Source organism: Chrysemys picta, chromosome 22 (genome assembly GCF_011386835.1).
Source record: "Chrysemys picta bellii isolate R12L10 chromosome 22, ASM1138683v2, whole genome shotgun sequence".
In the NCBI taxonomy this organism is placed as follows: Eukaryota; Metazoa; Chordata; order Testudines; family Emydidae; genus Chrysemys; species Chrysemys picta.
The window spans coordinates 15,389,263-15,450,210 of NC_088812.1; the positions used below are offsets into that span (position 1 = coordinate 15,389,263).

The window sequence follows — 60,948 nt, forward strand, 5'->3', positions numbered from 1 at the left end:
GATTCTAAGGAGCTAAGAGGGGTGTAAAGACAAGCAAGGTCCTGTCAGGCCATTCCCCTGGCAAGATTCCCAAATGATTAGCTAGTAACCCAAACGCAGTGGGCTTCGCCTGGAGGGATAGGTATAAAAGGGAGACCTAACCCTGCTGGGCCTTGTTCTCTCTGGTTCTGCATTTCTGACTGGCGTGTCACCAGCAGAACGTGTCCGTTCCCTGCCAAGGCTGCAGGCCCTGGCTGGTAGCGGCTCTCTGGTTTGTGTGTGCATGTGTGAGTTATTTTTTCCAACAACAGAGACCAGCTTCAGCTGGTTTGTGCAAAGTACTGACTTCAGGCGTCCAGGGGGGAGTGGGCGGCTCGAGGGGGAGGGGGGGATGTGTGTGTGTTGGGGGGGGAGGGTCTTTTAAAGGATTGCAAACAAAGTTACTAAGGAAAATATTTGCAAAGGTTTCTTGTTTTCTTTGTGGGGTTAAAATGAGCAAAGCACTGCACAGGAGAGGGGAATGAACCTAGGCTAAAGGGTGTAGCTCTAAACCATGTCTGTAAGGTCCCAGGGAAATGTGTTTGCATGTGGCATACACACTGTGTGTGTGTGCGCGCATACATGTATTTGTGTGTATGCACGCACGGCGTGTGCGAAGTTTGTGTATGCGTGGATCATGCGGGGTGTTTGTGTGAGAGCATGCCTCCCTGCGTGTGAGGTGTGCAGCCACATGGGAAAATACAGCTACCATGAGTGTTTGCAAAACACCGTCAAGAAAAGAGTCCAACACTTTCCACCTATGTAGCAGCTGCATTTGAGGCACCCAAAGCACATTTTACAGCTGGGAAAACTAAGACATAGGTGAACTGTCACCAGTTTACGTGTGATACCATTTGGATGCATGACAAATGTGTTGGAGGCAGCGAGAGTGTCAGGCCTGAGATCGGTTACAATATATTGGGTCCTCTACCAGCGGGCATTGAGGGGCTCTTACGGAAATCAGCGGTGGAGCCGGGGCTAAAACCCACGCCCCTTGCTCCCATCACTAGACCTTTGTTCAGTCACGGGGCTCAGACAAATGTTCCTGTGTGTTCCCACTGGCTATGACCACTTTGCTCTTTCACTAGCTATGGGATTCTAATGCACCCAAAGCAGGGTGCTCGTTTGTATACTGTTATCCAGAAGGCATTGCTAGCTCCCAGAGGGCAGCCGCTGTTGAAACAAAATCAACCTGGCCTCCTGCTACATAATGGAGGGCTATGGAGGGGCTACATAATGGAGGGTTAGTGGGGGACTTGCAGCTTTCTGAGGGGATGTGGTGGGTTCTCCGTCAACCAAAGTCTTTAAACCAACACTGGATTGTCTTCCTAGAAAAAGTGCTCTAGCTCAACCACAAGATGTGGGCTGGAGGCAGCCTCACTGGATGAAAGTCTAGGGCCTGTGTAAAGCCAGAAGATCAGACTAGATCATCATAATCATTCCTTCTGGCCTTCAAATCTATAGATGAAATCATGGCCATGGAATTTGGCCATTGACTTCACTGCGGTAGGATTCCACCTCTTAGATCTGTTTGATAACTGAGGGGTGAACATTCTCCTCCAGGGAAATCCTAACTGATCCACTCGGGCTGAAATTTGGAAGGATCAGGCCTGATCCTGTCTCAGACTTCAAGGACAGCAAGACCTGGAAGCTCTAAACACACCCAGGTTCATATTTTATTCTCATGTAGACGAGGTGGCTCCCAACTTTTGTTGATCGACGACGTTCTCCTCGTGTTTCCCTGCACCTCTCATTCGTAGGTCGGCTGTTTGAGTCTAGCCCAAGTGAGCTGAGAACCCAAAGCCATTCCCGTCTGACAGCTGTTGGGTGAAGTGAGGTTGGCCGGTATCAGCCTTGTTCCTAGTGTCCCCCTCACGCAGTGTGGCTCTGGCCTCCTGGGATCACAGAGGGGTTTATGAATCTGCTCTAACTCTTGCGCTAACAGAGCGGGGCCTCCTCGTTCAGTCCGTGTCTAGATCCCGAGGCTCCAGGTTTAACAGCTGCTGCCAACCCACCTAGGGGGTGCTAAGAGGCCCTCCTTGCCAATGGGCTACATAGGCAAGCCAAAGACCGTGAATGAATCCCCATAACATTACGCCCTGTCAGGTCTGGCACATCTAGGACAAATCCTGCTGTCGGAGAAGTGCTAGCCGCCAATCAAGCTGATTTGCTGATGGAGACGCTTTGAAGCCTGGAAGATTCGCCATAGGTGCCTAGATCAGGGAAAGTGGGTTGGAGCTGCCCGCTCTTGCTGCAGTCACCCCACTCCCAGGGCTGGTGGACGCTGCCAGCTCCCAGCTCAGCAAACGCAAAGGGAAATGCAGGGCGGGGCTCGGGGCCCGCCCCTGTGCTGGGAACAACGCTGACGAAGAAAAGAAAGAAAGGGGAAAAAAAACCAACAACCCAGAAACAAACCCTTTGGGCCAGGGTGGACCAACCTCTGAGGAGCATGAATTCTCCCTTCCCAGGGAGGTGGAAAGGGAAGCGAGAGGCCTTGGGCTGTCAGTGTTTCTCTCAGTTCTCCTGCCCAAAGGCCCCTGCCTGTACAGAGCATGAAGAGATGGATCATGGGGCTGTAGACTGCACAGCAGTGTTTGCACGGAGTGTGTGTGTGTGGGGGGGATTGTGCACTGGTACCCAATTTGGCTTCTCCCCAGAGCATGCAATGACAGGGGGGAGCAGAAATCACACCCGAGCTAAGCCTGCTGTTACCCAGTGCATGGCCTTGGCACACTCTGGGTGCATTGCTAATAGGGAGCAGCTCAGTCAAGAGCCCTCAGCTCACATCTGCTTCCATGGGAGCTGAAGGCCACCTCGCACCTTGCAGAACTCGGCCTGCGGCATAATAATCTGGTGGTCTGGTGGATGTGGATCATAGAGGCAACATTCACATCTGGATTCGGGTCTGGATTCCAAACCTCCCTCTCTCCTGCCTGCAGAGTTCTGGGGGAGGTGGAAGGGGTTAGGGCAGCTGATTTATAGGGATATGGGCTGATTTCGAAATCTGGATCCGGAACTGAGGCCTGATTCTGCTCTCGCACCAGATTAAACTGTTTTGACTCCATTGGCCACGGTTCTGATCGCACTTGCAGCGGTGTAAATCAGGAGTAACGCCAATTAAATCAGCAGGCCGGATCCTCAGCTAGGGGAAATCAGGGCGAGGCTGATTTGCACCAGCTGAGGCTCTCGGCCGTTGGAGGTCTGCTGGTGTGAGGGAGATCGGAATCAGGACCAGTGACATCGCTGGAATCCCTCCTGACACTGTGTCCAAACTGCTTCCTGTCACAGAAGTGAAAATGGTTTTGTTCTATGCACTCTAGCAGCTAAACTGTTTTTAACAGCAGCCACGGGGTGCGGAAGAGACTCTCTGCCAACAGCGGGTCCTCTCCTGGTGTAGATAGGCCCTAGAGCATGAGATGAATTCACTGTTCTTGCTTCATTAGCAGCTTTCCCTCTCGCTGCTCCTTCTACTTTGCAGCGGCCAGAACCGGCCCTAAAGACTCCCCTTTCTTTGCTCGCAGGCCACAGCTACGCCCTCCTCTCAGTATCAGGGTGTCCAGGGGTCTTCTTGAATGTCAAGGTGGTGGAATGCTTCTCTCCATGGGCCAGACCATCAGCCGCTGTAAATCGGTGAAGCTCCGTTGGCGTCCATGCAATGTTACACCCAGCTGAGAGTCCGGTCTTAGACTCAAGGAGGAAGACCCCGTGCCCATCCATGAGCTCACGTGTGTTCACCCCCCCCCGCCCCACAAACTCACATGCACCAACTCATGCAGGTATACACAGACCTTTCCCTTCTGCACTCAGAACCAAGAAAACTGGGGCAACAGACCCAAGCTCATGCATAGAGAGACACCTTTCCTTGCATACTTAGCCCCGTGGGAACTGGGGATACACACACAAATATGCCCACACCCCAAATGCACGTACACCATCCCTGGCAATCCAACATGCATAAGATTTTTTGCAATTCCAGGTATCTTCCTCAACAGCCTATAATCTCCCGCTCCCTGTACTTGTGACTTTACGCTTCTTAAGAACTCTAGCCGTGTTTTAATAACTGGTGTCTAGCTGTTGGAGTCACCCACTCCCAGATGCTATCAAGAAAGAAAAACACTTAGGAGAGCACTCAGAGATGACCGTGGAGGGAGGTGATCTGTAAATGGTCCAGCCCGCGGTGTCACAACATTCCCACCCCATTCCTCGCATGGCAGGGATAGTTTGCAAAAAAACCACAGGCTTTTTGGTGCACTGCAGAGAGAGCAGCACAAAGGAGACACGTGTCTGCTCACAAGCCAGAGGCCCAATTTTGTTCCCACCGAATCCAGGGCGGGAGTGGGGCTTGCTACTGGGAACCAGAACAGATCCTCAAATTATCAGGCCTTTCTAAGACCTCACGTACGGCCAGGTGTTCCTGGTTGCAACTTCTATGGAGGTCCAGATTCTGATTTGACTAGGGTAAACCTAGGGTTACCATACGTCCGGATTTTCCCGGACATGTCCGGCTTTTGGGGGCTCAAATCCCCGTCCGGGGGGAAATCCCCAAAAGCCAGGCATGTCCGGGAAAATCGGGAGGTCAGCCGGGCCGGCGGGGAGCTGGGTCAGCCGGGCCGGCGGGGAGCCGGGTCAGCCGGGCCCGCGGGGAGCCGGGCCGGCGGGGAGCCGCGTCAGCCGGGCCCGCGGGGAGCCGGGTCAGCCGGGCCGGCGGGGAGCCGGGCCGGCGGGGAGCCGGGCCCGCCGGGCCAGCCGGGCCCGCGGGGAGCCGGTCAGCTGGGCCGGCGGGGAGCCGGGCCCGCGGGGCCGGGAGCCGGGGGGTGCGCCGGGCCGCCGGGGGCCGGCAGTGCTGGGCGGGCCGGGGGTGGTCGGCCGGGGCCGGCACCCCAGGGCCCGAGCTGACCCAGGCTGGAAACGCCGGGGGGCCAGCCTGGGCCGCGCCTCCTCCCCCCACACCCCCCTTACCTGCTTCAGGCTTCCCGCGAATCAAATATTCGCGGGAAGCAGGGGAGGGGGCGGAGACTTTGGGGGAGGGGGCGGGGTTGGGCGGGGCTGGGGGCGGGGCCGTGGGCCGTGGAGTGTCCTCCATTTGGAGGCACAAAATATGGTAACCCTAGTAAACCGGGAGTAACTCCACTTCTGACAATGGAATTGCACGCGTGCAAGCAGGAGAACTGGAGTCACTCCTGATTTACACTGCTGTACCTGAGAGCAGAAGCAGAGTCCTCAATGGAGTCAGGACCCAGATCCCACCAGGTCTCTGCCCTGCTTTCAGCAGCCCATTTCCACTAGCACTTTCAGCCCCATGAGGTAGGACTGTGCTGTTGCGTCCATTGTACGGATGGTGAACTGAGGCCAAGAGAGAATAAGTGACTTGCCCAAGGTCAAATAGAGAAGCCTGTGGCACAGCAAGGCACTGAATATGGTTCTCTTCAATCGCCGCAAGCAGCAATGGGGCATCTTCCAATTGGGAGTCCACAGCTCCATTGGAGTCAATGGAGCAATACTGATTGACCTCCACTGAGGATGTGCCCCTGAGATGGTAGCTGCTGTTCCTAAGGGCCACCCTAAGCTCTATGCACCCTTCACGTCCCAGTACGTGGGCCCTTTGTACAGGGGAGAATTTCACTCCGTAGAGCTCGATCCTGCAGTCCCACCTTGGAGCTGCCAAGAGCCCCCAGCTGCCATTCAAAGCCCATGGGAGTGGCAAGGGCTCAGCCCTTCTGGGCAGTCGCTCAGCACCTTGCAGGATTGGGGCCCGTCTCTGCAGGGTATCTGGAGACACTTCCTGCCCGTGTTCTACACAGTTGCGTTGTGTAACCTGCAGAACATGTTCCACATACATATGTGGGCGATTCCCCCGGGGGCGCACTAAACTGGATGCTCAGGCTGGAACGTGCTCATGAGATGCCGGTGCGATTAACAAGGGCTGGGAATTGCTTCTGGAACACGGACACATGGGGTCTGAAGTTTCATCTCCCTCCCTCCAGATGCAGAAGGACCTGGTGCCTCCCTCACCTTGCTACACTGAAAGCAAAGCACTGGGAACCAGGCGCTAGGGAGCAATTCCTGGTGGGGGGCAGGTGGCCGAGAAGGGATCTAGAAAGGTTTGTCTGGGTCCAATGCGGGCCAGAGTCGCTGTGATGTAAACAGCATTGCCAGACCCGAACGTTCCCCAACCAGGAGTCCGGACTCCCCAGTCATGAGACTGGCTTAAAATCCTGGGATTCAATATAGATAATTTGGGGGGGGGGGGTTCCTCGATCTTCTGTTTTTTGAGGCTTCACGGCTCATGTTTTTAAGCTGTTCTCTGCCACTGCGTGTGCTAGAAACTGAGGCCCCAGCTTTCATGGGTTCTGACCCCCTTGCATGGTGGAGACGTCACCGTGGAGAGACAGAGAACTGGGGTGAGAGCAGGCCGGAGTCATTACCCCACCCGCCATCAGTGCAGGAGGTGAGGCAAGGCGCATCTGCACTAGGGGAGGCCAGGAGCACGTGTAGCAGGAGAGACCACGCTCCCTTGCACTGGGAAGCAATCCGGCTCATTACCACAAGCCTGACGTCTTTGCATTTGAAGACACCAGCCTCCCTTTGCACTGGGAGAGTCCCGACGCCACTGCAGCAGGGAATCCGGATACCCTTGCACTCAAGGCGGCCGGTCTCCCTTTGCATCGGGTCGGCCTGACTCCCTTAAACAGGGGAAGTCCAGCCTCCCTATTGACCGGGTCTCCAGTGTGTGCAGCCCTGCCCAGCTCCAGCCCCTCTGCGGTGGGTGACTCACCCTGGGATTCCTCAGCTCTGAGGTGGTTCCTCTCCCCCTCCTCACCCCCCCCGCCCCGTGCTGTGTTTAATATTGTTCAAAGCCCTGAATCAGAGGGTGTGGCCACAAATCTCCCAAACACACAGGCCTCGGCAGGAAAAGAAGCAAGAGCCTTTCTCAGTGCGAGATGAATACCTGGCCCGGTGCCACGAGGATTCTGCCAACCCCACAGCACCCAGATCCCTGAGCGCTTGGGGTTTGCGCCTCTCCTTACGTCGCTGATTGATTTGACCCCTCTCTCGACAACAGCCACCCATTTGCCCCCTTGCGCCCCGCTGCGTGGTCCCGGTTCCCACGCCTGGGTCCTGCAACGGCAGCTGAAGTTCCCCGTGACTCATCTTGCCTAAGCTTCAATCTCAAATACTTTCTCCACCCTGCCCTACCCGTGGGCGCCGCCCCGGTTCGCCGTGTCCCATACGCCTCTCTGCTCGGACAGCGGGGGACTGGAGGCTGCTGCCGGGGCCCAAGCGCCCCCTCGAGCCCCCACCGACGGCACCACCTCTATGTCCTTGGCTTGCTGTGACCTGTTCAGATAGGGGTTCGGACTGCGTGCTGACCCAATCCTGGGTTTATTCTTGAGTTGCTCTATGCCTGCACCTGGAAGAGACAAGTGAAACAGGCAAGGATGCAACAGATGGGGGGCCCCTGCTCACTCCTGGTCCTACGTGCAGGCTTGGGCAGGGGGGAGGGTACTGGCTAGGTGGTTAGAAGACCCGGGTTCTATTCCCTGCCTCTGACCAACTGGGTGGCCTCGGGCAAGTCGCTTCCCCTCGGCGCTGCCTCCTGCCCTTTGTCTGGCTCCTCAGTTGCCCCTGGTGGAAAGTGAAACTGGCTTCCCGAAGTGCAAGGGAGCATGGACTCCTCCAGTGCCCGGATGTCCAGCCTGCCTTGGCCTGGGGAGAGCTGCCTCGTGCTTTGAGTTTGCACAATGGGGCCCTGATCTCAGCCCCACACCATCCCATGCGGGAGGCAATTACAAAAGGCCAGCGCTCGGGTGACGGGGCCCTGCTTTCCTTTTGCCTCTCGCCTCCAGAGAAATGAAACCCTCGCCACCCACACGAGCAGCTCGACACCCATCTGCCCCCTCCTGCCTCACGCCAGAGCTCTGGTCAGTGGGAGGGTTCTCCAGGCTACCCGTGGGCAGCGGGCATCACCCAGGCCTGGCCTTCTCTGCCCACCAGCCCTGCTCCCATGCAGAGGCTTCGTTCAGGCCTAGCTGATGAGCCTGGGGTCGGCTTGGCGGCGGCTGCTAATACTGGTGTGTGTGTGTGTGTGTGAGAGAGAGTGTGTGTGAGAGAGTGCCTTGGCATGCCTTCAGGCAAAGGTGTGGGCACCTGCGGAGGCCCCCACCCTTTTAGCCCGGGGTGTGTGTGTGTGTGGCGTGGGCTGACACAACCCCTCTTTGGCAGGCAGGATGCTGCGTCTTGGCAGCACAACAAGGGCTGTGGCGCTTCTCAGAATTTCCCGGGCTCGCCCGATCCGGGCCCTGGCATGCAGAGTCACGGCGGGCTTGGCGTGTGCATTCCTGCGGCAGCTGCAAGGACGGTGCTGGGCCCAGCCTTGCGGCTGGGGACGGAGTCCCCCAGGCCGGGGCTGGTGGGCAGAGGGTGCTGTGCGGTGCCCTGGGAGAGCCGTTCCAGCAGTCGCCGGGGCGTGGAGGAGCCAGGACCCCCTGCTCTTTGCTCAGACCTGCCTTCAGTGGGGCAGCATGGCAGGGGGGAACAGTCCTTTAGCGCATGAACTGCAGTCTGGCTGAGGCCTCGGTGTAGGCCACGGGCCTGGGCCCAAAGTGTCCCCACTCCGACGAAGTAGCTTTCCAGCTGATCCATGCAGGACTGCAAGGTCTTCTTCCTCCCCCGCGCCATGTGGCCCCACTGTGTAGCCCCCACGCTGAGCATGGCCATCAAGGCGGCCCGGACAGCCTCGGTGTGGAAGGAATGGTGACTTGGTGGGCACGGCACCGTGCTGTCCCCGAGAACCATGGTGCCCCGCCTGTTCATTCCCCTGAGGGGAGCCCTCCACTCTTTGCAGGCCCCAGCAGGAAAGCTGAGCCAGCCACAGGCCGCCTGGAGTGCTGCCGACACCCTTCCGTAGCTGGGGCGTGTGTGTGTGTGGGCGTCAGCGGGGAAGGGGGCCGTGCAGAGGGTCGGATGTGGGTGCGGATGCGGAGCGGGGTCAAGAGGTGGTTGCTGAACGGGTGTCTAGGCCAGGGGGCAGCTGAGAGGCGAGAACTGAGCCAGAATAGCAGGGCCTGCAGGTGAAGTTGGGGTGCCCAAGACTGGAACTGGGGTGGGGGGCAGGGTAGCAGGCCAGGCCTGAGGGGCATTGGCAGAACGTTGTGTGGGGAGCATAGGACTGGGACTGGGGGGAGGGCGGGGGAACAGAGGAGCAGGCCAGGCCTGAGGGGCATTGGCAGAACGTTGTGTGGGGCGTGCAGGACTGGGAGGAATACACTGGGCAGGAGTGGGGGGCACTGGCAGAGCTGTGTGTGGGGCAGGTTACAGTTCAAGGGGAGGGCGAAGGAATTCTGGCCTATCAGACCAGACAATGGTGTGAAATACTGCCTGGCTCGTTTATGGCCGGACCAACGTCCTTGCTGGGAGCCGCGCACAGCCGCAGCGCTTCCATTGCCCCGAAGCGGGATGGACAGGGTCAGGCCCACTGGTTACTTGGCAACTGTGACGATTCAGCGCATCTCGGACACCCTTCTTAGCAGACCACGACCAGGGCTGCACTCCGGGAGTCCTGAAGCGCGTCTGTGTGCACGGAGCAGGGTTCTGGGGTCGTCCGTTCCGCTCCCAATGGCGGGACGGAGTTAGGAGGCCTGGCTGAACGGTAGCTGCGGTGCTTATGGCTTGCAGATCCTGCCAGCTCAGCTGGGCCTGAGCGAAGGACCTTGCCCCAGGTGTTGCAACCACCTGGCAGGAGCGGGTGTGTGGAAAACACCCAGCCCCATTGCCAAGGGGACGGAGCAGGTCTCCCAGGCTGCGGGGCGAGCCACAGAGCGATCTGAGGGCTATTCACCCCTGTGCAAAGCCCCCCAAAACCCATTGCACCAGCACTCAGGACTGCCCAGGTCTCATGCTGCAAAGGGGGGGGGGCTGAGGCTCCCCCACTTTCGGCTCATGTCCCGAACAGAGGTGAGCTCCAGAAGTTCAGCTGTGACCCCTTCCACCGCCTGCATCCCTAGGTTCAAATCCCCACACCTGGCTAGGTAGGGAGGGGAAAATGTCCCTGGCAGATGATCCCGGTCTCAGGGCTGAGGTGTTTGCATTCCTCTGCTGATAGGCCAGCGGCCGGCGGGCAAGAGAGACAGATCACCTTATACGGGCAAAAAAAGTCACTCGACTGGCTCCACCTCCTCAGCAGAGGGGGAACATGTTTGGAATGGTGCTGCTGGGCGTGTCGTCCTCCTCCCCCTTCCCCAGGGTCCCCAGAGAGGTGCCCTGGAGGACTTTACAGCGTTTTTACAGTGAGATCACACACACACACACTCTCTCTCTCTAACTGAAGGGGCGGAGAAGGAACAAAGGGGAGCTGGGGTGGGAATCCCCCACTACATTGAGAGCTGAAGGCTAGCCCTCCCTCACCCGTTCCCTGCAGCTCCCTGCACTGGGAATGGCATTGAAGGCTAATCTAGAACCCGGCCCCCCTTTTCTAACCCCGGCCCCGGTGCCAGATGTTTCCTAACAGCTGAGTTTAACCCTTTCGGCTTCCCGAGGCTGCTGCTCTGACACTGACGACAGGCCATTTCCAATCGCTTTGCAATGTACCCCTTGTCCCAGTGGGCTGCACCCCCACTTTGGTTTGCCTATTGCCCTGGGGCCTGTAATGCAAGAGTAGATTGGAATAGGTTGCACTGGCTTTAGGCCAGGAATGGGATCAAGCGGGCTAGACTGGGTTAGGGCAGGTGAGAACAGACTGAACTGGGTTGGAATGAATGTGTCTGGAAGGAGTGAAATTGGATTAGGTGGGCGAGGTTAGGGTTAGGAACGTGGAACGTGTGTAAAGCAGAATTCCATGCTGGGAACCTGCTCCAGTCTGGCCCCAATCTAGCCCACACAGCGATGTGGGAAGGGCAAGGGCAACCCCCCCACGTTAAGAACTCCTGGGTTAGAGGACTGGATCAGCCTGGAATAAACGACCCCACAACGTACTGATTTGGTGCGGCCTTGGTGAGACCGGATTGGATCGGCTTGGAATGGTTGGAGCTGTGCTGATTTCAGTGATCTCGGGCTGGATTGCATGGGACTGAAGTGGATTGGAATGGTTTGCGTTGGACTGGACTCTTGTCCAATAGCCAGCCCCCATGCCCATTAGTGCTGGACCCTGAGAATTTGCTCTGTCTCTGCATAGACTGGGCTGATCGGTTTGTTACTTTTGTGGAGGGGGAAAAAAGCTGTTAGAGGAACTAGAAAGCAGCTCCCCCGGCACACTCGCCGGGCAGCAGGTAGAGGGAGTCTAAAGACAGGGCTTGTCAAGGAATCTAGGAGAGTTAGATGCCCAGTTGTGAAGGGATTTGGGCACCCAAAGCTGTTTGGGGTTTACGGCTCCCAGCATCAGGGCTTTCATTTCCTGGAGGCCACTCTTAGTGCTGGGGCAGGGCCAACCCTATGGTTTTTAATAGAGACAAATGGCTGATATTCGATATGCTCATTTGTCTAGAGAGGGTCTCAGGTCATGTGTAAACTAACCCCTGGGCTCTGAGCACAAACACCAACCTGTGCTTTCAGCGCTCGGATGACTCACAAGTGCCTCTGCCAAACACCCAGGAGCAGGAAACAATTTGTTCATTCATCTGATCCAGAGGAATGTGTCTTGGTGTCATTGGTCCCGCTGGCAATCAATTTTCCTGCAGACAGCAGAGGCGGAGGGTGGCTTTCTGGGTTTGAGGAATGGGCAGGGGAAGGGAGGGATTGTGGGTGTGTGACCTCGAGAGGTCATCAAGTCCAGTCCCCTGCACTCAAGGCAGGACTAAATATTATCTAGTCCATCCCTGACAGGTGTTTGTCTAACCTGCTCTTAAAAATCTCCAGTGAAGGAGATTCCACAATCTCCCTGGGCAACTGATCAACCAATCTAGGGCTGAAAGAGTTACAAGCATATAAATGTATTCCACCTGGGCTTTAGTTCTGCGGGTGCAGTGTGGCCTTGTGGTTAGGACCCTGGCCTCAGGCTCTCTGGGATCTGTTCCTGGGTCTGCCACTAATGATCTTGGGCAATTCGCTGTTCCTTGGCCAGGGCCGGCTTCAGCATTTTTGCCACCCCAAGCAGTGGGGAAAAAAAAAAGCCGTGATCGGCGGCACTTCGGCAGCAGCTCTACCGAGAGGGACTGAGGAACCCGCCGCCGAAGAGCCAGACGTGCCACCCCTTTCCGTTGGCTGCCCCAAGCACCTGTTTGCTGCACTGGTGCCTGGAGCCAGCCCTGTCCTTCGCTTTCCCCCTCCTCCCCTATAAAATGAGGATTCATGATACTGACTTGTCCTTGTAAAGTGCTCTGTGGTCGGCAGGTGAAAAGTATTAGCCTGTAAGCTGGACAGCGCCTAGCACCGATGGCTTGTTCCTAGCAGCCCCCACTGCATAAATGTTATTTTGTCCCCTCAAAAGGTTGCTGCATCCCCAGTACAAAGAGCAGAAGGTGTGTGCACGGTAAACCCAAAAACGGACTCCTTGTAATGGAGGGATCTGTCTAAAGCCCACCCATTACCACAGTGTCCGAGCATCTCACAACATCCTGGGAGGTAGGCCAGCATCATTATCCCCCTTTGATAGATGGGGAAACTGAGGCACAGAGAGGCTAAGTGACTTGCCCGAGAGCCCAAAGGAAGTCATTGGTAGATCAGGGACCTGAACCCAGCTTTCCTAAGTCCCAGGAAATGGCCTCACCACTGGCCCGCTGTTGTATAGGGGGTGGGGGTGGGGTTCCACTTTGCAATTATCCATCAAAGCTCAGAGTTAGTTCTAATCCTACTTGATACTTATGGGCACACTAACAGGCTTATTCTGGAGGCTGGGGCTGTGGGGTGAGGTCACTTCTTGTGCTCTGTTCCCACGCCCCACCTATGTTTCTGAAAGCCCTGGACCCGGAGGTAGCTCTGGGATTGGGAGAGGGTCTTGAATCTAACCTCTCCACATTTAGCAGCTTCGTTCGGGTGCATATGAGAGGATCATGCCACGGGCTCAGGGAGGCTGGTTTCCCTTCCCACCAAAGCTCAGGGTTGACGGAGGGCCTGGAACATGGGCTGAAGTGCCACAGTCTGCATCCAGTTCTCCAAATCCTCTTAGGTGCACTTGCACTGACCACACCTGGCCGCTAGGGGGAGCCTAAAGCTCACACTTAAAAGCACCTCTGCACCCAGAGATAGCATCGCCCAGGAATGCAGCTATAGATGTGGTCCGGTACGCTGACTCTCCCACACTTGAAAACATGGTCCAAGCCCTGACATTTCCACTTGGATCTGCCCCGGCACATCCTCCAGATTCCTTTCCAGATGGTGCTATTCAGAGATGAATATTTCCCCGATGATCCTCTCCCACAGGAGTGAAGTTTTATTTGTCTCTTGGTTCAGCCACAACACCCTGCCCAGTGTGTCTTCCAGAAGCCGGGCAGTGTCCCTGGCCTTGGGATGTCCCCATCCCCTGCACTGGGCAGATGCTACAAGTCCTGTCTTTGCCTCCAGCCAAGGACTTCAGGGAGAGAAACCTTTCCCAGCTGGGACTGAAGTGGCTTCTATAATGGAGCAGTGGGGTTTGAAATGTCAGTAAAGGGAAGTTTGCAGTGTTGTGATAGCTGGTTGGTCCCAGGATATTAAAGAGAAAAGGTGGGTGAGGAAGACAAGCTTTCAAAGTTACACAGAGCTCTTCTTCCGGCCCACTGTTCATCTTTTTCACCAACCGAAGCTGGCCCCATACCAGACATTACCTCACCCAGGTTGCCTCTTTGGTAGATAGAAGGCAATTTACAGACGCCAGCAGGGCAAACAAACTCCCTTCCTAGGAGTTAGACCTGTTAGATCATAGGGGAGCCAAGCAGGGGTAGGGCAGACCCTTCAGTCTGTTCTCTAGAGCTGTGTCAATATCCCAGGCTGACACAGTGCTTGACTGGACAATCAAAAAGATACGGGCTGCATCCTCAAAAGGCATTTAGGCACCGAACTCCCATTGAAATGAATTGAAATCTTGTCCCCATCACGGAGCACTTAAGAGCTAAATTTAGGGCCAGGTCCTCAGCTGGGGTAAGAGGAGCTATGCTGATTTACCCCAGCTGAGGCTGTCTGGCCCTTAGAGTCGACATGAGAAGCAGGGATAATGGCATGGAGGGGGAAGGGTGAGAATCACAGCAGTAAAGTCAGAGTGACTCCCTCCAGACTTGGGCACGTCACAGTGGGGCCGACAGCTGTTATTCCTTCTGTCTGAGGAGGCCAAACATTAATTAAACTGCCTTCCCTCCCCCAAGGTCTGTTTTAGTCTTCCTGTTGCAGATGGGGGAAACTGAGGCACAGAGTGGTGCCGAGACCTGCCTACGGTCACCCACTGAGTCACTGGAAGATGTGGGAACCCAGGAGTCCTAATTTCCAGTCCCCTTCCAGGCTTCTTCCAGACCTAAGAATAGAACCCAGGAGTCCGGACTTCCCTGTTGCAACCACTAGACTTCACTCCCCTCCCAGACTTAGGAATAAAACACAGAATTCCTGAGGCCCAGTCCTCTGTTTCAGCCACTAGGCCCTGTTCCCCTCTCCCAGCTGCAACTAGAACCCAGGCAACTTGTCTCCCAATCCCCTACTCTCACCCCCAGACCTCACTCTCCTCTCCACTGTCCAGTCTCCCAAGAGGCTGAGATACAAAGGGGTGTAGACACTCTTTAGCAAGGGAGGCCGACCTTAGGGGCAGACCCTGTCTTACAACACACAGCCATGGCTGCTGGCAGAGACAGGGATGCTTACAACCCTCCTATGATCTCACGTCTCAAATTGCCCCCATTTCACCCTGAGTCAAATGGGCAAATCCACCCCCGCACCCCACCCCTGCCCTCCAAACAATTAGCTATTTATTTCGGTTTTGGAAATATGACCCTTTTCATTCCCTCTCTCTCTGTCTCTCTGCGGCACCTCAGCCCCACCCTGCCATCCAGAGAGGTCGGTGCTATTCAGAGCGTGGTCATTAATCCTCCAGCTTTCATGCACCCTTCATTTCAGAAAGCTTCACACAAGTGCTGCTTTGTTCTTCACTGGCTGGGCTGGAGGCTAAGGGCTCTGCCAGATCCCACCTCTAGGGGGAGCCCTGCACCCAGGTACAATCTCCCTCATGTCTGTTTCCAATTTGCAAAGCCGGCGGGACTCCACCCAAGTCAGTGTTGTGGCAGGCGGGGAACTGATAGCTGGATCCCCTTGCAAATCCCTCAGGTCTAAAATGTGGGAAGCTGCTTCTCCTAGCCAGCATTGTTTTCTTCTCCTCCTCCTCCATTCCTGGTCCTGGCAGGGGTGGAGCTCAGAGGATGGGAGCGGGTTCACCCAGAATTATGCAGCTTCTTCCGCGGCCTCCATCTCCACAGCAAGACGAGCCCCTCGCAATCAGGGAGATAAGGAAGTATGACTTGGTTCCACGTGCTACCCCGTCCATCTGGTGTCCCTTGTCTTATACTTAGCTTATAAGCTCTTTGGTTCAGGGACCATCTTTTTGTTCTGTTTGTACAGTGCCTTGCACAATAGGATCCTAGAGGTGACTTGGGCTCCCAGATGCTACCACCACGATACAAATAAAGACATAATTGTTCTCACCCTCATTTGACAGATTGGAAACGAAGGTACAGAGCGATTCAAGAGCTAGATTACCATGTTTAAGGGCTGGTCTACACTGGGGGGGGGATCGATCTAAGATATGCAACTTCAGCTACGTGAATAGCGTAGCTGAAGTCGAAGTATCTTAGATTGATTTACCTTGGGTCCTCACGGCGCGGGATCGATGGCCGTGGCTCCCCCGTCGACTCCACTACTGCCGCTCGCTCCGGTGGAGTTCTGGAGTCGACAAGGAGCGCGTTCAGGGATCGATATATCGCGTCTTAACGAGACGGCATAACTCTTGTAGCAGAGATGCAGCAGTGATGGAAGGGTTTTTTCCACTGCTATAGGAACGCCGGTGCTCTGAGTGACGGCAGCTAGGGCAAAGGAAGTGTTCTCCCATAGACTTCGCTGCGTCTACACTGGGGAATAGGTCGGCATAACTACAGCCCTCGCCATTGAGCGCCGTAACTACGTCGACCTAAATTTTAAGTGCAAACCATAGCTGATCAAGGAGACAGTCACGAGACAGTAATTCTCAGAGGGGCTTTGCAGTATCAAAACCAGGACCCAGGCACATGCCTTAATGGTCACGCTGCCTAGCAGTGGTCTGAAAGAGATACAAGGGTTGGTGATCGCTGTGGCGAGCGAGGGACATGGCTCTAGCCAGGAGACCGGGGGAGTATGTTTGCAGGGGTGTTGGGCGTGTGCATGTCAGGAAAAGGGATCTCAGCTTCAGGGGTGACTTGGTCACAGTCTATAAGTAGCTTCTTGAGGAACAAATATTTAAGAACGGGCTCTTCAGTCGAGCAGAGAAAAGTCTAACACGATCCAATGGCTGGAAGTTGAAGCCGGACAAATTCAGTCCAGAAAGAAAGTGTAATTTTTTTAATGGTGAGAGTAATTACCCGTTGGAACAATTTACCCAGGGTCGTGGTGGATTCTCCAGCCCGGATCGTTTTAAAGTCAAGACTGGATGTTTTTTGGACAGATCCATTCTAGGAATTATTTCGGGGAAGTCCTGTGGCTTGTTGGTATGTTGACGTCCTGTGGTTTGTGTTATGCTAGAGGTTGGACTAGGTGAGCAGAGCGGTCTCTTCTGGCCTTGGACTCGATGAAATTGATGAAAGTTGCCCCCCCCCCCAAGTTTCAGCTGAGAAATATCACCCACCAGCTTTAGTTGCAAACTTGCAAGGCTCAATCCTATGGGCCTTATTCACGCTGGACCGCTCTCGTTCAGTACAACCGCTTGCAAAATTAAGTGCAACTGACCACGAGTAAGGGTTGCAGAATCACACCTGTGCTGGTCAGGTGGGCTAGGCAGCACAAGGACAAAACAATCTTCCAGCAGGTACCTTATGCAACAAAAGAGCTACCGTCAGTGGCCAGGGCAGCATGGGATCAGCAATCAGTGTGGGTCCCATTTCCAGCTCCGCTACTGACTCGTGCGGTGACCTTGGTTGAGTCATGCTACCTCTGTGCCTCATTTCCCCATATGCAAAACAGGGATGATAATAAATAGCTCCCAGGGACATTGCTAATTAATTCATGCTAGTAAAGTGCTTTGAGATCCCCAGTTGAAAGGCGCTATATATAAATGCCAGGAGTCTATTATTAATCCCGTGGCACAATCACTGGTGACAAAGGAAAATTCAGGGCAGCAACCTCTGCCCTCCAGGAATTGAGGGGTGAACGGATTATTTTACTGTGTTACATTTTAGTTTTGCAAGTGCCACAGGCTTCTCTTGTCCCTGTGCATGCAGTGCTGGTATGAGGACCTTACCCTGAATTCTATGGATCTATAGCAGGGGTAGGCAACCTATGGCACGTGTGCCGAAGGCGGCACATGAGTTGATTTTCAGTGGCACTCGCACTGCCCACCGGTCTGGGGGGCTCCGCATTTTAATTTAATTTTAAATGAAGCTTCTTAAACATTTTAAAAACCTTATCTACTTTACATAGTGGTTTAGTTATATATTATAGAGTTATAGAAAGAGACCTAAAAACGTTCAAATGCATTACTGGCACATGAAACCTTAAATCAGAGTGAATAAATGAAGACTTGGCACACCGCTTTTGAAAGGTTGCCGACCCCTCATCTATAGCCTACATATCTTTGCCCAAATATCCCACGCACCTTACCATGAATGTCCCATGTACCTTGACATTAATAGCCCACGTACCTTTCAGAGAACACCCCATGTACCTTCTCATGAACATCCCATGAAAACCCCATGTACCCTGCCACAAACATCCAGTGTACCTTCCAATGAAAATCCCTTCGATCTTATCACGAACATCCCTTGTACCGTGTCATGAAAAACCTACAAGTGCCGCTAGCTAATTGAGGTAGTTACTGTTTTGCCTAGGGAGGTGGTGGAATCTCCATCATTGGGGATTTTAAAGAGCAGGTTGGACAAACACCTGTCGAGGATGGTCTAGAAGGTAATACTTAGTCCTGCCTTGAGTGCAGGGGACTGGACTAGATGACCTCTCGAGGTCCCTATGATACTATGATTCTATGAATATCTCATTAGCATCCCATGTACCTTATCATGAACTTCCATTGTACCTTGCCATAACTATCCCATGTATCTTCTCATGAACATCCTTGAACCTTCTACTGAACATGCCACACACCTTCCCACGAACATCCCATATACCGTGAGAGAGGAGAGCAAAGAATCTTGAGCAACACGGAGCCGGAGCTGGAGCCAGGATGGGGAGATGAAGATTTTCCAGCAGTGAAGGAGAAAGGCGGTTTGGAAGGCAAGTTGGGTTGGCAAGTTGATCAAGTTGCGAGGACATCCCCGAAGGAGACGTGTGGAAGAGGCTCAGAACGTGTGAGTGAGCGGCTGGAAGGAGTTTAGTCGTGCGGAGGTAGATTTGGGATTCATCTGCATAGAGATGGCAGTGGAAGCCACAAAAGGTTACCCAGGTAGAGGGGCAAGGGTAAGGGGGGCTCAAGGACAAAACCCTGAGGGCTGCTGAGAGATAGAAGGAAGAGCTTGAGAGGAAGGATGATTTGAAGACAGGAGAAGAATCACCTGCGAGGGAATCCTGAAAACTAGAATGGAAGGGAGAGGGGGCAGACAATATTGTGAAATTTTTTGACCAGCCCAGTTCAAACAAAAGGTGAAAATTTCACAAAACTCTCCATGAAAAATGTTCTTCCCATTCTGGTGAAATTTCTAAACTCAAACCAACTCTAATAAAGGAGGAGAAAGTGATGAAAGGGGAAGAGCAGCCAAGGGGCCCATCATGAACAATTGCCCTTACCTTGGTGCAAATTAGGTGAGGACAAAGGAGACTCCTAGATGTTATGGCCAGAAGGGGCCACTGGATTATCTAATCTCCTGCATAGTACAGGCCCGAGATGCTCACCCAGTAATTCCTGCATCCAGGCCACCAGGGTGAAACAGGTGTGAGATCAGCATTAGACCCTGTGTCTGCAGGGAGCCCAGTGCACTCCAGACGCCTGGGGATGTTCCAACAAGTAAATACAAATTGCTGAAATTCTGGCATGACTGGCACAGGGGGTGCTCATTAGCAGCTCAGAAATGTGCCTTTGTACCACAGCTTTTCAGTTGACTTGCAGCCCTACCAGCTCATTAATGACTGGGTTATTGTGAGCATCTGAGGCAAGGGGACAGCCTGACCTGCCAGCAGCTTGTAACGTCTCACCCATGAATTATCTCAGCACTAGTTAAGCTTCCTCCCGTCCAGAACAATCCTCCAGCTTCACTTGCCGGCAGTTTGTTTCCAGTCAGGCACTGGGTTTAGATTCCTGCGCAACCTTCGGCAAGTCACTTAGGTGCAGCTTCGCAGAGGTATTTAAGATCTGGGCCTTAGCCTCTCTGGGTCGATCTATGCTGCAATGAAACACCTGTGGCTGGCCTGGCTCAGGTTACAGGGGGGTAAAATTGTGGTGTAGACATTTGGGCTCTGGCTGGAGCCCAGGCTCTGGGACCCACCCCCATCATGAAATCCCAAACATCTACATTGCAATTAAACAGCCCCATAGCCTGAGCCTGAGTGAGCTGACATAGGCCAGCCACGGGTGTTTCATTGCAGTGTAGATATACTCTCAGTGCCCTGTCTGTAAAATGGGCACAGTTGCCTTGCTTGTCTCTTCAGACTGCATGCGCATCAGGGCAGGGCTTGAATCTCTCCCCCTTGATGTGTTTGTACAGCACCCAGTACTGCCAGCCCAGAGTGTTCAAAAATTATGAGTCAGGTCTCCAAAACAAAAAACGAGATTGGCTTAAAAATCATGGTCTTTTGAAAATAATAATACATGTTGGGTTCTTTTCGTTTGCTTTCCAGTGTCGGAGCCTTTAGCGGTCGTCTTTTCCAGTTCTTCTCTGCCATAACAAGGGCTAGAAATGGACTATTTTTTAAAAATGTCATTCTTACAGTCATCACCTGACTCCAGGAGCTGGGGCTTTATGAAAAGCACTCAGTATTGTAAGACTCATGATAAATTGTGAGAGTTGGCCACACTGAGAAATAGATTCACAAAGAAACGTACACATGGTGACAGTTGCTGGGCATCACCATGTCTAACTTTTAAGTCCCTAGAAAATCATTGGGAGAGATTAAAAAGACTGGGACTGTTCATCTTAGAAAGGAGATGCTGGGGTGGGGGGGAATATGATAGAGATCTATAAATCATGAATGGTATGAAGAAAGTAAATAAGGAAGCGTTATTTACTCCTTCTCATAACACAAGAACCAGGAGTTGACCCCATGAAATCAATCGGCAGCAGGTTTAAAACAAACAAAAGGAAGTACTTCACACAATGCACAACCTGTGGAACTCATTGCTGTGGGATGTTGTGAAGGCCAAAAGCATGGCTGGCTTAAAAAAAAAAAAGAACTAGATAAAGTCATGGAGGATAGGTCCATCAATGGCTATTGACCAAGATCGTCAGGGAAACAACCCTGTGTTGCGGGTCATTCATTCCAGTGTAGATGTACCCCGGATCTCCTACCTGCCAGGTGAATGCACAAGGCTTGGTCTCATGTTTGCTTTCTCTCCCTCTCTCCGGCCCAATTAATCAATTCAGGCTATTCTATTAAAACAGAGCAGATGGGGAACTTCTTCGACAAAACGTTGGTTTCATTGGAAAGCGCCGATTCGTTGAAACCAATTATTTTTTGCCTATCAGCGATTTCTCCTCCCAATGGAAGCAACCTGGAAAGGCTCCGAATAATGGCTAACCGCACAGGCCAATACAGGCAACAAGCATTCGTGGGCCTGATTCCAGCCCCGCTGGAAAGAATGAGGGGGTCTTTCTATTGCTTTCAAAGGGCTTTAGAACATCTTTCATTATATTTTTCATCCCATCTCATGTACTGGCGAGTGATCCAGCCAAGAAGAGGGAAGTCTTTGCACTGCTGTTCTTGGGGACAGTCAGAGCAGAGATGTGCGGGGCAGGTACTTTGTAAGGCGGGTGGCCTCGCCTTCCCAGGAAGGAATGCGATCATTCCAGTAAAAGCTCCATGCTGGTGTTGTGCAAGAGAGCGTTGCTGTGACAAGTGCTGCCGGTGTTGGGAGACATTCTGAAATCGAGTAAACAGGATGTCAGCAGATGCATAAAAAACCCCTACCTGTGAAGGCAACTCTCAGGTGAGTCAGTGCTGGTCCTTACCCCTCTGAGTCCCCATTAAAATCAACGTATCATTTTCTGTTTGGGATGATGGTATGTTGTAGATGTTTGGGTGGCTAAATTTACACACTTAATTCCACAACAAGGCACCTAAATCAACGGGGCCTGATTTTCAGAGGCGCTAGCCACTTTCATTTAGATTCCTTCCATATGGATTTTGGTGCCTAGCTTCAGGCACCCACGTCTGAAAATGTTGCCTTGAGAATCTCCAGAGCTTGTATTTTATATTAATAAAAGAGCCAAAGAGATATACCGGGATCTCTCCGCCCATCTGTGAAATGCAGTTGCCTCTGGGGTAGAACACAGCAGCTATTTAACAGCAAACAGCAACACTGCCGGCATTACAGGTTAGAGCATGAGTTAAAGAAGGAGATTGTATCCCAGGAGACAGAATTTGCTTCCCCAAGTTAGGATAGAGCCAGCACAGTAGAGCCAATACCCCAAGGGCTTGGCTATATGTAGAGTTGTACTGGTCTAACTTATGGTACTAAACCAGTTAAACCAGTGCAAAATGCTGTGTGGACAGTTACTTTGGTTGGAGCATAGATTCATTTGGTTGAGCTTAAATCAATAAGGAATAGGGTTAAGCTAAGTCTTAATAAGCCACTCTTAAATGGAAATAAGGGCAGGTCTTCACTACGGGGGGGGGGGGGGGTGTCGATTTAAGATACGCAAATTCAGCTACGTGAATAGCGTAGCTGAATTCGACGTATCGGTGCCGACTTACCCCGCTGTGAGGACGGTGGCAAAATCGACCTCCGCGGCTCCACGTCGACAGCGCTTACTCCCACCTCCGCTGGTGGAGTAAGAGCGTCGATTCAGGGATCGATTGTCACGTCCCGACGAGACGCGATAATTCGATCCCCAAGAGATCGATTTCTCCCTGCCGATTCAGGCGGGTAGTGTAGACCTAGCCTAAGTGTGTCCACACAGGGGTTGGCACTGCTTCATTAAACTGGTTCAAGTTTGTGTGTAGAGAAGTCTTTACTCTTATGAAAAGTTCCATGGCATCTCGAATGAGAGCTAAGTAGTGTCCTGTGGGAATTCAGGTTGCTACGCCCTACCTCCACTTCCAGTCACCACCCATGTTTGGTATACCTTTCCCATACAGTTTCTTGATCTCGCTGTGTGCGTATTTCTTCAGGATGCAACATTCTGATTCCTTGCCAAGGTTGTTCCCAAGCTTGCTCTTGGCAAAGGAGGGAGATTTTATTATTTGAGGGGAGATGCTGGTGCAATTTTCAGGGAGGAGGAGTGGGTTGAAGAAGAGACGTCCCACTGTCGTTTCCGAAGAGGTAGTGTAACCCCAACAGACCCCGGTCAGCGGCGGGCGGGATCGAACCGGGGACTCTGGAGCTTAGTGCATGAGCCTCTGACACGGGAGCTAAAGCCCAACGGTCTGTTAGATAAGGCTGTAGAGTAGACTCATTTGATTTCTCTCTCTAAGTGGTCTCGGTGTCACTAGGTGGGACAGAACATCACACCCAGAAGACGTGTGGGTTACCGTAGTACAGGCCCACCAGGGACAAAAGCCACGCGCCATTTCTTCACATGTCGCAGGGAAACACAAACTTCAGGGATGTGTGAAATCCAGAGCTGGCCGAAATAGGGATTTTCTGGCCCATGGGAAATTCTGCGGTTTCAAAATTTGGTTTCATCGCAACTCGGGGGGGGGGGGGTGTCAAATCTCTCCAGGAGACACATTTTGTACCCGCGAATGCCAGAGCAATGATAAGGTTCCCTCCCTTCTAAACCGGTCTCTAGATCGGCATGCTGGAGGTGGCTGTTGTTGGGTCTCCCATCAAATACATTGACCATGAAGTCCTGAATCTTCAAGGATCTAGCATCACTGTATGACATGATCAGAGGCTCAGAGTTGAACTGGATGAATAACATTTATTATTATTGTTATTATTATGTGCATTACAGCAGGGTCTAGCTCGATAAAGCCCCTATAGTGCTAGGAGCTGTACATACCCATAGTAAGAGACAATCCCTGCCCCAAAGAGCTTACAGTCTAAATAGCTGAGACAAAGGGTGGGAGGGGAAAAGGTGGAGAACCTTGCACTAGCCAGGGGCAAAGTCTGGAATTAAACCCACCTCTCCTGAGTTCCAGCCCATTGGTCTAGCCACTGGACCCTACTGCCACTCAGAGCAAAGGCTACATTCTCTTCTCCCCTTCCACCGAGAGGGCGGTCTCCTCCTTGCTTCCTTTTTACCCCAAGCAAAGGGGAGTCCATCTAGGGCAGAGATAAAGGGCTATTGGTGTAGGTCAAGGTGGAGGACGCTCTTCATTGAATGAGCAGGAAGGCTAAGGTGGGAGTGAAATCCAACTGATTTCCGATAGAGCTGGCTCAATCTTAGCTCCGCATCTGGCCCCCTGTGACGAAGTGGGATGGTTCTTAATGTTTCCTCTGAGTACTGTGTGGGTGCCTCAGTTTCCTCTATGCATTTCTTAAGTCTCCAGTGTGCATAAATGGCCGACACTCTGTATCCTGGCAACAAATGGCTTGGGCCCTTCCCCCCTGCAAGGGAATAGCTAAAGGTGAACAAAGAGATCAGGTGACCTCCTGGCCCGGGAAAGAGACAAAGGGCAGAAAGGAGGGGCTAGAGGGGGTTTCAGTTCGGGGCTGGCTGGGGATGGGGAGTGAGTGCAGATGGGGTTGTCTGGCTCGCTGGACCCCAGAATGGACCTGGCTGAGGGATCCCGTTCGCTGTACCTACAAGCTCTATTTTAGACCGTGTTCCTGTCATCTAATAAACCTCTGTTTTACTGGCTGGCTAAGAGTCACGTCTGACTGTGAAGTGGGGGTGCAGGACCCTCTGGCTTCCCCAGGATCCCGCCTGGGCGGACTTGCTGTGGGAAGCGCTCAGAGGGGCATATGCTGAATGCTCCAAGGTCAGACCCAGGAAGGTGAAGACATGTGAGCTTCTTGCCCTGAAGACAGTCTGCTCCAAGGGAGAGGAGGCTCCCCAAAGTCCTGACTGGCTTTGTGGGGAGCAGTTCCAGAGCATCGCCTGGGGATTCCGTGACACCCCCTTTACTATAGTACCTGACCGTCTCCAATGTATTTGCCTTCACCACATCCCTGGCAAGCGTACGGAAGTGGGATGATCCCCATTTTGCAGAGGGGGACCTGAAGCCCAGAGAGATAGAGAGACTAAGCGGCTTGCCCTAGGTCACCAACAGCAGAGCAGAGGTCTGCTAATTTGCCGCCAAGCCCCCAGGCCAGCTTTCCTCTCCAGCCACTGATGTGAGGTCATAGCCAAGGAACTGTTTCTAGAGGGGCTTGGAATTGGCTTCTGAGAGCAGGATTGCGCCTTAGCTGTCAGGACGCTGTAAGGAAATAATTGACATGCCCCCCTCCTTTCCCCTCTTCCGTGCCTCTCAATACTTTATGAAAGAGACGAAGCGGGTCAGAAAGAGACAAACTTTGGAGTTTCTGCCAGCTCTGTTTCAGCTCTGATATGCTTGAAAGCTTGTCTCTCCCCTTCCACCAACAAAAACTGGCCCATTACAAGATCTGACCTCACTCCCCAGGTCTTGCTAATATCCTAGGACCCACATGGCTACACCCACTCGGAATAATACTTTAATAACACAGCCATAGCGCAGCGCAGACGACATGCTGGTTACACGGGTGCCATAGCAGGTGGCGACCCTACAGAAACACGTGGAAATATTGCAACACGCTTAACAGAAACATACAAAAAGGGCCTCGCAAGTGACTCATTGCCAGCAGAGCAAGCCCATTGGCTTTGTGTAGACGTTGGCCCTTGGTACAAAGCAATACTGCAATGCAGGGTATACTTGAGTTTGTGCCAGAGGGAAACAAATATATACACGCAGCCAGATCCTCTGCTGGCGTACTATTGGCATGCCTCCACTGACTTCAATGGGACCATGTTGATCTACACCAGCTGGGGATCTAGCGAATTAAGTTAAAAGCGACCTCATACGTTATGAAATATATATATATATAATGTTGATTATTCTCTTTAAATGACAACCAATAAATATCCCAGAACAAATAACAACTAACCTCCCTCCCCGCACTGAGGCTTGTCTTTTACAGTCGTGTTGGATTTTTTGTAACCTCCAGGAGCTCTGAGGATGACGGTCTCCCTCGTCCACTGGGTCTACTTGACCCTGCTTAAGTGGACCTTGAATGGTGTCCCCGCCATGTGCTGCTTCTCTGCGAAAGGATGCAGAGGTCAGCACTGAAAGGATACGGAACAGCCAGCGTGCAGTGGGATTTCCTATGGCAATTCCATGAGCACCCAACCATACAAGGTGCTGGGTTGAAGCATCTAATAAAGGAGGCAGTGGGGGTTGAGACATCTAGTAAAGGAGAATTCGGCACCTTGCAGAATTGGGCTCCTCGACCCACCATGAGCCGCAAGTAAAACTGGCCCATCTAGCTTTACTGTCCAGTTGAGAAAAGTGCACCCCCAAATCCAGGAGAAACGGTAAAAAATAACAGATTTCTAAACTATGTTCAGTTTCAATATACCGGGCCATTATCAAGCAACACAGAGAAGGACACTTACAAACATAGGGGTTTCTTTTAAGATCTCTATCACACTAGGATAAACCTACTGTGGCGTCATTCTGGGTTTATGCTAGTGGAAATGAGCTTACAGACAGGCCCTAACACCATTCCCCCAGGTGACGTGAACCCGTTTTTACAGCACTGTAATTCAGATCAGCATCTGGGCCACGCTCCTTTGAAGTCAGCGGAGTTGCTCCGGATTTACACCACTGCGCCCGAGGTCATGATTATTTGATTTTATTTTTAAAGGATAGAGTCCCCATTGGCAGTAGGAAAAAAAGCCTTTGACTGAGGATTCTGGGTCTACACAAAAATTTCCCCTAAGTAGCCAGAGCGCCAGTGGTGAAACATCACCAAACACAGCCTCTGCCAACTCATGTGGCTGAGAACGTTCGCCCGCATCACATCATCAGCTGGTGAAAGAGACCCTAACGCAAATCCGCACAAACCAAAGAACGAAAGTGAGAAGGAATGCGAGAAATCTTTTGGTAATACTGGTAAAATAACTCATAATATTTAGCTCTTATCTAGCACTGAGATCTCAAACCTCCCTGCAAAGGTCAACAGCATTATCCTCATTTCACAGAGGGTGAAACTGAGGCATATGGCGGGACATGGCTCGCCCAGCAGAGTCAGGAATAGAACCCAGGTTTCCTGAGTCCAGTGCTCTACCCGCCAGGCTCCCCCATACTACCTTCTGCTATGTTGCTACTATCCTTCAGTTTATCATCGTTGGAGCCTAAGTAATAACACTTCCTCCTTCTGCATTGCTTTCAGTTTGAAGATCTCAAAGCACATCAATGAATTAAGCCTTATGAACCCCACCTCAGGGAGGTAGAATCAGGATGAGTTTGCTGGGGCTGGTGTGAGAATTGGGCATGTTCAAAGGATGGAGGTCTCGCTTCTAACCAGTGATGGAGTTGGGAAGGTGTCAAGGAAACACTGCGAAGAGCTGGTTTGAGGTTGATTCCCATTCTTGGCCCCGCAGACGTTGGCAAGAATCGGGCTACAGGAGAAGGCATTCTGGTCTCGTTCAGGTGCAGTTGGCAATGCGTCTGGCATCTATTCCGCAGGGATCGACTCCTCACGGCAGTGTTCTTCGTCGGACAGCAAGCGATGCTTCGGACGTGCCCCACTGGGCCGTTCGTCTGCATCCCGATTTGCTGAGCCGCCACTCTGGCTCCTGGCGAGGACGGCCTCTGCCACCACTCCATTTCGGGTCATTCCATCAGTAGAATTGCCCCTCGCTCGAGAAGCCAGCTGGGAAGACCCCGAGAAGCTGGAGATGGATGAAACTGCAGGGAAAGGAGAGGAGAGTAGTGGCGTGGTGTTTATTTTTCCTACAGCTGCCACTTGCCTCAAGCTATAATAATAGATGCTTACAATGCCTAGGGCTGGAGTGGATGCTGCTGATGACAGGGCACGTCGGGGACTCCATGCTGGGAAGGTAAAGACAGGCGTTAAGAGGCTATGGAACACAGACGGGTTTCAGACCCTTGTGCAAAATGCTGCCCTCCAAACAATGTGATACCCAGGCACCGTGACCCGAATGACCTCAGGGAGGTTAGATAGGTGGAAATGGATGTAGGACCTGATCCTGCGTACTGTCCCCACTTGAATGGGGTTACATGGGTGGAGATGGAGACAGAATTTGACTCTCTACACCAGAGAGTATTGCATACCCCCTTCCAGATCTACCAGTGCCCCTCGAACCCCCTTCCAGATCTACCAGCTCCCCTTGAACCCCCTTCCAGATCTACCAGCGCCCCTTGAACCCCCTTCCAGATCTACCAGCTCCCTGCATACTGCCTTCCAGATCTACCAGCTCCCCTCGAACCCCCTTCCAGATCTACCAGCTCCCCTCGAACCCCCTTCCAGAGCTACCAGCTGCCCGTGTACCCCATAACACTATCCGTCTTTAGCCATCTGTCCAGATTTCACTGTTAGGTACAGATATAGTGCTAGTGCAATGTTCACATCCGAACCCCCCCCCCTGACTAAATTCTGAGCTCAGTTAGACTGGACAGTTGCTGGGCAACCGAACCCGCGCTGTACGGGGATTGGAGGTGAGGGCTCTGTCCGTTTGTGTCTCTGTGTTCTCATTGGTGCATCTTCAAGTGAATTAACTACCGTATTTGATATAACAAGTTCCCACCGAGTTTTAAAGCTTTGGCGACGTAGCCTCATTAATGAATGCAATCCACCGTGGCACAATTTCTCCTGTGACAAAAATGAGGCTCAGGATCTACTTCTCCATTGACTTGAAAGGACATTGGATCCGGCCTTTAAGAGCCAGACTCATGCGCTGGGTGCCTGGTTTTCTCCCAGGAGGCTCAAGCACGTCCCTTCCCCTGCACACGTCCCTCTGACCCACCTGCTCTCTTCGCCTTCCACCAGCTTCCTGTAGGTGAGGATCTCCACATCCAGGGCCAGCTTGATGTTCATCAGCTCGTGATACTCCTTCACCAAGCCAACCAGGTCCGCCTTGCCTTTGTGCAGGGCTTGCTCGAGCTCGGCCAGCTTGGCGTTAGCGTTCCGGAGGGCGAGCTGGCCGTTTCCCCCGGCCTCTTTGATGTCCTCTTCCAAACGCAGGCACTGGGGCAGCAAAGGGGAAGGGAAGCGCCGTTAGGTGGGCAGCGGGTGCTGAGCCAGATGGGCTGCTCCTCCCCAGCCCCGTGACTAGGGGTCCAGGCGCACACCCCTGATTTCCTGCACAGCCTTTCTTAGGGTGCTTTTCTGCCTGGAGCATAAATGAAGAGGTCTGGGGGTTGCTGCTGCAGTGGGTCTATGGGGAATTGAGGGGGAGGGGTCTGAAATGCTCAATTTTCTACTTTTGGGAGACTTCCCACATTTTAGAAACAGCAGGACAGGCCAGCAGCTATTTTCTCCAAGTACTTTTTGCCTCCATAAACCTCCCTCCACCCATAATAGATCTTCCCCTCCCCCCATAACCGTTCTCCCCCGACCTCCCCTCATATCACACCTGCTCCCACCTCCACCCCACCTTCCCCCATAACCGTTCTCCCCCGACCTCCCCTCATATCACACCTGCTCCCACCTCCACCCCAACTTCCCCCATAACCTTCTCCCCCCGACCTCCCCCATATCACACCTGCTCCCACCTCCACCCCAACTTCCCCCATAACCTTCTCCCCCGACCTCCCCTCATATCACACCTGCTCCCACCTCCACCCCAACTTCCCCCATAACCTTCTCCCCCGACCTCCCCTCATATCACACCTGCTCCCATCTCCACCCCAACTTCCCCCATAACCTTCGCCCCGACCTCCCCTCATATCACACCTGCTCCCACCTCCACCCCAACTTCCCCCATAACCTTCTCCCCAGCCCCACTCTCCCTCCATAATCCCCCACTCCATGACATCCCCCACCCCTCCCTCCATACCCCTCTCCCACTCCCACCCCATGACATCCCCACCTCCCTCCCTCCCTCCATAGCCCTATCCCACCCTCACTCCATGACATCCCCACCCCCTCCCTCCATAGCCCTATCCCATCCCCACCCCATGACATCCCCACCCCCACTCCATGACATCCCCCACCTCCTCCCTCCATACCCCTCTCCCACTCCCACCCCATGACATCCCCACCTCCCTCCCTCCATAGCCCTATCCCAGCCCCACCCCATGACACCGCCCCCCCAAAGCCCTCTCCCACCTCCACCTCCACTCTCCCCTCCACAACAAATCACTGACAAATCACAGCCCTCCCCTCTCTGCCTTAGTTTCCCCTCCCACCCTTAGGCTATTTAGACCGTGGGCTCTTTGGGGCAGGGACTGTTTCCCACTGTGTGTCTGTGCAGCACCCAGCGCAACAAGGCCCTGATCTCATTTGAGGCCTGTAAGTGCCAGGATAACACAGAATAACAACAGATTCCCCCGCCAGACTCATCCCAAGGGGGGGAGTGACGGGTGTGCGCGGGCACCTGGCTCCGACCTGGGGGCAGCTGCCATTTCTCGTGTGTTTCCAATGCCCGAGGCTTCCCCTCTCCCGAGGCCCAGGCCTCACCTGGCTCTTCAGGGACACGATGCAGGTCCTCAGCTTCTGAATGTGTATGGTCAGCTCCGCGATCTCCCGCCGGCCGCTGAAGAGCTGGTCCCTGTACGTGGCGGAGTGGGTGGCTCCTTCGTTCAGCTGCAGGGAAGAGTTGAGACGGCATCACCCCCTCCCCGCCTTGCAGCCGCGCCTGGGATTCTGCAGGGAGCTGGTCCCTCGCGGGTGCCGGGGACAGACACTGTCTAGCTCTCTCGTCTCTCTCACTTCCCCTTGCCCCTCTTCTTTCTCCACCACCTCTCTGTCTATCTACCGCTCACCAACCCCCATGGTTTCTAGGCAGGCTCTCTCCTGCTCCCCCACACCAATGGCTTTGCGTCATGTCTCCGACGAGAGAGAGCCGTGTACCTTGCTCCAGGTAAGGGCTTCTGCCTCCTCCCAGCTCCTGAAAGCGAGGGCTTCATACTGCGCCCTCACTTCCTCCACGATGCGGCTCAGGTCAAGGTTGCATCTGTTATCGATCCCCATGACGACGGAGATGTCCTTGATTTCTGCCAGCAGCTCCTGAAGCTCCTGGATGGCGGGGAGGAGAGGAGAGGAGAACTGAGCGGACACGTATGTCAGCTGTGCAGGGCCAGCCCAATCCGTCCCATACGCAGCTGGGAGGTGGGAAGTTTTCATAAGTCAAGGCGCAGGTTTGCAAACCCCACCATGGAGTGGTTTGGCTCTGGTGTCCTGCTTAATTCAACCAACCCTCCCCACGGTTTGGGCTGGGGCTCAGAGAAGTGGCTCTGGGTTTGGCCATTGCTGGGATTTCTAATTCTCCCAGACCCTGGGCAAAATGATGTGCTCGTGTCGCATGAGAGCACTAGTGGGTGTTGGTTGATTTAGCAAGTATTTGTGGTCATGTCAATACCCAGCCGCTGTGCTCATCTGCAGTGGGCAAGTGGGGTAGGGACCATGGGGGTGTGAATTAATGGGAGAGCTGTGGAACTCATTGCCAGGGGATGCTGTGAAGGCCACAAGTATATAAAAACATTAGATAAGCTCATGGAGGATAGATCCATCGATGGCTATTAGCCAGGATGGTCAGGGACGCAACTCCATGCTCTCTAAGCCTCTGATGGCCAGAAGATGGGACTGGATGACAGGGGATGGATCACTCGATAATTGCCCCGTTCTGTTCATTCCCTCTGAAACATCTGGTACTGGCCACTGTCGGAAGACCGGTGTAGCGGGGCGGTCACCCCGCTCCAGCCCTGAAAGGGTTAAAAGCCAGCCCTTGGAGAGGGCTGTGGCTGAGAGCCAATAAGAAGAGGCGGGGAGGCAGCCAGTCAGGGCCAGGCTGGGCCCTATAAAAGTGTTGCAGAGCCAGAAGGCAGTCAATCTCTCTCTAGCTTGGGAGCGAGAAGGACCTAGCTGCCTGTGAGCACAAGGGTAGCTGGAGCGGAGCAGGGCTGGGGAAGGGCACAAGGAGCCGGGGAGCTCCTGCCTGGCAACTCCCCAGGCTGAGGCCTTGGTAAAGGCCTAAGGAGGTACTGGGACTGCAGAGGTGCAGCCCAGGGATAGGCCGAGGCAGCTGGTCCAACCCCCTTGCCTGTGATGAGTGGCCATGACAGGCTGCAGTTTGCCCCAGAAAAAGGGGGCTAGATGACGACTGGCAGTAGCCACTGAGGCAAGGTGGGCATAGGAGGTGGAGGTTCCCCTGGGAGGGGGACCCAGAGTGTGGGGGTGCTGCTGTGGGGCAACACCCCAAGATAAGAGGGCACCGGGGTCTGGGAGGGACACGGGGCCTGTGGCAGGCGAGACAGTAGGAGGCGCCGTGCCGGTGAGTCTGCGATCTCTTACAACAGGATATTGGGCTAGATGGACCATTGGTTTGACCCAGTGTGGCCATTCTTATGTTCTTAGCTAGCTAGTTTGTGCCAGATACCTGCTGACATACTGTGGCGGCCCACGGACTTCAGGGCTGACTCTGGACTGTACCACATGCCCCCCTGGGACTCCATACCAATGCTATAGATAGAACAGGGGTCCACATGCTGCAGCAAAGGCCCCTGAGCACTGAAGAAGAATTGCCATTAGCTCCTGACAATATACAGCCTATGACACATGCCTGCCATCCAGTAGAGGGCAGTGTGGCGCTTGCACACGTTGCAAAGCTAAGGTGGCCATGTGTCCTTGGTTATAGATGCCCTCCATGAGGAAACTGTCGGTGGCATGGGGTTGCTACCGTCTCAGGATTACAGTGTCTAGCAGCCGGACACAGGACTAGAAAGCTTTTCTCTGGGAATACAGCCGAACTAAAGGGAGCTCTCCATTGTCCACCACTCAATATTGAGCCATCGCCCATCACCGCCACCCAAAGGGTAAATGGGGACTATATGTCCTATGCCTTCTCCTGCCCATGAGAAGGTGTGACTCCATCCAACACTGGGCAGTTGTGGTCTGCACATATCAGCCCGTATCCACGTGTTGCAACTCCTGACTCTGGGGTGTTTGTTCTTGATGACTCGGGGGAAGTGACAACGGATGCAGACATGGTTCAGCAAATCAAAAAAGACACCCTAATCTATGTTAGGAAACCACACTCCTGTGCCGTTGGTACTTAGACAAGACCCAACCTGAAGGGATCGTAAGCTAGTGGAATGTCCGATAAGCCTCTTTCACTCTGCCTCTCACTGTAGGTCTCATTTTCCTCTCATGATGGCGTAACATGACTGATTTCAGTGGGGTTACTCCTCGTTTACCCCTTTGCACTCAGTCTCTGCATTTTCGGCCTTTTGTCCCTGCTTTTGTTCGTGCTTTTATTCCATGCTTTTGTAGCCCTTGTATCGAAGGCTTTGCTAGAAGGTAGGGCACTTATGGCTTTGTTTGCGTTACCTCTCCCTGATTGGGGGAACAATGATTGGGACTGGATGGATGATTCATCTGTTACCGGTGACAAATCTCTTTCCATGAACAGGATTTTAAGTGTATTTCTTCCCCATTGAGGCTTGATCCCCAGGTAAATGTATAGGGGTTGTTAGAGGAAAGGTTAATGTGGGAGAATTCATATGCTGGAGCAGTTTCCATGCATAAAGGGCCTGATTCTGTTCACATTCACACCAGTATAAATCAGGAGTAACTCAGCAGTGCTTCTTGTGACTGCCGCCGTTATAAGGGTGAGCAGACTCAGGTAAGTGGAGTTAGAAGGCTGTGAAACAGACGTGAGAGCAGAATCGTGCCCAAGAACTTTTCTTCTAGTGCGGCTGTCGTTACAGAATAACAGAAGAAACCAATTCAAACTAGGGGCTAGGTTGCGTATCAGTTACCTCAGGGAGAACTAGGGGTGGTTCAAAAAGGGGGATTATTTCATGTTCAAATTTTTTTGGTGGATTTTCCTGACTATTTGACAAATCAATTCCAAAGGAAAGTTTTTCATTGAGAAGAGAACCAAGTTTTTCTCTCCCAGCAGAGTATGCTCCTGGAGGCTGAAATAGAACGCAGGAATCTTGACTCCCAAGTCCCACTCGCTCTAGGCTATATTCCCACAGGTGGGGACAGAACCCAGAAGTCCTGACTCCCCTTTGCTCTAACCACTAATCCAGATTTACCAGACCAACAGGACCAAAAAAAAAAAAAAAAACTCCGTAAGTTATGATGGAAGTCCCAGAAGACATTATAATGCTGTTAAAGGGACCTTTCACTATCAATTTTGAATTGTATCAGGGAAAAACTATGCACAACAGATTTATAACATGGCTAGGGTATGTCTATACCACACACTAAGCCCAAGTTCTCCTGTAGGTTTGAGCCCAAGTCCTCCTCCTGTCCACACACAAATCAATCTGACTTGAGTCAGCAAGCACTCATGACCCAGGTCCTCTGACCCTGCTAGGGAGATAGGTCAGAACCCAAGTCCTGTCATTCTGCAGTGTGGCCACAACTCTAGCTGAAGACTCAAGGCAGAAGGTCTACGCAGAGTAGTGTGGATGCGTTAACATGACTGTGAGAGCCGGATCTGGCAAATGTAAACCCAGGTTTCCAATTCAGTGTGGCCGCTCAAGCGTGGGCTTGGGCACACCAACGCGGTCCTCCAGACCCAAGTTTACAATGCCGTGTAGACATACCCTTAGAGACCTTCCCCCATAGCTCTTGCCATAGAAGAAAGATTTGTTCCCTCGGCCCCTGTAGCTTTGGAAAAGGGGAGGCAAAGCAAGGGATCCAGGAAACAAGATCCTTGACGTCAAATAGCTCCACAAAGGTTGCTAGAAAAGTGGCTTAACCTGAAAACAGGCTCGGTTTGCAGAACGGCCAGGGCAGGTATAATTTCTTTGCATAAAGGGTGGATGAAAGAACACGACGGGCTGCCAAAGTCAACAGTGTGAATCCCAACAGAAATGAATTCAAGAGGAGGCTGGGAACGTAGCGAGGGGCGCATACAGCCAGGCCAGTAGGAGCTGTGGTGGACAGTGACGGCTTCCTCCCGTCTCTATGACATCCTTTTCCAGCAGCACAGCCAGCACTGGGAGACAGCCTGGCAGCTTATAAAGTCAATCAGGAGGCAGTACGGTCTAGTGGCTAGGACACAGGTCTAACTCTCCAGAAACCTGAGTTTTAGTCCCAGTGCACGGCTGGGTGATGTGTGCTGCAGTTCCCCCACCTATAAAACAGGGAGAATGATCCTGGCCTGCTTTGGAAAGCACTTGGCGCTTTACTGTTGAAAAGCAGAGTCTTTTTCACTTGCATGTTACATTGGTACATCAGCACCACGCAACTGAGAATCAGCTGCATTCTCTGGGTCAATTCACTGAGGCGGAGGCTGTGTTGTTAAGGTACCGACTTTCTTCTTTCTGGGTGGGTGCTCCACCCCCGCTCTACCCCGAGGCCTCACCCCCCACTCCATCTTTTCCCCCCAAGGCCCCACCCTTGCCCTGCCTCTTCCCACCCTGCCCTGCCCGCTCCCTGAGCATGCCCCGCCTTTGCTCCTCCTCTTCCCGCCCTGCCCCACCTCCTCCCCGAGCACACCCCGCCTTTGCTCCTCCTCTTCCCGCCCTGCCCCACCTCCTCCCCGAGCACGCCCCGCCTTTGCTCCACCTCTTCCCGCCCTGCCCCACCTCCTCCCCGAGCACACCCCGCCTTTGCTCCTCCTCTTCCCGCCCTGCCCCACCCCCTCTCCGAGCACGCCCCGCCTTTGCTCCTCCTCTTCCTGCCCTGCCCCACCTCCTCCCCGAGCACGCCCCGCCTTTGCTCCTCCTCTTCCCGCCCTGCCCCACCTCCTCCCCGAGCACGCCCCGCCTTTGCTCCACCTCTTCCCGCCCTGCCCCGCCCCCTCCCCGAGCACACCCCGCCTTTGCTCTGCCTCTTCCTGCCCCTGCTCTGCCCCCTGCCCCCCAACGCCTCCCACCCACTGCCGAGCAGCTGATCGGCGGGTGGCTGGTGGGTACCAGGCACCCACTATTTTTTTTCTGTGGGTGCTCCAGCACCCACAGAAGTTGGCGCCTAGGCAACACTCCTGGTGCGAGTTTGAAGGAGACTATCGCTCAGCATGCTTCCGAAATGGAACGGCCAGGCCCATTCCTTGGAGAGCGGCCTATTCCGGGTGCTTCGGAGGAAGGTTGAACAAGGTTAGAAGGCACCTGTTGTGTTATAAAGTACCATAGAGGAGCTGCGGATAAGGGTGCTGGTTGAGGATTCCCTCCCGATCCCAGCTGGAGACAAGTATATGCCTTGCAGCACTGAGCTTGTAAAATCATCCTAGCTAGCTTAACTGCAGATGCAATTCTATTGATGCTAATATGCCTTAATCCCCTTCCTTTGACTCTCGCTAAGCTATTTCCCTTAGCAATATCCCGTTACGAAAATGACACAGGCTACATCTACACTGTGATAAGTGACCCGTGGCATGGCCGGGACTGGCCCGGGGCAGCTGACTTGGGCTGCGGGGCTATCGAATTGCAGTGTAGACTTTCGGGCTTGGGCTGGAGGCTGGGTTCTCAGACCCCGGGAGTGCAGAGGGTCTCAGACCCCCGGCTCCAGCCTAAGGCCAAACCTCTACACTGCAGTCGGTAGCCCCCGGAACCCGAGTCAGCTGTCCCGGGTTCTAAGACTTGATGCCGTGAGTTTTTGTATTGCAGATATACGCACAGAGGTAGTTTGTTCTATTCAGTGGGCCAGACTTTTGATCTCATTGAGAATGGCGTAAATCTGGAATGACCCCAAGGAAATCAGTGGGCCAAATCCTGCTCCTACTCAATGGAAATCAGGAACAATGCCCCAGTGCAGCAAAGGGCCTAAGCGTGTGCTTAACCTTAAGCATGCTCTGCAGTGCAACGAAGCACTCAGCAAATGCATACGGCCCGTCACACATGCTTCCGGGACTTTGCTGAATCGGGGCCCAACTGGGTCACCATCAGTGAAGTTAGACTGATGTACCATTGCTGAGAGAAGAAATCAGACCTAATGGAGTTACTTTGGGTTTACAATAGCGTAACTGAGATCAGAACCTGGCCCTGTGATGGTGTAGAAGGTTAGACCTCTCTGGCACGCCCTTGGGGAGAGGGTAAAATACAGAAAAGGTCAAGAGACTTCTGCAGCCCACCAAAGGTAGACTCCAGAGTCTTTGGAAAGCCAGGGGAACAAGAGACCAGAACTGACCTCTCTCCTTTCTGAGAGGGCCTGGATGGCCAAGGCGCTCAAGTGGTCTTCGCACTCAGAAAGCTCTTAGTCCAGGGGCTGGCGAGCTCTGAGGTGCAGCCCTGCTCCTTCAGCGTACCACTCCCCGCCCCTCTCCAGGCTTGACACATTTCACAGCTGCGTGGGGTTGGCACTGATTGTGCCCATTGCATTTCCCCCCAAAACAAACAATTCGGCACAAAGGACATAAATTACCCGACGTTTCGGTGCTGCCGAAATTGCATTTTTCACCAAAAAGAAAGTATTCGGCTGAAAAGTTTTGCCCAGCTCCACCAGCCTCGTTGCACACACTTAGGCATCTGGTCTTATAGCTGCTTCTTACCTGCTCGTATACGGCTTTCTTTAACTCCATCAACTCTTGAAGCCCCTGCAGTTTTACCTCTAGCTCGGTTCTATGCATGGAACCAGCGTCTAAATCCTGTGGGACAAAGAAGACATATCAGCGCTAGTGACAAATGATCTGTACATTGGACTCTGACTTGTGCCTTGGGGCGAGAGATCTTCTCCATTGTGCACTGATTATCCAGTCCTGGGACAAAGCAGTGTCCTTTGGGGATACTATCCATCCATTCTGCAGGATGGTGGATGTTGCTGGTGGGACCTTGCTTTGCTGCTCCCATTGAGGGTGGGTGATTTGAGAAGAAGACCTCTAGATAAAATTTCTTTTTGTTAGTGCTTGAGTGCAGGGAAGGAGGTAGGGCATAGAACATGAGAATGACCATATTGGGTCAGACCAAAGGTCCATCTAGTCCAGTATTCTGTCTTCCGACAGTGGCCAAGGCCAGGTGCCCCAGAGGGAATGAACAGAACAGGTAATCATCAAGTGATCCATCCCCTGTCACCCATTCCCAGTTTCTGGCAAACAGAGGCTAAGGATATCATCCCTGCCCATCCTGGCTAATAACCATTCCATAAAAGGAAACAAGCAGGACTGGTCCATAAACAGTCATCTTTTAATCATAAGGAAAAGCAGAGATTATTGAAAACACTAATGCAATAAACAAAAGCCACACAAACTGCCCCTACCAGGCCATGAGCACGCTTGGGAACAACTTATAATTAACAATAACAATTATTTATGGTGAGCATTTTCCACAGCTCCTAACACCCTACCTTTCCTTGCCCAAGATTCCAAACCCATATACACAACAATTGATTTCCACTCACTCGTCACAAGTGCAGCTGCCTCTGGGGTAGAACCTGGTGGCTGTTTAGCAGGGCCTGGCTGCACTACACTTCTGCCACTGGTTTTCAACCTTTCCATACGGTGATCTCATGTAGAGAAATGTTTCAGGATGTCCCTGAAGGGAAGGTGGTTACGACCCATCCTTGCGACCCTACTGGATCATGACCCCAGGCGGAGACCCCATGGTATATGCAACTGAAACGGCACAGGAATCTTGCCTGATAGAATTTGGCCAAGACACGGCAGCTAATACTCCATGCTTTTGCACCAAATGCTATGCGGTCTTTAGCAACCACAGGTGCTCAGGTCCTTACTTGTCTATGGTTCATTTCAAAATGCATCACCTCCACCAGTCTGTGGTCCTCCTGGCCCAGGTTGTCATCTACTGGGCCCCTGCCTTTAGCGCTGTAGGGAAATGGCTACACAGCAAAAGAGCCCAGGTGAACTGGCTCGGGCTGCAGGGCTAAAAATGGCCATGTAGATGTTCAGGCTTGGGCTGGAGCCTGGGTCTTGAGTCCCTCCCCCGGTTTCTGGTTTTCAGAACCGAGGTTTGAACGTCTATTTTAGCTCTGCAACTCACGGCTGCTGGTCTCTTTGTGCTGGGTAGCCATGCTCTAGGTTTCCTATAGGGGCAGGTCTCTCAGGCAAACACAGAGCCAACCCAACCCTCTTATTGGTGCTTACCTGGCCCCCGTGAATGTAGTATCTGAGCGCCTCACCACGCTGCTGCTAGTCCCGTTTCACAGAGATCTGAGGCCCAGGTCCTCAAAGAAACCTGGGCATCTAACTTCCTTTGATATCAGTGGACATTAAGCACCTAAATATCTTTGAGGCCCTGCGCCAGAAAAACGAGGTGACTTGCTCAAGGCCACGCAGCAAGTCTGTGGCAGAGCAGAGACTCAAATCCAGGTCTCCTGAGCCCAGGCTGGGGCCCTAACCACTAGACACTCCTTCCACTGCAAGTGCATCTTTGCTGTAGATGCGCATACAGCCCAGTGAAGATGAATGGCCACTTACCCTTTTCAGCTCCACGAAGGTGAATTCCAAGCCACTCCGTTTATGTATTTCATCCTCGTATCTACGGAGAGAGAAGCAGATTGGTGTGAATCCCAGCAGGACGAAGCTCAATTCTGTATTGGAGATCTTGGGATCGCTTTGTTTATTACAGTAGCACCTAACGCCTCTTGTACCAATACATCAATAAGAGTCACAGTGATCCCCAGACAGCTTACAGACAAACTGTGGGAGGGGAAGTGGCTGGTCCAGCCAGAAATAGAACCAAGGTCTTCTGAACCCTAGGCCAATGGTCTCCTCATTGGCCCACCCTGCATCCAGGGGACCAAATTCCCCATTTGCCTCTCTCGAAAGGGAACAACCCAACCCAGTCCAGCAACGGCAGCCTTCCTTCAACTTCCATCAGCGTGGCAAAGATAAAGGGCCATTTAAAGGAAATGATGGACACCCTTTTGTGACGTTATTGATATGAACAGTGACCGTATAGCTCATTGGTGCAACCAAGGTTATGATTTGCTGGTTACGATTATGCTATCTCAGGGGTAGGCAACCTATGGCACACGTGCCGAAGGTGGCACACGAGCTGATTTTGAATGGCACTCACACTGCCCGGGTCCTGGCCACTGGTCTGGGGAGCTCTGCATTTTAATTTAATTTAAAATGAAGCTTCTTAAACATTTTAAAAACTTTATTTACTTTACATACAACAATAGTTTAGTTCTATATTATAGACTTATAGAAAGAGATGTTCTAAAAACCTTAAAATGTATTACTGGCACGCGAAACCTTAAATTAGAGTGAATAAATGAAGACACGGCCCACCACTTCTGAAAGGTTGCTGACTCCTGTGCTATCTGAATGCATGTATCATGTTGTATTTAAAGTTATAAGAATTGGCTCTATACTGCCTGTATTTCAAACTTGTGCTATGCTTCTGGGTGACACCCCAGACAATGTGGCATCAGCACTGCCTAGCCTGCCTGATGGCCCATTAAGGACCATCAGCTATACAAGTGACCCACTGAGAGAAGGCAGATACACTTTGTGACTCAGCAAGACATGCAGGGACAGGCCTATGGACCGAACTCTAAGGTTTTTTCATGCCATGTGCTGGGTAGCTTGTGTTCGGAACAAAGGAAGCACAGGTCGTATGGCAAAAGGACTATAAAAGGCAGCTGCATTATCTCCATTTTGTCTTCAATCCTGCTTCTTACCTCTGGAGGAACTTTGCTACAAACTGAAGCTCTAAACAAAGGATTGAATGACCCATCCCGTTCCAGAGACTTGATTTAAACCTGTGGTTTATTCCATCACTGCTACAAGCCTGAACCAAGAACTTTGCCATTACTGTATGGAATTGACTCCATTTAACCATTTTTTGCTCTCATCGCTGTTTCTTTCTTTTTATGAATAAACCTTTAGATTTTAGAGTCTAAAGGATTGGCAACAGTGTGATTTGTGGGTAAGATCTGACTTGTATATTGACCTGAGTCTGGGGCTTGGTCTTTTGGGATCGGGAGACCCTTTTTCCTTTTACTGGGGTATTGGTTTTCATAACCATTCCTCCCCAAAATGAGTGGCGCTGGTGGTGATACTGGGAAACTGGAGTGTCTGAGGGAATTGCTTGTGTGACTTATGGTTAGCCAGTGGGGTGAGACCAAAGTCCTCTCTGTTTGGCTGGTTTGGTGAGCCTTAAGAGTAAAGGACCCCAGCCTTGGGCCGTGACTGGCCTGCTCTAAGCAATTTGTCCTGAATTGATACTCTCAGTTGTGTCCCGCCAGAGGCAACACCGTTACACCTTGATATTGAGGGTACCTGCATAAAGAGTTTGCAAAGGGTTAATAAAGGCTTCCTACCTGCTTTAAGACATGGCTAATCAATTGTTATGGCGTCCAACAGGTCAATCGGTCGCTCATAACCCTGGCTCATAAGCAGGCTACCACACCTCTAGTGATGTGCTTTATGGGGAGCGAGTGGCACGTGCCACTCTCGCTGGTGACATGCTTATAGCCTCCGCCAACTCTTTATGAGCGGCTCATAAATGTAGCCGCAATTACATCTAACGGAAACCGTGCTGGAGCCCAAGTCAGCGTCACCGTTGCGAAGAAGACAAATCTATATGGTAATAGAGAACCCGAACTTAGCCCCCAGTTATTGTGGCTCTTCTTAATAATTGATCGTTCATAATAATCATTTGCATTGCGGTAAGAGCGCCAGTTACCGCCCGGGAAGAGGGTCCCTGCCCTGGAGAGCTTACAATCTAAGTGCTAAAGTAGCCTGGGTCTAGGGCAGGGGTGGCCAACCTGTGGCTCCGGAGACACATGTGGCTCTTCAGAAGTTAATATGCGGCTCCTTGCATAGGCACCGACTGCAGGGCTGGAGCGACAGGCGCCAACTTTCCACTGTGCCGGGGGTGGGGGAACTCACTGCTCATCCCCTGACTCTGCCACAGGCCCTGTCGCTACTCCACCCCTTCCCACGCCCTCCCCTGAGCCTGCCGTGCCCTTGCTCCTCCCCCCCAGAGCCTCCTGAGCCCCACGAAACAGCTGATTGGGAGGTGCGGGGAGGAGGGGGAGGCGCTGATCGGCAGGGCGGCCAGTGGGCAGAAGGCGCTGGGGCGGGGGGTGGAGCTGATGAGGGGCTGCTGACGTATTACTGTGGCTCTTTGGCAATGTCCATTGATAAATTCTGGCTCCTTCTCAGGCTCAGGTTGGCCACCCCTGGTCTAGGGGAAGGGCATAAGGGAGGAGAACAGGGAAAAGGAAAAAAAAACCCCAACAACAACGACAGGTGATGCCATTGTTTCTGCCTCGCCCTGGTATTTAACTGTTTCATAAGCCCTGGTCGGGAGGCGAATGGGAGAAGTGGTTGGTTCTTCTGGTTTTTCTGCTCTTTAATTGGAATGTCTGACTCCGTGCCAGTGCACATGTGTTGTTAATTAAAGCCTGCTTCTCTCCCGCTCCATCCGCACCCCAATCCCTGCCGAAAACGCTTCACGCATTGCAGGGCCCTGACATCATGTCACCTACTGCGCAAACTACAATCCTGACGGGATGGCAGCTGACGCTCACCCCACGGCTTATCCAGCTTTCGGCTGGAGAAGGATGGCAGAGAGGAGGGCCTGGGATGTGCGTGGTGGTGTGTAGCTTTAAGTAGCAGCGCAGCAGGGTCTGGCAAAAACGCACTGTGTAAGGTCCTCCTGTCCGAGTCAGTGGACTCGGAGTGAGCTAGGGGCTGCTTGACTAATCTCAGATCAAGCATTTTCCAATCAGCAAATTCTCTGTGGGGAAAATTTGGTTTTGATGGAGTTTTCTGTTGGGAAAAGCAAAACAAAACATTTCGTTTTTTGATGGACTTGACATTGATCTCTGAGTCCGCCTGAGCACCATGGTGCCAGATGGGAGTCGTAGTTATGAACCCTTCTTGCCTCTACTCTCCCTTATGGGACCTGCTATCTGGCCAGACTACATCTCCCATGATGCACTCCTCTCGCCCTATGTCTCATGAAATGTTACAATATTTCTAAATTGAAAATTTTTGGACATTTTGGGTCCATGAAAAGTTTCAACATTTTCATGGACAATGCAGGACCGATGCAAAATGTCAAAACATCAGAATTTCCCAGGGGACAGCAATTCTGTTTTTCGAACAGCTCCAGCATCAGGAAACCGAAGTTCTAATCCCTGCTCTGCTGCTGTCTAGTGGTACCTCTCTGTGGCTCAGTTTCTCCATCTGTAAAATGGGGATCAGGATATTTACCCATCTTTGTAAAGGTGCCCTGAGATCTCTGGATGGTAAAAGGTAAATATTATTATAGCAGTCGGGGAAAATATGAGGTAAAGAATGACATTTTCTAAATGCTTGAGAAAAAAGTGTGCGAAATCAAGTGCTGGTTGAAGAGTAAAGGAAAAGTCCACCCTTTGAGGCCAGATCCTCAGCTGGTGTGAATCATCCAGGAGCTACATTTATTTTCATCAGCTGAGGAACACGCCTGGAATAAAAGCAGGGAGCTGGCTTCACTATGATTTGTTGGGTCAAATAGTTAAGCACAAGTATTTGCACGATTACCGTGCATTCGAGAAACTTTTCACGAATGCCCCAAAATGCCACGAATTTTTACTCCTGTGGTTTGCTTGGTCTGAAAATTTGCTTTGCAAAGCACATTCGCTGTTAATTATTCACGAGTTCCATGAACCATCCCAATGGGGGAACAGATCGAATTAAGCCAGGTGAACGGTGAGTCCATTGTGTGAAAATGGTTTGTTCACAGTGTTGGCCGAAAAGGTACAAATAACCAATATGTTCAAAACCCATAAGGGTTGGGGATTATTTGTCAATCCACAAAGGGGCTGAATTCAGAGGGGCATGACTCTAACTAAAACGAAGGCTCCTTTGCATCACTCTGACAGTGTGGGCTTAAATTGCACGTAAATTAGATTAAATAATTACAGCCATTTAAACAATACTAATTTTTTATATCTGTGCTCGTCTATAGCACTTTTCAGTAGATCTCAAAATGTTTTACAAACAAACAGCATTGTTATCCCCATTGTACAGATGGGGAAACTGAGGCACGAGGCGGTGAAGTGACTTGGTCAAGGAAATCAAGTAGGCCAGTGGCAGAGCTGAGAATAGACCCTAGGTCTGCGGAGTCCCAGTCCAATACTCTAACCATTAGGCAACACTACCTCAACTGCCAAAGTGGTGTAAAGGGTATAAGAATCAGACTCATAATGAATATTATACCTGATTCTGCTTCAGTTTACATCAGTGTAAATCAGAAGTAACTCAGCTGTAGTTCATGCAGTTACACTGGTGTAAAATTAGTGTAAGTGAAAGAAGAATCAGGCTCATTAATAGTTGTAAAACCATAATAACTGGACAATACAACAGTTAACCCGGGGTAAAGTCCCACTTTCTAAAGTACACAGATCGGGAGACCATGACAGAAGGGACCCATTTCATAGGGGCTCAGAGAGCACTCCCTTGAAATGAGTGAGGCATTCATTTCTGTGTCAAAATACAATCACTGACTTGTGCAAACAGGGCACTTGTGCATGCAAAAATCCCACATCTGTTCATGCAACTGTGATTTTGTGCGTGCAAATTGGGTAGACAAGCCCTTAGAATCTCTCTCTCTCTGTTTTCCTCTATGGATTTCTATTTGTCTACTTGTCTAAGCTCATTAAGCAGCAAAAAAGTGTGAGCCTTATTTTCAGATCCTGCAGTTCTTGTTGAAAGCTCATCATCTCTCCAAAATCAGACCCTTGAGGTTTCTGAGTATGGACAATAGGAGAAGAAATCTCTTATTATCCACAGTCCATACTGTTGAACTGGTATCTAACAATAGGCTGCAAATTAATCCCTATATTTCCAAAGACCCCCAACAAACTAGGACAAACGGCACCTGCTTCGGATGTTATCCATGGACTTCAACACCTCAGCCAACTCGGACTCCAGCTGTTCTCGCTCGTGGCCGACAGCCCTCATCTCTTGCTTCAGTTTGCTCATGTACTGGTCATAGAGGAGTTTGATGTCTAACTCGGAACGGGAATTGTCCTGATCTTTCAGAAAGCTCCACCTGATCGTGAGAACCTTGTTCTGCTGCTCCAGGCATTGGACCTGCAGAACGGAATCCAGAGACATTAGTAAGGTTGATGGCGGAAGGCTGATGTGAACCCCTTCAGCCAACACACTAGACATTGAGATTGGGACCTCCAGCAATATAAGGGGAGGGATAGCTCAGCGGTTTGAGCATTAGCCCACTAAACCCAGGGTTATGAGTTCAGTCCTTGAGGGGGCCATTTAGGGATCTGGGGCAAAAAAATTGCTTCTGCTAGTAAAGGCAGGGGACTGGACTTGATGACCTTTCAAGGTCCTTTCCAGCTCTATGAGATAGGTATATCTCCCTATATTAAACCATTACAGCTTGAGGGACACAGTTGGGCTCTCAAACAAGGAGCTGTAAAAGAATCCCATCCCATACAAATCAGGCACAGAAGGGCATTACATTGACATATGGAGGCTTTGCTTTACTACTCGGTGGTTTCCTGACAAGTCAAATCAGCCCGACAGATCATCACTCAAGTCAGCTGATTAGCACATCCTATTGGACATGTCATCAAAAACTGACAAGTTAAAGACCAAACTATAAAGCTTCAACTCAAAGTTTATTTCTGTCTTCGCATACAGATGTGAAAAGCTGGAGATCTACCAAGGGGACAGACAATCATCTCAATGCCGTCTAGAACAAAAGCCTTAGAAAAATACTAGGTATTAAATGGAATGATTTTATTATGAATGCTGAGATTTGTCAGAGAGTTCGACGACCCCTAAGTGCCAAAACTTTATACAAAAGAGGTGGGAAATATCTAGGACATGCATAAAGAATGAAGCCAGAGCTTCTACCACGCCATTGGGCAGCTGAAGGAATGCACAAAAAGGGCCAACCAATAGAACACCTCCATCGAACGTTAAAGAGGGAAAACGTATGGGACTGAACAACAGAGAGGACATGCAAAGAGAGGCCCAGGATAGAGGGGAACAGCCGTGGATGGCTGCTGAGAGCACCGTCTAGAGGATGTGGCAAATCAGGGTTCAAATAGCAAAACCAACTCCTGGAAATGGGTAGGAGTGGAGAGAAGAGGCTGGTAGAAGGATCCCAAGACAAGGTCTCATGGATAGAATAAATCTAATCTGTATTGGAATCTTTCCCGCACCATCATATGTCACCTGGGGCATAAACAATACAAGCCACTATCTCCTCTGTGTAAACACCCCTTCTTCTCGATATGAACCTGAAGTCTGGATCACATTCCTGTGAGCCAGTCCAGCGAGTAGCACACCACGCTGGGCTGCAGAAGACCTGAACTCTGCCAGTGACTCCCCCTTCTGTGCCTCAGTTTCCCCTCTATTTAAAGTACTTATTTGGCCACCAGTACTGTAGTATCTGAGCACTCCACAATCTTTGATGCATTTATCCTCACAACACCCCTGTGAGGTAGGACACTGCTATTGTACCCATTTTACAGTCAGGGGAGTGAGGCACAGTGAGAAGGGTCTTGCCCAAGGTCACAGAGGAAATCCGAGGTAGAGCAGGGAAATGAACTTGTATCTCCTGAGCATCAGGCTCATGTCCTAGTCACTGGACCATCCTTCCCCCCAGCCTCTGCCCCTTAAGACTGTAAGCTCTTTAGGGACAGAACTGTCTCTTACTATGTGTCCGTGCAGTGCCCGGCGCAACAGGGGCCCCCATCTTGCTACTATACTACAAATTATAACACTATGATAAGACAATTCCTCAGCCCAGTTGGCCTAGCGTGATATTCGCTTCCCTGCAGGTACCAGTAATAACGGTTGGTCCTAAAACATAACTATGGGCCTGATTCGCTGCTGCATCCTTGCAGTGTATGCCAGTGTCACTCCACTGAAATCGGAAGGGTTACTTAGATGATTAGCCCCTTGGGGAAGGGACTGTCTTTTTGATCTGTGTTTGTACAACTAGAGCTGTACTGGGCCGTGACTAGAGTTACTCGGGACTACAGCCATACAATCAATAAATAATAAGAGGCTGACACCGGGGCAAAACTGGAGTAATGTAGTGTGAATCAGGTTCCGACGTTTGCACTGCAAAGGGCCGTGCACAGCTACGGAGCTACATACGGTCACCGCAAGAATGACAGACCCTGTGTCCTGTCAGCGGGCGTGCATCTCGGTGTGGGTGAGTGCACGGTTTTTGGTCGTCCAGCCTCCATTCTAACTTGGCACACTCCCATACTCGCGGTGATGGCCATACGGCTGCGGCGCTTTTTAGCCTCAAAGCGCTTCCATTAACGATTTATTCGCCAGCTCTCCTCTCTCCGCACCGCGCACGAAACAAATTGCTTTAATTGTACTTAATTCGGCGGGTGAGAGCTGCCAATTGCCGTCAATGCTGTGAAGCGGCCGTTAAGTCAGCTGAGGGGATGGCTCACCCATGCGTCCTCTCTGAAGGATAGTAACAGCATCATCTGTGCAAACTTGCCAGCTCCTGCCCATCCAATAGGTTCAGCAGCTGAGGACTGCTTTAACTTCCTTTGCCCAGGGGTAGAAAAATGCGCTGGCCATTGGGACAAGATCTTCTAACAGAGGGTGGTTTATCTGCTTAGTTTGTCCCTGGTTCAGCTGTCAGCAGCCACGGAACGACCCCCGTGATCTGCCTTCTTCTTTACATTACAGCCGTGTCTCGAGGCTGCAGCTGAGATCAGGACCCCGTTGTGTGAAGCGGTGTTCACACAGGGAGAACCATCCTGCTTTCTCCCATGCTGCCCCTCCATGCTTTGGAGGAACTCCCTGTGAACGTCTGCAAAGCCACCTCATTACCCACCTTCCAAACCCCCCTTAAACCTCTCCTTTGCCATGCGGCCTACAAAGAAGGCCAGACAATGGTTAGGCCGTTGCTTTGCTGAGGTCACTGCCTCTGAGGCTGACCAATATTAGCTGTTTCCTAGTGCCCCACCCCGGCCCTGTCTGCATCCACCTGTTCTCTCTTGTCATATGCTTAGATTGTAAAGTGGCTTAGGTCAGGGACTGTCTTTTTGTCCTGTGTTTTTAGAGTGTCTAGAGCGATGGGAGCCGCTACCATATCACACCTAACCAATAAGGTACAGCACCTAGCGTAACGGGAGTCACTACCTAGCACAATGGGGTCCTGCTCCATGACTAAGGCCCATAGGTGCTACCATAATACAAATAATAAAATAAGAAGCAACATCTACCCTGATGAGCTTACATCTAAACAGAGAAGAAGTGGGAGTGGAAGCAGGCATACAGATGGGAAGTGACTTGTCCAAGAGCACGCAGCAGGCAGAGACAGAAATAGAACCTGGGGCTCCTTGAACCCGACCCAGTGTTCTACCCATTATACCTCGCTGCCTCTCTCCACTGGGCTCCGCACAGGGGGTGCTGAGAAACATCTATCCAATTTGAAGCCTACAGAGGCACCGCTGGAAGCGGCCGGCACAAACACTGAGCCAAGTCCACCCCGTGCCTGCGTGAAAGACACTAGGGACACACTAGGAAAGGCGCCGTTTCGGATGTACAAGGCAGCGGGGCACGGAGAGCCAACCTGGAAAGTGCCACCGACCAAGAGCTCTGTGGCAGAGCTCAGTGAGGAGGAGTCGTGGACAGTGGGGTGGCTGGTGGGCTGGGGAAGTGGCTACCGGGTCCCTGCACAACACAGGGACCCCAAACATCGGCGTGAAAGGGGCATAGGTGGTGGCTGACGCTACTCTTGCTCAGAGGCTGCAGGGATAGCTGAGATCTTGCAGCCTGGGCGTTCTGGTCCTTAAGTCTGGATTGAGGGGAGACCATGCCACTCCCCTCCTTCCAAAGTTACTGGGGCTATTCACAGCGGGACCCAAGATTTGATCTATGGGCCTTAGATGACCATCACTGAGCATAGAGTGGGAGAACCCGCCATACACCTTATCCCTGGAGGTCTCTTGTTTCTGGTTTGTTAAGTATGAACAGGATGAGATGCCGGGGTTGCCTGGGATAGAAGGGATGGTCTCGATGACCCAGGAGGTCCCTTCCAGTCCAATGTCCTGTGTTCCTGTATTCGTTAGGCTGCAGAAAGGGGTCAGAACCGAGAACCCACTAGCCAGCCATTATTTGCCTCCTGTCCAAACACACGTGAGCCACATCCAAAGAAAACCCAGAGTCCGTAGCAGCTTGACCAGAACTCATCATCCTCAGCCGCATGGCAGATCCCAAAGGTGCGTGGCCTCCTGACTGGGAATGGTCAACCCCCTACCTCCCAGCTATGGCCATAGCGACTCCCCTATGGCCCGTGTGGCATTTGACTGAGGTCATGTGAATTCCAGAGGCACATTCGCAACTGTATGTTACATTTCTCTGCCAATGGGTTGAAATTCACCCCTGTGTAGAAGGCCAGTGGGAGATGGCCGCCATCTTGGCTGACATACCAGAGATCTCCAGAGCTAGAAGCCCTTGAGCTAAAGAGCCAATGCACCCTAGCTAGGGTTGTACCAGACTCTCATGTGGGTCAGACACAGAAGAGGCCCTGTAATACACGCTCACCAGCGGGATTCGTAGGCGCCACTTAAGGCCAGTTTTGAGGGTTTAAGTGGCGCCTGGGTCTTGTGGTGGACTCTCTGCCCGGGGGTGAATTTCCTATGTACCAGATTTCATTCTCAGGGCTGGCACCTGAAAAAGTGCAATGCACAGATCGTCACATTGGCACACTCCAGCGGGCAGCCGTGCCTGCCTGGATGCCCAATGGCACACGGAAACACGGGCTGTGCAGACGCAGTTTAGGCAGATGCTGTTGAAAACAGAGCCCCACAGTACTAGTTCATACCCATATGAGCACTGTTGTTTTTTTTTAAAATGCAGTAGCTTGGAATTAGCTGCCTACATGATAGACTTCAGTGAAGCAACCCTTTCGGGAGATTACCATCTGTTTACAGAGTCTAAGAGTTTTGCAGGAACCTGCCTCAAGTAGGCGAATTGTTTTGCTTTGAGAAAATCTTCTACCTTCCCCTGGACCTGAGCAGAGGAAAGACTCTCTGCAGGAAAGTTTGCTTAGCAGATCCAGTGACCCTTCCTTTTCCCCCTGTCACTCACCACATTATTGGCTGGTTAGTTTTCTCTCGTTTCAGGCATTAGAAAACAAAACGAGCAGGAACGGTCGGCTATTTTACTGATTGCAGCTGCTGTGTTGGTTCTCTGCCCAGCTACAGGTATGAAGCGCCTCCTGCTCCATCTTTTGTCCTCACAGCCCCTATCTTTGCTGCTTACCCCATAGCTACTTCCATCAGTGGCCGAGTTTCCCTTTTCCCAGGGAGATTACTAGCCGATGGGGATGGACAGGGTCTTTGAAGCAGTGGACTGGGGTGCTAGCTAATAATCACGCAAACTTTTGGGAAAATAGACAGCATGGGAGGAAAGAACTATCCCCGCAACTGGGAAATTAGCTAACATTTACAGCAAATCTCTCTTGCCATAGGCACCTCACAGCCCATCCACCACTGGCCTCTGTGGTCACTCGAACCTGGCACTTCTCTTACCTTCCCAATTAAGGATGCGAATTGGTCGTTGAGGATTTTCATCTCGTCTTTCTCCTGCTTCTTCCTCTCCTGGAAGGTGGGGTCCAGGTCTAGGCGCAGCGGCGTCAAGAGCTTCTCGTTGATGAAGACGGACGGGCAAGAGGAAGACGTGTATCCACCAAGACTCGAGGTGCTGAAGCTTCTGCTGGCTGGACCACCCGGGCTGCTGCAGCCGTCGTATTCAGAGGACGTCACCACCGAGCTCCCCCTGTTCTGATTCCATGACGCCTGCCAAGACGAGAGCGAGCTGCTGCTGAATTCGTTGGGGCGGCTGGTCATCCTGGCTCGGCCGGTGGCGGGGAGGTAGGGGAAGGTGTATGAACTAAGCTGCCTGCTGCGGCCGGGAAAGAGAAGTGGCACCTTGGAGAATATGGTCTGTTTAATTCCTGCCTCCACTGAGCTGGGGTTAGCTAATGCATTACAAACACCTGCTCTGCTATGTTCATAAAATGAGAAGGGCGTGACCGTTGAGGTAATCCAGATCAACCTGTTGGCTTTTTTGGTTTTGTTTGTTTACGTTCCCGCCTTTCATGTTGAGCTTGTTTGATTGGTGAGCGAGCACATATGCCCTGACACTCACAGGGAAATTAAATCACTCGCACCCACGTGCCCCGAGCAGCCGGCTTCCTCATCCTTAAATGGTGAAGAAACAAACCAGTGGCACAAGGATCTGCCTCCCTCATACAAAGTGGATAGGTATGTCATTAAGGTAATGGGCAATGATTCACGAGATGGTGGTTTAATTCTCAACTCTACCCCAGGCTTTCTGAGAAGACCAGCAATTTTGGGTGGCCGGCGGGAGGTACCGACAAAGGTCTGGTTTTCAGAGGGCAGGCGCTCAGCACGTTCTAAAAATGAGACCCTTCTGAAATGTCTTAAGTCAGGCACCTAACATTTAAGGCATGTAAAATCACAAGTCATCAGAGACAATTGTAGCCCCCCTGTGACCTTGGGTATATGGATAAGATTTTCAGAATCACCTAAGGATATGTCTGCACACTATCAGGGCCGGTGCTACCATTAAGACAATCTAGGTGGTTGCCTAGGGAGCCAAGATTTGGGGGGCACCAAAAGCGGTGCCCCCAATTTTTTTTTACAGCGTTCCTGGGCTGGGCTGCCGGCGGCGCGCTGACACGTGCGTCTCAGACTCCCTCTCCCAGCACAGCGGCCGCTCCACTTCTCCCGCCTCCTAGGCTTGCAGCGCCAATCAGCTGTTCGACGCCGCAAGCCTGGATGGGGAGGAGAATTAGAGCGGGGGCGGCGTGCTCGGGGAGGAGGCGGAACAGAGGTGAGCTGGGGTGGGGAGCTGCTGCACGGCTCCCTGGGGGGGGAAGCTGCCGCGGGGAGGGCGACTCAGGGCAGAGTGGGGGGAGCTGCCGCAGGGCGGGGGGGAGGGCGCAAGGTGGAAGTTTCGCCTAGGGTGTGAAACTTCCTTGCACTGGCCCTGCACACTATGCCCCCGCTCTCACTCACATTTGAGCCCAAGCCCTGTTTCCGTCCACACACACATCACTGTGACTCGGATCAGCAAACGCTCAGGATCTAGGTCCTAGGACCTTGCGAGGGGGATGCGTCAGAGCCCAAGTCCTGCTGTGACGTGGGTCCAAGCCCTGTCATTTTGCAGTGTGGAGGCAGCTCAAGCCGCAGACAAATACAACGTCTGTGTAGCACATTGTGGACACAGTAGCCCAGCTGTGAGACCCGGGTCCAGATTAACAACGCAGTGTGAACGCTCAAGCGCGGGCTCGGAAATACGGAGTCCACAAACCCGGGTCCCACAGATGTGGGCTTATGATGCAGTGTAGACGTACCCTAAGTGACTTAGGAATCTCAGTCCCATTTTCAAAAGTGGCGTGAGCCCTTTTTGCCAAATTATTAAAGGTATTTAGGCACCTGAATATGCAGTGAGGTGCCGAGTGGGATTTTTGAAAGCACCTAAGCACCCAATAGGAGTTAGTCGCCTAGGTGCTTTTGAAAACCCCACTAGGCATGTCCCTGCATCGGTAGGTGCCCAAAAATCTTTTAAAATCTGCCCCCCCAAGAGCCTAAATCCCGTTGTCTTTCAATGAAACATGAGCTCCTAAGTCACTTTTAGTCATTTTTGAACATTTTACCATCTATGGTTCCTCATCTGAAAAATGGGGATAAAATGATACAGCCTTTCTCCCACCCTTTGCCTATTTAGATGATAAACTTTTCAGGGACGAGATTATCCCTTGCTTTGAGGTTGTTAGAGTTGGTTGAAACTCACAATTTCCATTCGGCGGGAAATGTTGACATTTTGAAATTTGTTTTCATTCCAAACTGGGACAAAACCAAAAACATTCCAAATTTCCGACTCAACAACATTTTTGAAAATGTTCCATTTTTGGTCAAGCCGAATGTTTCATTCCAATTTTTTAAAAAAATTCCAATTAAAAAAAAATGTGTATTATAATGCAATACCAAATAACATAACTTTCGAAAGGAAAAATCAAAAGGTTCCATTCTGAGACGTCGGACTTTTTTTTTTTAACAAACTTTTATCGAAATCGCCATAGTTTTGTGGCCAGTTTCAATTTTCAGTTTCGCTTTGGACGAAACGGCATTTTCGAAGAGGGGACAAATGTTCCGTTGAACAATTTTCAACCATCGCGAGTGTTTTTACAGCGCCTCGCACAATGGGTCAACAATTTCACACGGGGGCTTTTAGGTGATACCGAAATACAAATAAGTAAAAAATAACAGTAAGGTTCAAAGCAAAATCCAGACATAGGAAATGGAGAAACTAATGGCTCTTGAAAGACGAGGCAAGATTATCCAGCCTGCATTGTGGGCTGGTCATTTGTGGTTTGATTATAGGGAGAGCGTCAATATCAGTGGAGGGATTTAACTATTGGAACATTTTGCCAAGATGTTGTGTTGGATTCTCCATAACTGACAATTTTTAAATCAAGATTGGAGGTTTTTTTTACAAGATTTGCTCTAGCCTTGTATAGACACCGACGCTGGGGCTGGAGCTACAGGCACCAACTTTCCAATGTGCCGGGGGTGGGGAGCTCACTGCTCAGCCCCTGTCTCTGCCACAGGCCCTGCCCCCACTCCATCCCTTCCCGCCCCCTCCTCTGAGCCTGCCGTGCCCTCGCTCCTTCTCCCTCCCTCCTAGAGCCTCCTGCACGCCACAAAACAGCTGATCGGGAGGTGCGAGGAGGGAGCTGGAGGCGCTGATTGGGGGGGTGAACGGACTTATATTAGATTGCTCGAGCGCGTGTGCTAAAAACAGCGCGTGTGGACACTGCGGCTGGGGCTCTCGAGCCGAAGGGGGCAGGCGGGCTTCAGACCCCGCGCTCCATCTCGAGCTGCCGTGCCCGTGCTATTTTTAGCCCACTAGCTTGAGCCCCGCTAAGGTGGCTGTGTCTGCTCGGGCCGGAAGGCTCACTCCCGGCTGCAGTGTAGACACATCCCCAGAGCTCTCTGGCTGCCCCGTTTCTCCCTGCAGCACCTATGGGCTCTATCCATTCCCCCACCTCCTCCCAGCTTCATCTGGGGCAAGCAGGGGGTGCAGGCGGGGGGAGATGCAATTTGGTAACGGCCTCTTCTCTCCAGCCTGTGCAGGGAGTGCTGTTCTGAGCAGCCTCTGCAAGGTACAGACTTCTTACTCCCTTCACTCCGCCCTACACGGCTGTGTAAGATGGGCCCGGTCTGGCCCTTTAAGAGAAGGCACTGCTGTAAGGAGCTCACATTGCTGGTGTCCTGTCTGGCGCTGCTGTTTGCAAGGCTGCTATGGGGAGCATCCAGCCATGGCCCTGCTCCGGCCAGTCTGACCTGGCATTGACATGGCACTGCCGTTTGGAAGCCCGCAGCCACTCCGCTCCTACCAATCCAGCAGCAGGAATTGGCATCTCTGTGTGAGCTTACTGCAGGGATGGAGGGCGGGTACCCTGCGTGGCACCAGCATGAATCCTGCTGCGTGTGTGTCTCTCCCCCGCCCTGTGGGAGAGGCAGCAGTTCCGTCTCAGGGTGTTCCTTCCCTTCCCGATGGAGGTATTTGGAGTAATTGAAAATACCAGCCTTGGCCAGGTATTTGGAGCAATTGAAAATGGGCTGGTCTCTGAAGGCTGCAATCGGCAGTGCCCGTCTATAACACTTGGGGCTTTCTGGGCTGCAGGGCGGGGGGGAGGTTGACAAACCCAGCTGCTGTGTCACTGCACGACGTGACAATCCATCTAGTTCAGATGAATCACGGCATTCCTAGAAACCTTGCCCCAACCTGCCGTGATTCACCCCCGTGCCCCCAAAACTGACCTCATCGGCCCGGGGTTATCTTGCCTAGTGGGGTTAGTTCTTAGTTCATTCAATGCTGTTTATTGGGCTATAGGCAGGTGCCGAGCGTGTCACCAATAAACAAGCCAGCCCTACCAAGGGCCGGCTCCAGGCACCAGCCCAGCAAGCAGGTGCTTGGAGCGGCCAAGGGGAAGGGGCGGCACTTCGGGCTCTTCGGCGGCGGGTCCCTCGGTCCCTCTCGGACCCCCTGAGGTTTCATGTAAAGCTCTAATTGTCCCTGTGGGTTAAGCCCTGACTCGGGCTGTATAAGTGCTTAGTTCTCCCTCCTGGAGATGGCAGAAGCCACCATAATAAGGACAGAGGTCCAAGCAAAAATTGGTGTCTTGGGAGGCTAATTCTCTCCCTCAGGACATGTCATAGAATATCAGGGTTGGAAGGGACCTCAGGAGGGCATCTAATCCAAGCCCCTGCTCAAAGCAGGACCAATCCCCAGACAGATTTTTGCCCCAGATCCCTAAATGGCCCCCTCAAGGATTGAACTCACAACTCTGAGTTTAACAGGCCAATGCTCAAACCACTGAGCTATCCCTCCCCCTCCCCCTGGCTGGCCCATGTCAGCTGACTCTGGTTCATGGGGCTTGGGCTATGGGGCTGTTTAATTGCTGTGTAGGCCTTCGGGCTCGGCCTGGAGCCTGGGCTCTGGGACTCCGCGAGGGGGCGGCTGGGCCAGGGGAAGGCCCCAGAAGCAGGCACCAGCCTGAGCCCAAATGTCTACACAGCAATTTTTAGCCCCACTGCCTGAGCCCGAGTCAGCTAACCTGGGCCAGCCGCCACCATGTCACGGGTCTTTTATTCCAGCGGAAACGTACTCTAAGCTAAGAGGCTCATATTCATGAATAGACGCTGTGCCGCTCCTGTGAGGGGAGCAGAGGGCCAGGCTGCCTGGGGGAAGCCTGATTGGGCTATTTCTTTCAACCCCACCTTTCCAAGTATGTCAGACAATCAATCCCATCTCATCTCTCCCTCACAGCCGCATAAGACAGGAGTAACTCCCCCGGCCTCATTCCTGATCTTCAGCCGTGTAAATACCAGGGGAGCCAGTTCCTTTCCCTTTCCTCTAATTGGGTCTCTGTCCATTCCCGCTCTTTCGACGCTGTCACACTGTTACTTATCTGGAGTCTCTGGGCACCTCACAATCTTTAATTCTCACAAGTGCTATTACCCTCCTTTTACAGGTGGGGAACTGAGGCAGAGAGAGACTAAGGCCCAGATCCTCAGAGATAGGCTGCTAACTCCCAGTGAAATTAAATGGACACTAGAAGGCTAAATACCTCCCAGGATCAGGGCCTAAGTGACTAGCCCAAGGTCACCTAGAAAATCTGTGGCAGAGCAGGGAATGGATGCTGGGTTTCCCAACTCCCAGGCTAGTGCTCTAACGAGCCTTCCCTCTGCTGGACTGTCTTAGTTCTCTCTCTCTCCTTTCCCTTCTGTCATTCTGTTCAGCTTATCTCTCTAGTACAGCATTTCTCAAACCGGGGTCCATGGCCTCCCACGGGCCCCGCTGATCAACTCCTCCCCCCCTTCCCAGTGCCTCCTGCATGTCGGAGAACAGCTGTTCAGCGGTGTGCAGGAGGCGCTGGGAGGGAAAGTGAGGGGCGGGGATGGGGTGTGCTTGGGAGAGGGGAAAAGGAGGGGCAGGGTTGGAGCATGGATGGGAAGAGGTGGGGCCTTGGGGAAGGGGTGGAGTGGGTGCGGTGCCTGGGGCTGAATGGGGGGCTTGGGGGTCCCTGAAAATTTTAAAATCAAAACGGGGGTCCTTGGGTGGCTAACGTTTGAGAACCTCTGCGTCTAGTCCAAGGGTTCTCAACCTGGAAGCTCACAAATGGGTGTCCGGCGAGTGGCATATTGCTTTCCATATTGCTAAATGGGAGGGGGAATCTGGTCTGACCTCAGAAGCTGGGTCTGGGGAGCATCAGAATAGGGGTTTCTTTGTATGGAAAAAAGGGTCCCAGTCCGGGAAAGTTAGGAACCACTGCTCCAATTTTCTTCCCTGGCTCCTTCCCCATCCTAGCTCTCCTCCATCACTATTCTTCTCCCCTGTAATTTATTCTTCTGTTCCCTCTTTTTTCTCATTTATTGCTGGTCCTTCCCCCTTTTTTTCTCATTTCATTCTTCTTTTCTCTCATCCCTTTGTTATCTGCTCCTCCAAAGCCATCCCCACCCCACCACTCCTCCTACCACCCCACTGCCCCCTTCCTTCCTTCCCCCTCTCACCCAGATTTCTGGCAGTGGCTGTGAGCTGCCAAAGCTAACAGCGATGTTAAAAAAATAAAAATAAAGACATCGCCCAAAGAGAATTTTACAAAGAGGCTTAAAAGGCAGGATGGGACAGGCCAGCGCGATACTTCCCATTTCACACTCAAGGATGATTTCAACCCATTCACTGCCCACGTAAGCTCCTGGGAATTTCAGGCATTAAAAAATAAGCAACAATAACACCAATTAAGCGGTGACAGAATCATTTGTCTCTTCCTGTTCTCCTGCCCGCCTTCCTTGGCGGACACCAGGTCTCTTTCCCTTCTGCCCTGCAGGGGAAGGCCGAGAGAAACTCCCACGCTCCCCAGCATCTCTGGAACGACCCCCCTGCTGGCTCTGGTTGCAAATTTTCCGACTAAACCATTTTTCATCCAAAAATGCCAGTTAATCGAAACCAAAACTTCTCATGGGAACATACCAGCTTCAGCCTATGTTAGCCAGGAGCAGTTTATCAGGTTCAGGACGGAATTTCTGCTCAAATCCAGAAAGCCCCACACCCCAGTGGTTAGGTCATTCCCCTGCAATCAGCGCTCTGACAGATTGAAGCGCCTGGTCTGAATTAGGGAGAGCAAGGTGTAGAACCGGAGTCACCAGTCTACAAGGTGAGCACCCTAACTACGGGCCCATTGACTATCAGGGCTGTGGGACGCTCTCTTATTTTTTCATGAAGAACTTTGAGTGGTGTCAGTTTCATCCCAATGCAAAACAGGATGGAAAAAAACAAACATTCCCCACCCAGCTCTACTCCCGGCCTTGTTCTGGTCTACACTAAAAGAATTTCAAAGGAGTCGTTTGGCTTTCAATGGGATTTGAGTGCCTAACGCCCTTGGTCTCTTTCAAAAATTCCATGTAAAGGCTCAGAACGTGATGGAACCCTTTGCATTCATACGCACACACAAATGCTCCAATAGCCAGCTAGCATAGCGGTTAAATTGGTTCAAAGTTAAACTGGCTCAGCCCACACTTGTTTAGTACCAGTGTGGACGCAGATAAGCTAAAACAGGTCAACTTATCCTATTCACTGCGGCACTGGTGGTCTTGCAAAAATCTCCCCAAATGCACTGCTTCTGAGAGCCGCGCTGAGAATTGTGGGAAAGGTATCCAGAAAGCACTGCAGCTGAAATGGTTTAGGGTCTGTCTTCACTGCCAAGTTAACTTAGGCTTGTACCTACCAACCCGCCACCCGTCCACACACAAAACCCTCTCTCCCCAATTTAGTGGTGCTTTCAACCTGGGTTAGCTGGTATAGTCCATGTTCTTATCTAACTTCTGTTTGCGTGCCATGAACACAGCAATAACAAAAAACACATAGCCAAATTAGAACATAATGTAAGAACATAAGAATGGCCATACTGGGTCAGACCAAAGGTCCATTTAGCAGAATATCCTGTCTTCCAACAATGGCCAATGTCAGGCGCCCCAGAGGGAATGAACAGAACAGGGAATCATCAAGTGATCCATCCCCTGTCGCCCATTCCCAGCTTCTGGTAAACAGAGGCTAGGGACACCATCCCTGCCCATCCTGGCTAATAGCCATCGATGGCCCTATCCTCCATGAATGTATCTAGTTCTTTTTTCAACCCTGTTATAATCTTGGCCTTCACAACATCCTCCGGTGTCCCCATCCGGTTCCTTGATTTTGAACCTTTGACCGTCACCTCGCTCCTTGTTTTTTTTTATTTTTTTTATTTTTTATTAGTTGTCCCAAGTAATTATTTGGTACTGGGTCCAGTGGTCCCTCCCGCTAGGCTGGGGGAGGGGCCTTTAGTAGTGGGCGGGTGAGCCCGCCCACTTCCCGGTTCACCAATATGACAACATCCTCCAGCCATGAGTCCCACAGGTTGACTGTGCGTTTTGTGAAGAAATACTTCCTTTTGTTTGTTTTAAACCTGCTGCCTATTGTGATCTTTCAGTTACCCTTATGCACAGGGAGGCCATGTGGTTCTGTGGCTAACATGCTACCATGGGACCCCCAAAATCTTGGTTTTGTTTTCAGCCCTGTGGGTTATATGCAGCTCCTCAGTTCCCTAGCTGTACATTTTGGATAATCCTTCTCTCCCTGGTAGGGGTGTTGTGAGGCTAAAAATATTAAAGATTGTTAAGTGGTTTCAGATCTCCTGATAAAAAGTGCTAGGCATTACTGTTATTCCCTGTTGTGTTACTTTGAGCAAATAACATGGCTATTCAGTGCCTCAGTTTCCCCATTGGACATAAGTGATACCTACCTGCCTTTGCAAAGTGCTCTGACATTTGCTGCTAAATATAATCCAATCCACAGTAAGGCAGTTCAGTGCATTTACAGTACACCGCATGACACTGCTGTAATGAGATTAGGATCTGGCTTGCTTTACTGCATCATCTTCTTTAACGATGCCCTGTGGTGTTATATCATGTCTCATTAACTCATTGTTTATGGCATCCGTCATGGTGTATTCTCTTACAGTGGGCGCTGCAAACATTTCAAAGCTAGCGGTTCGTGAGGCAACGTGGGTATTTATAAGATTGCGTACCTGCTTGCAATCGATGGATCGTGAGGTTAGAATACACTGCCACCTTTGTTTGAAAAAAACCAAAACAACCACCTCCTCATTTGCTGGTAAGGCGCAGTTTTGTTCCGGGGTGGTACTGGGACACAACTGTAGCGATATGCTGAGCCCAAGCGGGGCTAAGAAGGGAGCCTTATGAGCCATCAAAGGAAGGAGAAGGTGTCATGAGAAGGGAGGAAGACACCAGAGAAAGTGGCTAGCTAGAGCCATTACCTGAAAATGACGAAAAATAAAGGTGTGTCGCGTGTGAAATTTCTCACAGGAAAAGGTTACCAATGAAATTTTTCAGTGGGACGCTTTGAAACCGAATGTTCAGTTTAGTTTTGCTTCAAGCTGAAATTTGTTTCACTTCAGTTTCCCCCCCTTTTTTGCCACAGAAGGTAACCACACGAATGACGCCCCCCACCTTTTCTTTTTTCCATGCACGAGGAAAAATGAAATCCTGTCACGCTCCACTCGGTAACGTTTTCCAAACTGGTGAAGTTTAAAAAGGGTACAGAGTGGGAAAAGAGGAAAAGTGCATGAGGGGAAAGGACCCCAGAAATTATTTATTTCCTGGCTCTCAGTGGCAAAAAGGAAGAGAAAAAGGGAGGGGGGAAATAAAAACTGAAATTTTTCAATATTACAAAAGTCACAAATGAGAAAATACAAAATTTCAACTATGTGAAATTTCAAACATTTAAAAATTTGATTTTTAAAAAGCTATTTTATAAGGCAAAGGGTCTGATTTCCTGCCACTTACGCTGAGGTACTTTCACTGGACCTGATTCTCTGCTACCGTTTTCCATTGTTAGCAGCTGCTCGTAATCAGGGTGACCAGCTGTCCCGTTTTTAAAGGGACAGTCCCATTTGGGGGGACTTTTTCTTATATAGGCACCTATTATCCCCCACCCCCGTTCCGCTTTTTCGGAGTTGCTATCTGGTAACCCTACTCATAATGAGTGCAAAGCAGGGCTTATATGCTACCCATTGCTTCCCAAAGCTCCCCCTCGGGGCTGTATGGCTCCGCACTGTGAACCACCTTGTAAATGATGCAACCCAGCCAGCTGCCTAGCACGTTGGGTTATGCAATTCACGCACTACCACTTGGTCAGTGTTGAGGGCAAGCATTTAATGGGTACTTGTCAGTGATGCTGTAGGCATGAGCTAATGCTCTTTGGGCAACTTAACGCCTAGCATCGCCCGTTTTGGAACAGTGCCACCTGCTGTCCTAGCTTGGCTGTATGGGAAAATTTGGCAGCAAATCGCATGCCCTGTAGTGCATTGCACAACAAGCTCACACCATGCAGTAGCTTTTGCTCTGAGTCAGTGCACTGCCCCTTGAGCGGGAGAGAGGAATTATCTTCTCGCTTGCCTAGTTTATATGTGTGAGTGTGTGTGTGTGAGAGAGAAAATGCCAAACAAAAGCTCTCAGGAGAGTATTTAATCCACTTTGATTGTGATACATAATCGGATTCATCCTCGTTTTAATTCCCGGGGCCAAATTCCATGCTGATGTTTCACACCCTAGGCAGCGCCAGTGAATCTGGTTCTTCCAGTCAGAGCCGGCTCCAAGTATTTTGCCGCCCCAAGCAAAAAAAATGTCCCGTGCCCCCCTGGCCCCGCCCCAATTCCTCCCCTTCCCCGCCCCATTCCAACCCCTTCCCCAAATTCCCATTTCTCCTCCTACCCCTTCCTCCCGTCCAAGGCAAGCCTGGGAGGGAGGGGGGAGAAGCGGAGTGGCAGCGCGCTCAGGGGAGCAGGTGGCAGTGGAGCGGAGGTGAGCTGGGGGGGGGAGGGAGCGGTTCCTCTGCCCCCCCCCCCAGGGTTACTTCCTGCGGCCCTTTCCGCGCACCCCACCGCCGCTGCTCACCTCCGCTCAGTGCCGGCTCCCGGCTTTTTGCGCCCCAAGGAAAAAAAAAAAAAAGGAGCCGGAGCGCCGCCCCTTGTTAAGTGCCGCCCCAAGCACATGCTTGGAGTGCTGGTGCCTAGAGCCGGCCCTGCTTCCAG

General features: G+C 51.9%; 1 protein-coding gene across 1 annotated transcript; it reads right to left on the minus strand.

The window, feature by feature from the left end:
• Positions 1-23,157: 23,157 nt before the first annotated feature.
• Positions 23,158-50,258, minus strand: KRT80 (keratin 80). The gene is made up of 9 exons (XM_005291947.4): positions 49,796-50,258; positions 44,134-44,348; positions 38,730-38,790; positions 36,849-36,944; positions 30,257-30,421; positions 29,864-29,989; positions 28,209-28,429; positions 27,218-27,273; positions 23,158-27,129 (listed from the first exon to the last, which is right to left on the minus strand). The coding sequence occupies exons 1-9, from the start codon at positions 50,111-50,113 to the stop codon at positions 26,897-26,899; spliced, it is 1,491 nt and encodes a 496-aa protein (XP_005292004.2). The 5' UTR covers positions 50,114-50,258; the 3' UTR covers positions 23,158-26,896.
• Positions 50,259-60,948: the final 10,690 nt, after the last annotated feature.

Coding starts and splice junctions, on each gene's coding strand:
- KRT80 (XM_005291947.4), bottom strand. CDS start 50,113: ATGACCAGCCGCCCCAACGAATTCAGCAGCAGCTCGCTCTCGTCTTGG. Junction 36,945..38,729: donor CCTTCGTGGAGCTGAAAAGG/GTAAGTGGCCAT, acceptor TTTGTCCCACAG/GATTTAGACGCTGGTTCCAT. Junction 30,422..36,848: donor AGAAAGCCGTATACGAGCAG/GTAAGAAGCAGC, acceptor CCCGCCATCCAG/GAGCTTCAGGAGCTGCTGGC.